This window comes from Haliotis rubra, unplaced genomic scaffold, assembly GCF_003918875.1.
Source record: "Haliotis rubra isolate DU_JTF1 unplaced genomic scaffold, ASM391887v1 Scf673, whole genome shotgun sequence".
NCBI classification, from domain to species: domain Eukaryota; kingdom Metazoa; phylum Mollusca; class Gastropoda; order Lepetellida; family Haliotidae; genus Haliotis; species Haliotis rubra.
This window is the reverse complement of record NW_025767383.1, coordinates 467,613-539,701: the sequence shown is the minus strand read 5'-3', so window position 1 is coordinate 539,701 and position 72,089 is coordinate 467,613. Positions and strand designations below refer to the sequence as shown.

The 72,089-nt window shown below is 43.2% G+C and overlaps 3 protein-coding genes across 3 annotated transcripts; all 3 read left to right on the top strand.

Annotated features, from left to right (window-relative positions):
* Positions 1 to 49,152: 49,152 nt before the first annotated feature.
* On the top strand, positions 49,153 to 49,509 carry LOC124257794 (myeloid differentiation primary response protein MyD88-B-like). The gene has a single exon (XM_046691937.1). It carries the CDS (start codon positions 49,153 to 49,155, stop codon positions 49,507 to 49,509), a length of 357 nt encoding a protein of 118 aa, XP_046547893.1.
* A 4,729-nt stretch (positions 49,510 to 54,238) lies between these two features.
* Positions 54,239 to 61,256, top strand: LOC124257793 (toll-like receptor 8). The gene is made up of 3 exons (XM_046691936.1): positions 54,239 to 54,254; positions 58,747 to 60,314; positions 60,861 to 61,256. The coding sequence occupies exons 2-3, from the start codon at positions 58,749 to 58,751 to the stop codon at positions 61,254 to 61,256; spliced, it is 1,962 nt and encodes a 653-aa protein (XP_046547892.1). The 5' UTR covers positions 54,239 to 54,254; positions 58,747 to 58,748.
* An 8,600-nt stretch (positions 61,257 to 69,856) lies between these two features.
* LOC124257792 (toll-like receptor 4) lies at positions 69,857 to 71,849 on the top strand (the record flags this gene model as incomplete). Its single annotated transcript, XM_046691935.1, has 3 exons — positions 69,857 to 69,956; positions 70,460 to 70,574; positions 70,958 to 71,849. Coding segments are annotated over 3 exons (1,107 nt in total), but the record flags the coding sequence as incomplete, so codon positions are not given.
* Positions 71,850 to 72,089: the final 240 nt, after the last annotated feature.

Genomic DNA, 72,089 nt, shown 5'->3' with positions numbered 1-72,089 from the left:
AGCATGGATTTTTAGGGACATGTGATTACAGACTTTGTTAATTCCTCGTTTTTTCAACTACTGTGTTTTTTCAAACATATGTAATCGAGAGATTTTGTCACTTGTAACATTTTGTACTCCAGGAATATGTCTAGCCATCAGAAAGAAACCATACGATGCAGACAACCAGAACAGTTTGTGGATACTAAGCATAGTGGTAGTATTATCCGTGTAGACGGCCATGAGCCGACCACTCCATGCAGATGCCCACTGCTCCACCGCCGCCCACTGCCGCTAGTTCTTTTACATTTATGTGTGCTTCGCTAACTTCGCTCATATATTCGCACTCCACATAGTATAGAACCAGACGCCCTGAAAAACGCCGCTGCCGCCTACTTCACACGCATCAGTGGTAAACTCATCACCCCTAACTGCAAAGGTAGTACCAATAAAACTACTACAGAAGTCCACCCACCACTGAATGTCTGCTCTGGCCTCTTTGTTTAAGGTCACGTAGTGTTGTTTATTTTCTAACGGTAGTACTTAAGTCAATCAGACGCCTGACGAACGTGCACCCGCCATGTACTGCACATGCAGCCCAGTTCAGCTTGCCTATCAGGCTCAGCAATTGACACTGTGTTGCCTTCCGGTTACTGACAATGTTATGTAAACACTGACGCAATTCCTAGAAAAACCATTACTTGCGTTGGAGGGACGTATTTTTCGCAGTTAATTGTGAAGCCTAGGACTGACTGACTGACTGAGTTTGGTTTTACGCCGCTTTTAGCAATATTCCAGCAACATCACGGCGGGGGACACCAGAAATGGGCTTCACATATTGTGCCTATGTGGGGATTCGAACCCGGGTCTTCGGCGTGACGAGCCAACGCTTTAACCATTAGGCTACCCCACCGCCCCTGAAGCCTAGGAGCTCAATGAGCTATATTAAACACTGTGCGGCTATCTCGCACTCCGCCTCAGTTGCCGCTATCACTAAGAAGTCATCCAGATACACAATCGCCACACTAGATCCCAGTTTCCTGCGATTTAACATACGAGTTATGCTCGAACTTAGCCTTTGGAAGATTTCCGGTCATTTTGACGCACCGAAAGCTAATCTTGTGTCTACCACATATGTTGCCACCTTGTCATTTTGGAACAGCCACATTAAACCAAGAGCGTCATAACAGTCTGGATGTACAGGAACGATACGATAAGCATGTTTGAGATCGATCTTAGCCATATCCCATCTCTGGGGAGGAGCGCAACAGCCTTATCTATAATATCATAGGTCACATGATTCGTACTCACGTAGTCGTTAACGCTCTCGCCCGCGGGCCTGCTGCAGTCGTGGATAACTCTGATGTCATTAGAGTCTGACTTGGGAACAGCTGCGAGGCCACTGACGATTGTAGGCTTATCTGCACACACTAGATAGTGACCAGAGTCGATCTCCTGCTGTACCTGCTGTTCTACCTTTAGCACATTGTCGACATGGATGGCAGATTTAGAGTTCTCACAAACGAGATCAACGAGGTCTACATCTTCGTCTACTATCCTAAAGCCATTGCGAATACCACTAAGGATGAATTCCCTGTCAGAGTCACCCTCTAACTCTGTGTCCCAGACATGGGCTTTGTTAGTTAGAGGGTTGGGCAGTAATTGCTACAGTCGGATGAACTTGTTTGGTTGAGTAACAGTAGGGGTGTGGTGGGTGAACTACGGGTGGGGACCCTGACACCGTATACACACATGAGCGAATTTACCCTTGATGAATCAACACCTGGATTGATTCTTATAATTGAGACAAATTTCTCTCCCTTCGGCCGAAACTGGTTTTCTATTAGGTTCACGCAATCGCCTATTCATGTCTTTTTTTTCTAGATAGTAAAACATTGTGTGATGGTCTATATCCGACCAGCTTTTTGAAGACTCTGCCTGACTTCTTCTGTGCATGTGATCAAATAGCATAACTGAGGGGGTTGTGTGTTGCTGGAGGTAGTCGCTGATGTAGGACGTGTAAGGTCAGGTAGTTGAGAATATCGGACTGGCTCATGTCTTTTTCTTTAATCAGCTGAATTAGTATTGTAGAGTTTGCAGATACCCATTGTGCTACCGAGACTTCTTCTGGTTTTAGCCTAGACTCAGCAGAACGAATTGATAGTTACCTTCCAGAGTCTGGTAAATCTAGAAAATCTTCATTATCCTCCACTACACACTTTAGTTTTGTTATAAAGTTGTTGATATACAGTGGTTTAACATTGTCACCTGTTTGTTGTTGTCGAGCCGGGTCTTTGTGTTCTGGGTTGGTTTGTAGGATGTCTGTCATAGTAGACGAACTGATAGCGAACGAAGACGACAACTTCTCTGCTGTGTGAAGAGACCATGTCCTCTGTCAGATTGTGACCATTGTGGTCAAGTGTTTAGCAATAACCACAACCTACAAAGACATTTACACGATAAACAATGTCCTAAAATGGAAAATGATGATGATGATGGATCGTTAAGCGATGTCACACAAAACAACAGGAAAAATAAGATGTCAAATCTCGAAGAGCAAGGTATAAGACAATTGTATTCACGTACACGTGAGCTGAATAAAGACTTTTTGGATGAGAAACGACAGCTATACATGAAAGGAGGTTTACACGAAGACGTGATACAAGCCAAACTGAAAAAAATTAATCTGGAGCACGTTTAAAGAGACGTATGCACGATTTATTACTTATCTGTATCATATGCAGTGGGGTCCAAAGGCACAAGGAATACTGAAAGGTGTAGGAGACACAAATAATCTGTATCATGACGTGTTTTCCAAACTGTACAAAAATAAATCTTGGGTAGAAGACTTAATTGATGATGATGATGAAGACATGACATCTGATGTAGTGAGTAAAGGTTCTGGACAGGACGATGAGGAAGGACAATGCGACATTGTAATTCGCACAACATGTAAATTAGACTTTTGGGAGTGCTCCTATCCTTAAGCCTACTCATTTGAAACGGGGCTAATAAACAACGAAATCTGTATATATTTCTTGTTTGTGTATCTATTTACTGACTCACATGAGACAACTGTTCATTGTACAAATCTTTGTTTTACAACTGATAAATAATCCTCCCAATGTCACTGAATTCATTTAACCTACAATACAATTCTTTACACCAGGAGGTCCTTACCTGTTCATACCCCACACAATACAGTCACAAGAAGCTTACACCAGTATTTCATTGTACTGTCTGTGGAATAAGAGCGGCTAACGGCATGTGAGTAACCTATGTGTCACATGATCTCAAATAAGTGTCATATATATAATTCATGGACATAAGATGTTTTTTTCATGTTTGCACTTTGAGAGGAAAGTTCAACTTTAAAATGTTGAGTAAAAGCATTGGAACGTTTTACAGGAGAACACATGTAGGTTTGTTTTCTTATTCAGTAATATATATGACAAATGCTAAATCATTTCATCACTGTACAACCACTTGACACCCTACTTGAGATATTAAGTGACCATCAGTCCTCAACTGCTTACTATTTCCTGTATTTAATTCCGGTCAGAGACTTCTCTCCCAACATAAAGGAAGCTGACCATTTATGACTATACATTCATTGTAGGCTGTGTGCCATCACATTGAAAATTATCAACAACCATTCCATGTACTCATGATTACAGCCTGACCTTTAAATTACAATAAAACAATTTCTGGTCAACTTGAACCGGCTAACTTCGCGAGCACAGGAAACCATACACAGGAAGCAAAACACATCAACCCTCCCAGGTCCGCACCTACTTGAACATATCTGTACACGCATAAGTATAAGTCATGGTGATACAAATGACAGCATTAAATACTTAAAATGGTGGTCAGTTTTAATGACTGGATGGAGGTGCTTTTAACAACCATAACACCTTACACTATTTCATTCAATCACAGCTGTCACATGTCTCTTCAGTTATGGCCTGCTCAGCGAGCAAGCGATTCTGCTCTTAGTAGTAGTAGTACATAGATTGCGCCCCATTCACGCACGCAATAATCATATACGGGCCCACATGGCGCATGATTTTTATATGCTAACAGCTACAATCGTTTATTGTTCATAGAAATGTAAAATAAATACTCGGAACTTTGGACTTGTTTCTTGTGTACCAAATCACCAATGACTGCATACTATAAACTGGCGAGTGATACCTTTGATGTAACAAAATGCGCTCTGATATTTCACAACTTTTGACCTAATAAATAGCAGCTAAATTCCCCTCATATGCATAGTGTGATATTAATTCTAGGTTGGAAAAAGATTTTGCTGTGTGAACACTCGAGTCGGCAAACTCATACCACTCATAAGATAATTGAATAATAATCACAGACCACTAAGGTCAACCTGAAGGTGACACACACACCTGGGCCGGAAAGGAACTCCCAAAGGAGGATGGGGCTTAAGGGTTCAACAGTCGATTAGGTCACACAAAGGTCACACATATGTGACGCCATATGTGATATATGTGGCCGACCAAAATCTGCTAACCCTCCCCCCCCCCACCCCACAACACACAGTCATGTTTTATAAATGTAATAGTGAAAGGAAATTGCTGTGCAAGGCGGAGGCATATTCTATAACGAGTGCCCTTCTAGTTTCCAAATTTAGAAAAAAAAAAGGAATTCATGCTTGTGTTTGTATGACAAATAATGTGTCGAAGCTATTTTGTTCTTGCAGGTTAATGGCGGACTGATTGACTATGCAAGTTACTTAACAATGTGAAAGTTAAAATAAATATACTAGTGCACATTATATATTGCACTTGCATACCCCACTTGTAATATGTAGTTATCTGTTTACTGTGAATTCTAATTTGTCACTCCTGTATTAATACATTCAGTTTGTAGTGACTGCAGATTTGGCTTTATGTCATTTGTCATTTAATTACCCAGACACGAGTGTCACTTGTGCACGACTTTATGATAGTGACATTAACCTTATCTGGGTACTATTAGTACTACATGTATATAAGTGTGTCATTATTATGAAATGGGAGAATAAATTAATTGAATAAATGATTTGCATTGATATAGGCCAATACTTACAATGTTTGTGTCGGATGAAGGAAAGACAATATTTGATAAACTTATATGATTATGTCATATTTTATGTCACCAAATTGAAATTAGAAGCATATTATGTGGTTACTTCTATGTCATACATCATAAGCTGCATTTTGATATGCTACATGACTATGTTGTGATAGGTTTATGAAAACATGTTTTTCTTGAAATGGTGTCGCAAGCAATTTTGGGAATTTTTTCAATCACACCACAATGACACTTATAGCAAATAGGAAAAAGGGAACCGTGTTTTCTCCTGAATCCATACACAATAGTGATTACAATTAGTATTGGTTCCAAAAATTAACATGTAATTCCCACGGATTTACACAAGCCCCTGCACTGTAGTTTCAGTTTCCGACACTAAAAACTGTAGACACATTTCTCTTATCAACTCCCTACTCTAACTCTGCAACTGGCAGGAAAACGACTCGGCTGACTCACCCAACAATCCAGAGTGAATGAGTGAGTGAGTGAGTGAGACTCACCCAACAATACAGAGTGAGTGAGTGGGTTAGTGAGTGAGGAATATATGCTTTTGCTGCAATATTGCTGTACTGTACTAGCAGAAAAGCGACACAGCTCAATCACCCACCGCAGCGGTGGAGTTGCTTAGTGGTTAAAGCGTCCGCCGAAGGCTAGGGTTCTATTCCGCACACAGGTACATTGTGTGAAGCCCATTTCTGGTGTACCCCGCCGTGATATTACTGAAATATTGCTAAAAGCGGCGTAAAGCCTTACTCACTCACACACCAATGTGAAGTGAATGAGTGAGATTAAATTTAAACATTGCATCGGCATTATTTCGGTTGAACGCTATGATGTCATCACTATTGCAACTATAAGAATGCAATAAATGATCGCTTCTGGGGAAACAATCCAGTGATTAACATCATGAGCAGCGATCTACGCGACTGGGGCAAGATGATATTCATCAACAAAGTAAGGTGGCCTGACCACCGAGACCCGTGACTAACCTCTTACGACAATCGCGCGTTGCTCAAGATCAATTCCAAACTGGATCGTCACCGGGTACAAGGAAAATAACGCTTCCCAGTCCGCGTTAATGTAGTTGTGTAAAGGTTACAATTATATGATGAGCTTTTAGCAATATTCCAGCAATATCACGGCGGAGAACACCAGACATGAGTTTCACAAATTGTACCTATGTGGGGAATCGAACCCATGTCTTCGGCGTGATGAGTGCACGCTCTAACCACTAGACTACCCCACCGCCCCTTATGATGGGGGCGTGGTGGGCGAGCTGGCTAAGGCGCCAGGCTAGTGATCCAGCAAGCATGAGGTGCCGTGAGTGAGCCCACCTGTGACCGGGTGTAAAAACATTGGAGTCAACTTTGTGTGTTCAGATTCTTTCCGTGTTGTCACAAACCCTAGTGTACAGTACACACCTCTGTGCACTTAAAATAACCCACAAATCCGTCGGTATATGACCAGATGGTGGCCACATGAATACGTGCAAACTCCTAGTTGAAGGTACAGCAATGTGCAGTAAACTTGGACAAAGTACTGTGACTATGTGTCCCAGTCCACCCAGCTTTGTGAATAGGTACCTCGTAAGGATAAGAAAGCCGAAATAACTCGGTGCGCCTTGTGGCAGCAAGAGTTGTATGTTCCCCAGGGAGCTGAGATTGATAATAAGATGTGCCGTTGAGATTGACATCCAATGATCGAGCGAACATACCAGCACCTATAAATATCAAATGAAAATAATAATAATAATAATAATGATCAGTGACGACCCCAGGTGTTCTCGAAATGGGGAACGCATATTTTGCTCAAACCCATGTACCCGCCAATGTTAATACTTAAAAAATTAAGTATGTGTTTATATTTTCAAGTGCAGTATATGTTTATTCTTTTATTACCATTGGCTATGTCTATGTTTTTAAGCATTATGTTCCTTATTATTACATGTATCAGGGTAGAGTTACAATGTAAATCATATATTAGTGCAATAAGTGTTTTCTTACCATTTATGTTAATAATCAGTATGTCTCTTATTACATGTAGTAGGGTAGTGTTGCAATGTATTATGTTTCTTGTTATTTCATGTATCAGGGTAGTTGCAATGCACATCATATACCAGTAGCTATATATGCTAAATAGTACCCTCTTCGGGTCGCAACTTCCCAACCTCGTTCAGTTCATTTATTACTTTATATGTTATCATCCCAAAATATAACCATGCAATCGTGTCTAATCTCATTTCGTTTACAATTCCTCCTTTGGTGTTACCCAGTCTGTCATGGCGAGTCGTGCCAGTCATCGACGATCGAGTAGATCGGAGTCAAGAGCCCGCCAGGGGGACGAGGACGATTTAAGCAGTGCTCGAAGAAGTCGCAGTACCAGGGCGAGAACTTGGTACGCCGGAAGTGTTCCAATCAACACTGACGACCCCAACCCGCAAAACTGGTCAATCTCTACTGTACGCAGACGTATCCGGCAGGATTTGGGAATATCTAAGTTACCCAGTCTGACCAAACTCCCTCAGCTCATCCGTTTTTACACGGACAATATTATTCCCGTTGCCGAGACAAGTAATCCAGACACTGACAGGGAAGAGACTATTCCAAACGTTCATGTCGATTCTAACAACATTTCTAACAACGTACCCAACAACAGAGTTCCATCTACTGGACTTCCCTCGACAGCCAGCAACGCCTCATCCGACCCCAACGCTCCCGAAATGGATTACAATTCTTTAGTACAGACAGTGCGAAATTTACAGGACACCATCAGTTTGAATACGAACTCTCTCCTTGCGTTGCACTGTCAGGCAAGCTCAAGCCACACTGTCCCACCAGCAATAAATTCAACAGTTTCGGGTACCATCCAACAGACTGCTTCCACCTCACCATCTGTGCCTACTGGTCGGAATAGACCAACAGCCGGAAATTTTACCCTATTCACAGCTCTACATCCATCGGAACATTTTTCCCAGTGCACAGGTAATTGTCATTCCTCCACTTATACCTCGCTAATGGACGTAGATGTTGTGTCTCCATCCCTTAGGAACCAGATTGTGGAAGGAAAGGATATCAATTTGGCATGTTTGTTAATGCCAGATGATGTGGTGATTCAACCGAGAGTCGTTGAGTTGGGTCAGCATGAACTACATTTAAAATCCCCAGTTGATGCCAGACTTCAGCATATTCTGACGATTCAGGAATTCATCGTGACATTCATCAGATACAGAAATATCATAATCCTAGAGTGGCCTAGACGTAAGGACAGCCTAGACAAGTATCAAAGATTATTTGTTGAAATGCATGCCAGATTTGGTGGGACCCTGTTTTACCAATATCACAAGACCTTTTCTGCCAAGGCAGCTGCAGCTTTAGCACTAACAAACACTGTACCTGCATGGGACAAGCATGACGAACAAATATATTTCACTATCGTCGCTGGGAATCGCGTTAACACCTGCGAACTGTGCTTCATGTCTGACCACAAAACCGATTTTTGACCTTTGGTGAGCAGCCGCAGGCCATCAACACAGAGGGTTATCAACACGGCAAACATTCCACGGACAAGCTCTCCATAATCCACATCTACGAAAGCAAGTCCCCCAAGTCTTCAGGAGACTTATCCATTTTCAACAATTTCAATGAGGACAAATGCACATACCCATCCTGCCGATTCCTGCATGTGTGTACTCTCTGCAAGAAGCCTCTCCCAAATCACAAGTGCGAGGAGGCGACCGATAAGATGCTCAAGCCAGTGGCCAGGAAGACCAAGAAACAGTGACATGGTCAGAAGAATTCACCTATAAATGTGTCGTTATTACATAGCATGCTTCAACACCTTCCGGATAGACAATTTGTTGATCAGCTAACATCAGGTCTCGAGTTCGGCTTTCACACAGGAATCCAGTTCTACCAGTCACAATCTAAGGAATGCAGGAATCTATGCTCAGCTGCGAAAGATCCTCAAACCACAATGGAGCTCGTCATGAGCCAGCTGCAGAAAGGTTACGTGATTGGCCCCTTTCAGACACCTCCATTTCCAGTCGTCAGAATCAACCCCACTGGGGTGGTACAAGGAAAGTATTCCTAAAAGCTCAGACTGATTGTGGACATATCGGCCCCGCACAATGACCAGGACAATCCCAGTTTGACTCATCGACAAGGCAGACTTCTCTCTTTCTTATGTTAGAATAGACGACGCCATCACATTCATCAAAGCCTTGGGTCCTGGGTTCATACGTGTACAAAACTGACGTTGCTGACTCTTTCAAGTTGATCCCTATCCATCCCGATCTGTGGCATCTCCATGGTCTCAATGGCAGAACAAATACTACTTCCATACCCGTTTAGTACTTGGCTTCCGATCAAGTCCCAAACTTTTTGATCTCCCACCACAGGTTAATTGCTGGTTAGCCTCCACTCATTATGGCATCCGAGACATTTTACACCTCTTAGACGATTTTATCTGTTTTGAAAACGATTCAAAGAACTATGTCTGTGTTGCTGCAACTATTCCTGGACCTCAACATTCCTTTGTCAGCTAAGAAGACCATAGGCCCTTCTCGAAGTGTGGAATACTTAGGCATTATATTGGACACCATCAAAATGGAATCACGTCTTCCTCAGGAGAAAATTGTCAGACTGCTTCACGTCATGGATTCCATGGAAGGGAAACGCAGCGTGCCAAAAGGCAACTCCTAGTAGTGTTAGGTCACATGAACTATGCAATGCAAGTAATCCGCCCAGGCAGATCGTTTATGAGCTATATGTTGAGAAAAGCACATTATGTTAACCAGCTACATCACCATGTGTCTCTAAACAATCAATGTGTACTGCATTTAAACATGTGGCGATTCTTTCTCCACATGAATCCTTCTTTAGATGACCATTTCGTTTATATTCCTTTAATCAAATTTGTTTCACTTTCCAGACCAATGTTTAACTCTTCCACTTCCGATGACTGACATCACTCTTGATACTTGGTATCATAGCCCTCCTGCATGTAAACCATATCAATGTATTGAACATGTAACCATTTCGAGACACTTTTTCAAGGATATAAATCAAGGATAATTTGTAAAGGATATAAATATGGAGGAAGATATCTTCTTGGCGTTTTATACGGGATCAAAGTGACGTAGAGAACAACCGACTCACTGACACTGTCCTATTCTGGGTATGATTGGTCCTCAGGTACCGAAGTTGGGTAGCCTAGTGGACCGACTTGGTTGACACATGTCAAGGTATCCCAATTGTGTAGATTGAGGCTCATGCTGTTGATCACTGGATTGTCTGGTCCAGACTCGACTATTTAAAGACCCCACCAAAAAGCTGGAATATTGCTGAGTGCGGCGTAAAAACAACATCAAACAATAAATCAATCTTACCGTTGCTGCTTTAACGGTTTGATAGTAAAATGAAATTCCGGCTGCTTTTTATGTGTTTCAGTTTAATGTTCAATCATTTAATAGATTCCAAGCAGGGGCAACACAACCAGCTGTGGCCAGGCACTTTGGCGTGTCACGATGCTCCATCATGGGTACGGTACAACACTACTCAAAGTGTGACTGACAGGCCAAGGCAGGTTCCAGACTTACCACCGTCGCTCAAGATCGATGCATCCGGGTGCGTCATCTCCGAACATCGAAAGACAGCTACCACCACAGCGACACATATCCCGAAGAATTTCCGACATGAGAGTTCCCAATCGACAAAGGAGGCAGGGATTGTCGCTTGAAGACAACTCCCCGACCCTACGTCACTTAAGGGAGTGTCTGCAGTGTTGCCAACAAAGGATGAGAGGAATGTTTGTTCTCAGACGAGCCCCGTTTTCTCCTGTCACGTGATGATAGACGCTCACATATATATAGACGTTGAGGGGAACGTGATGCTCTAGCCTGCATGCAACGATAGTTTGGTGGAAGTGTAATGTTGTGGGCAGGAATCAGTCATGGTGATTTCAGGGCTCTGGTGCTTGTGGCAGGTACGCAGACGGGTGTGAGATACCTGGACGTCAACCTGCAACACCACGTCATCCTGCACATGATCGTCGACGGTCGACTGTTCCAGTATGATAACGACACAGTATGTTCCACATGGGTTTGAGCAAAATAAGCGTTCCCCGTTTTGAGAACACCTGGTGTCGTCACTGATCATAAGGGGCGGTGGGGTAGCCTAGTGGTTAAAGCGTTCGTTTGTCACGCCAAAGACACTGGTTCGATTCCCCACATGGGTACAATGTGTGAAACCCATTTCTGGTGTCTCCAGCCGTGATATTGCTGGAATATTGCTAAAAGCGGCGTAAAACTAAACTTACTCACTCCCTCGCGCACTCACGGATCAGATAATTGTAACCTTTTACGCATACCCATTTTTTATGCAACTACATTAACGCGGACTGGGAAGCGTTGTTTTCCTTGTACCCAGTGACGATCCAGTTCGGAACTGATCTTGAGCAACGTATGATGGTCGTAAGAGGTTAGTAACAGGTCTCGGTGGTCAGGCCATCTTACTTTGTTGATGAATGTCATCTTGCCCCAGCCGCGTAGATCGCTGCTCATAATGCTCATCTCTGGATTATTTTGCACAGAAGCGATAATTTATTGCATGTTTTTAGCTGCAATACTGATGACATCATAGCGTTCAACCGAAATAATGCCGAGGCAACGTTAACTTTTAACTCATTCACTCACTCATTCACTTCACATTGGTGTGTGAGTGAGTAAGGTTTTATCAATATTCCAGAAATATCACGGCGGGGGACACCAGAAATGGGCTTCAAAAATTGTACCCATGTGGGGAATCGAACCCGGGTCTTCACCGTGACGAACGAACGCTTTAACCCCTAGGCTACCCAACCGCCCCGGTGGGTGAGTGAGCTGGGTCGTTTTCCTGCTAGTAGCAAAGTCGTTGAGTACAGCAATATTCCAGCAAAATCATATATTGGTGGGTGAGTGAGCTGGGTCGTTTCCTGCCAGTTGCAGAGTCAGAGTACGGAATTGATAAGAGAAATGTGTCTACAGTTTTAGTGTCGGCAAAATGCACTACAGCATATCAATAAGGCTTCACAATTTTATTAGAACCTACGTAAGTACATATAAAATGTTAGTACAGATCATGTATACAGTGCATATACAGAACCACTAGATCACAAGATCCTGGATCGTCAAAGCTAAAGCAATGGGTCCCTAAAAAGCAACAAACAAAAAGTTAATAAATACAACAAATCAAATTTACCGGAGAATATTTTACGAAAGAGAAAATACTGTACAAAAATTATTTCTTTGCGTTACGTTATTTATGTTATACATCTATAATACACTAACTCCATACAAAGGGTACTGACTCGGATGGAAGGATGCTGGTTGTTAAACATCGCACTCAGCAATATTCCAGCAATATGGTAGCGGGCTGTAGATTATAGTCTGGACCAGACAATCCGGTGATCAACAGCAAAAGCATCGATCTACACAATTGGAATACGATGACATGTGTCAACCAAGTCAGCGAGCCTGACCACCCGATTCCGTTAGGCGCCTCTTAAGACAAGCATGGGTTACTGAAGACCAATTCTAACCTGGACCTTCATGTGCACAGTATATACAAAACCAATCACACTTTAGTACAAGGTTGATAAGTTTGTAGACTTGTGTGCCTGACTCGATGCATATAAGGCACGAACTGCAAAACTGCAACCTGTAACCGACTTGTACTGTACGTTCCAACATCCTCTGGTTAATGTGTGATAGTAGTCTGTCATACAGACCCTGAAGCAAATATATCCAAGAAGAAATCCCACGCAAGTCTAGAAAATGTGGCAAGTCTAAATTATCACAGCTCCAGGGTCTTTCTAAATGACATTGTGTATTGATACTTGCATTTCGTAAACAGAAACGCCAATGTTACTGTCAATCCTTACACAAGATCCTGCTGTGAAGCTGATCCCATAATGAACTCTCATGGAACCTCTCTATAGGAAACCTGTTGTCTTTATCCAGAAGTTGATTAATAATAGAAGGAAGTGGGTGACGGAACACCGCATCCGAGTACAGTATGATGAATCTATCAGACGTCAGGTTCTCACCGACATAAACAGCAGACGAAAGCCTGAAGGAGCATAGCTCGTCCTCCAGGAAGGTCTGGGTCAGATAGATAATAGTCTTCCAGCTTTGACTTATGGCACCGAGAACCTCCTCACAGGTGTAGACTCCTGGATCGAAATCTCTTTCAGGGATACAGAGACGAAGCTCCCTTTCATCCTCTAGCTTCTGTCTCAAGGTGCTACACACCCACTGAGGATCTTCCTTAGATGAGTAGTACACAAATACATCATACTTAAAATGTCGCTGGAAGTCCAAGCCTAACCATCTGACACTCCATCGTTTTATTAAATTGATATTTCTTGCAATATGAAGACTTAGAGAAACTCCTAAGAGGAATAGGAAAACGAGGCAAATTGAAAACAAAAGTGAGAACAAAGAAATGCACTCTCTCCAAATTTTCATGAATGAATCTGCAATATCCTTTACATGGATTATAGTCCCATTATCATTTCGACACGTGTAATGTTTACTGTCAACGAACTTTACCTTTGAGTCCATTGACCACAGAATAAATTCAAGAGAATCACATCCACACGAGAGAACATTCCCACGAAGATTAACCGATAAGTTTTTCTTCTGAGTCATAGCGTCTAGTCTGGTTCTTGTTCCCACACTCAGTTCCTTTATTGAGTTATATGAGACATCTATTAGTTTGATATTTGTTATGTTCTCTACATTTCTGGGCAAATCGGAAAGACCATTACCTAAAAGGTGCAGATTTTCAAGGTGTTCAAAGTGTCCCAATACGGAGTCTATGTTTTCACTTATTTCCCTAAATCCGTGTGTGATATGGTTCAATGACAGATTTTGAATATTGGGGAAGGATTTCATAAATGTTGTTGGTAGTTCTGTAAATCCGTTGCCAGAAATTTCCAAGCTTTGAAGGTTCTCTAGCCCAAAGAACTTGACATTTTTTGCAAGTACAGAACAGTTGGAAAAATGCACTCTTGACCATTTTTCAGTACCCAAAAAAACTAGATTATGTTCGATATTAGCAAAAGGTTTTAATGATGGTGCAAAATACAGTGAGGTCAGGTTTCGAGGAAATACCAAAATATAAATGTCTCTTTCACTACTTTCATTTTGTAAAATAACTTCATTGTCTCGTTTTTCAGCACCCACAGAGAAGAGACATGTTTCGGGGTTATGTGGTGGCCATACCATCTGATCTTTGTCTTGAAAAATTGAACTTGCATCATAGAAATTGAACACTTCATGATAAGCCTGTTTGAGATCTTCCAAAAATTGTTCAAAGTGAAATGAGACCAAATTTGGGTAAAAGTAAAGCTTTTCAAGTATCCCATACTCTTCGAGGATCATGTTGTGACTGAGATCTAAAACGCGAAGGCATTGGGAAAATGGTGTTTGAATCAAAGTACCTCTCTCAATGATTCGTATTTTGTTACCAATAAGATACACTTCTGAAACACACATTGTGATAAGATAACGTGTCAAATTTTTTGATAATATGTTACAATATTCAGTAGGATCCTTATCTCCCCCCACGTTTTTTATGAATGAAACCCGTTGCATGGATGAGTTTTCATAGTTCTTTAAACTCATCAATCGCTTGGGTAGATCGGTGCCGACCGTGTCCCTAATGTCTAAGATATCTAAATTGGGAAATATATCAGTAATATTTGTATCTACCTGCCCTTTATCACATGCATTTATCTGAAATGCTGAAAGGTTAAACTTTTTGAAAACTTCAAATGCACTTGTATTAAAGCTTTTCTTTTCACAAAAGCTAATGGTTAAAGTTTGTAAATTTGTCATATTGAGAAATCCGACACCAAATGTTGGGTTTGGAGGAGCGTCAATTGAGAGCTCTTGCAGTTGATGGAGATCAAGAAATGTATCCTCTGGGTATTTCCAATCATCCAGATTGAATCTACCACCCATGTTACTCATTAAAAGGCGTTTTAGTGGAAGACCTCTGAAGAGTCCTGTTGGTAACGATAAAGATGTGAAGTTAATCCTGTTTCCTTCAAGGTCAAGTTTCGAAAGTTCTGGTAAATTCTTCAGAGAACCTTCATCAAGATGAGTAAGCAGATTCCGATGCAGACTGAGCGTGTGTACCTTCAGACGGTAAGGAAAGGACATCTTTCCGATGCTTGTTATTTTATTCATTCTCAAATCAATGACAGTCACATTTTTAACAAATCCTTGGGGGACTGCAGTGAGGTTTCCGCTAGAACAGTTGGCAACTAAATCACGTTCGTTCTCCTCGTACACGCACCTGTTAATATCATCCATCTGTGAATGCAGCCCTGGGACGATCAACCACAGAGTGACGATTGTGAGAAGTTCGTTCATTGTCATGCCTGAAATGTATAGATGCTGCTAAAATGATGTACTCTTAACTACACTCTTCGCGCTTTGCTGGAATATTGCTAAAGGCGGCGTAAAGATAGACTCACTCACTTATATTTGGAGCGCAGCAGAAGAATAAAGTAAAGAGGCTCTGTAGCTCACTTAAAGTTTTCTCTTATGTTAAAATGGCTATACTGGGGTAAAGAAATATATAATACAGTAGGATATACGTCAATGCAATATGATAATCAGTCTTGATTATGCTAGATTCCACAGAGCATTGAAGGCAGAACACTGTTGAAATACACACATGGACATTAACCAGGAACCATCACTTTTATATATTTATATGTACGAAAACACTACATTCTGTACATGCTTTGAAAACCAAAGTCCACGTATTAGAACAAAAACTTTAACATATTTGTCTCTGATGAAAACAAAAAACTAAACAGAAATTGAAATTTGGTAACAATTTACTTGCAATCTGAAAAAAAAATCACAAAAATCTGAATATCAACGATGCCGTAAAAGTATGGTCACCATGACTTCGTCACCAGTATTATTGTCACACAGTTCCCAAATACAGAGTTATCAGTTTTTAACAAACTTAACTAGTGCATATACTATGACTTGCTATGAGAGCATTGGCAAGAGGCATTGTTGAATTAATGAGACCGTCCTTGAACTTTAGGCAAGTTCAGTGAGCTAAACTGACTACGAATATTGACCAATGGTGGGCCCGCTTGCCGATACACTTCCAGCGTGATATCAAAGGTCACAATATCTCTTGGATAATGGAACCGCTACTTGCAGCTGTATTTTCCGCATATTACTTTTAATGCTGTCTGTTGAAACTTTATAACCTACACCACATTTTACGAGTAATATTTACTACCGTTATGAACACTTGCGTTATGCTTCTAGATGATGAGCCATCGTTGTGATATTATGGATTGGTTGGCTGGTTTGTTGTTTAACATCACTGAAAGCGTACATGTACATATTCCTTCATGCTGGAGATACTATTGCATCCTGAACGTGATCTTCAAAGCATCACATGGTTTGCTACAGAGGTTGGTTTTGTAGTCGTTTGGTTGGTTGTTGTTTTACGCCGCACCCACCAATATTCCAGCTATATGGCGGCAGTCTGTAAATAATCGAGTCTGAACCAGACAATCCAGTGATCAACATCAATTGGGATACGATGTTGCAAACAAGTCAGCGAGCATGACCACCCGATCCCGTTATTCGCCTATTACGACACAAATGGGGTATTGAAGATCAATATTCTAACCCGGGAAGATGTGTTATGGTATGACTACCTGTTATCGGGACACTCGTTGTGTTTAATTTAGCTATACCCGCATTGTGCACACATAACTATTGTCCTGAACAATGTATCTATGTGCCCCGGAAATTCACACTTAAATACAGGGAAACATTGTGTTCATAGTTTCGCATCAAATAAACAATGCTACACCGACATCGCCCGTTTCACTTTTGTAATATATTGTGTTTTGTTGGTTTGTTGTTTTACGCCGCACTCAGCAATATTCCAGCTATATGCAGCAGTCTGTAAATAACCGAGTCTGGACCAGCCAATCCAGTCACCAAAACCATAAGCATCGATCTGCGCAGCAAGCCTGACCACCCGATCCCGTTAGTCGCCTACTGAAGACCATATGCAACAGTCTGTAATATATGGACCGGACAATCCATATGCAGCAGTCTGTAATATATGGACCGGACAATCCAGTCATCAACCCCATAAGCATCGATCTGCGCATATTGGATAAGAAAACATGTATTAACCAAGTCAGCGAGCCTGACCACCCGATCCTGTTAGTCGCCTACTGAAGACAAACTATAACAGGGATGTTCACGGGTCTTTGATATACATGTATGTAGCATGCCACCTGTCGGAAAATTGGATCTTGGTATGTATTTACACATTCCCAACACTGTAATGGCTCGGCTATCACGTAAAAGTTTTCTCTTTACAGTTTACACGATGGGTCTGCCAAAATATAACCTTATGTTACTTTCTTCATGAACAACGTTTTACAGGACCTTAGCTCTGCTTGGTTTCGTCACATTTAAAAAAAAAAAAAGCCCACCTATTTCACCTCGTGCTTTCCTCCCAGATTAACTGACGATGAAATAATATTCAAGGTGCTGTTAACCACAGACTATAATACAAAATCCCGCACACTGAATAAAAATATGAATAGAAGCTTTGCCAGCATTGTCAATATGTCAAATGTAGTATGTCAAGTATGTCAAGTGCTCTAATCCCATCCTGCCCTGTTAAGTATCTGTCACAAATGGGATACAGGATCTCACAGCGTGATGTAGTGTGTAGATGTTTCCTTGTACGAAACTATAGTTTGCTGGTTTCTTTCCATTTCCTTGCCTTTCAATTCCATATCATACCAACAGGCATCAATAGCGAGTGAGTGATCGCCGCCATATAGCTGGAATATTGCTGAGTGCGGTGTAAAACTAAACTCACTCCCTCACTCAGTGGAGACCAGGGGGCAGGTACCGAGTTACACATTTATACATGTTTGTCGATTGCTTACACGTCGCCATTATATTCAGTCAAACACGAAGGGATCTACGTTAATACTTCGAGTTACCCGAGGTTCGACAGAACCGGATATTAATGACACAACCGCATTGTTGGACAGAGTTGGACACAATCATTTGCTATGTGGCGTAACACAACAAACTGCAGTTTAAAACTATGTGGCAGTCATATTCTAAGGTGTACATTCGCTCTGATTCTACGCTTAATAAATACTTGTGGGCCTCATGTGGACAATTAATACTTTTGGAAATAGAAGCGACAAAACCCTTTCCACATTCATAAGAAATCTGTGCCCAAAGCAGAGTCGATTGTACAATTGGGAATATATCATGAGCTAATATTTGTTTCAGCAGTAGTTGTTTTACTAGGATATGGCAACACTTAGATACGGTACTCTCGCATTTTAATTTAGCACACATGCAGTTTGACCTACTCAAACTATAGTGGCCAGTACAGCAACAATATTTACAAACTAACTACTATTTATCTATACATGTACACCCTCATATGTGTATACAATTTTGAAAATGAGGATGTAAATGCCAACACATGTCACACTTCTGTCTGTACATGCAACTTAAAATGGAATAAAAAAGATAAAAAAAAATATTTAAAAAATCTCTGCCCAAAGCAGAGTCGATTGTACAATTGGGACTATATCACGAGCAGATATTTGTTTCAGCAGTATTACCTAACTTTGACAGATTATGTCCTAAACTTCCCTTCATAAGCCGCTGAACATACACGGAAGTTAAATGTGGCTATCAGCAAACCAAATGCATCCGATCAGCGATGTGAATTTCTTCATTTATCAAATGTTAATCTAATGATAGCCAGCCTTAACTTAACCTTCAACATGACGTCACAAGAGACTGGTAGTTAGTAGTCATAGAAGGGTTTCTAATAGTACTCACTTGCTAATGGCGCTCTTTGTTCAACGTATTGAACACGAAGGACATGGGGTAAAATGAACTTCCTTGTTGTGAAGTCCCGTGACATGAATTGTGATTTAGTTCCTGGTTGTATTTAATTTCCTTAATATGACATAAACATGTTCACAGAATGAGTCCATCTAGGCTTTAAGGAAAGTTTTATTACACCTTAAAACAGGCCTCGTCGGAAACTCAGTGATCCAGACACGCGATACTGTCTGGATCAACGGGGCTATTTTCCTCTGTTAGGGCACTGACATGTTGCAGGTTTCTGTTTCGACGTAGTCTACCATTATCAGCATTGTTCACCTTCGACGAACGGTCAAACACTGTTGTGTCGAAGTTGAAGGGACCTACGTAAATGCTTCGAGTTATCAGAGGTTCGACAGAGCCGGAAAATGATGTCAAGATGAGGTGAGTGAGTGAGTTTAGTTCTACGCCGCACTCAGCAATATTCCAGCTATATGGCGGCAGTATGTAAATAATCGACCAGACAATCCAGTGATCAACAGCATGAACATCGATCTACACAATTGGGAACCGATGACATGTGTCAACCCAGTCAGCGAGCCTGACCACCCGATCCCTTTAGTCGCCTCTTACGACATGGATTACTGAAGATCAGTATTCTAACCCGGACCTTCACGGGTGGTGTTTTCCTGGTGCTGATATTGATCATGATGACTGTTTAGCGTCTACCTAATAGTGCGTTCACGTTTGTTTTGTATCGAAATGTAATGATAATGGCATCATTACACCAAGTTCCCATGACAACGTACTTCAAGTCCAGACAGGAAATTACAGTCAACATGTTTCTTTAGATAAGAAAATTAGTTTATTTCAAAGCAGCATGGTGTATACAAGTCACCTTTATTTAAGGATAGGCCACTTACATTAGCAAAAACCTTTTAAACGACATATTAAAAATCTTAAAACAATATGTAAGTAAATTACGATTCAAGAATATTATAGACACCTTTACTTTTGTGGTGTTATACATGGGTCTGCTTATCAAAAAACAATTACCTGATTTGATTATAACATAAGCCTAATATACCAGTACTTCAGTCGCCAAAGAAATATAGAATACAATTAATAAAAATAGGAAAACTTCAAAAAATGAATACGATATTTATTACCTAACAGATCACGCTACCGGTGCAAGTAACAATCACAATTTGGAACGTGTGGCAAGTGGTTGAGCGAGTGAATGAGTTTAGTTTTACGCCGCTTCCAGCAATATTCCAGCAATATCACGGCAGGGGACACCAGAAATAGGCTTCACACATAGTACACATGTGGGGAATCGAACCAGGGTCTTCAGCGTGACGAGCGAATGCTTTGACCACTAGGCTACCCCACCGCTCCTAGTGCAAATGTGAAAATAGACACAAGGCATTATACATGGAAATATTATGTGGGTATAGGTTAATCCTTTAAGCAGTTCTCTTAAGCTTGTGTCAGTGTTTTATCAAGCATCAAGGTAATTCAAGGTCATTCAAGAGATGTTTACAGTATTTCAGAGGTACGCAAAACAAGGTCAAGGTAGTTACTCATATAAAACTTTCAAAGGCATGCAAAATTGTCAGATTACTGGGAGCGTTAATAACTATTTTCATTCAGGCAGCTTGAGACACAGGACTAAGTGCTGTATTAGAAAACATTTAGGATCATAGATGAATACTTCTATTATAGTTGGTGAATGTTCTGAATACATGCTTCTGGGTAAGTATCATTAAGAGAATTGCCCCTTTACAATATGCATCATGTCCAAAACTGTTCGCGCCTTCCAAAAACCAAAAAATTGAATCTGCTTCTGAGGACAATATTCTATTGGCATTCTTTTGCACTTATATCTTTACAGCACGGGACATTCGGGGCAATTGATCTCAGATCCAACAGAACCATCAAATACAACTGATCCCATTGCTCATTGTCATCAAACGTATCCAAAGGGAAATTGTTATCCCTATCCAGGAGCTGAGTCAGGATTCGTGGCAACGGATGATCGAAGATGTCATCGGAGTACAGAATGGTCAGCCTGTTGGGCATGAGGTTCGTGCTAGCATAGACTGTCGAGGAGAGCGTGAAGGAACAGAGCTCATCTTCCAGGAAGGTCTCAGTCAGGTAGATGACAGTCTTCCAGCTGTTGTTGATGGCGTCAAGAATCTCTTCTGCAGTGCAATCACCAGGATGAAAGTCTCTGTCCGGAATACAAAGACGCAGACTTCTATCTGTGCTCAATTTTCTGTCTAAAGGTGTTGCACACCCATCGATGATCGTCCTTTGACGAATAGTAGACAAATACATCATAAGTAAAGTCGCGTCTTCCAGGGATTTTGAAAGACGTTCCAAACCATCTAAGCATCATGCATTTTAATCTGAAAAGGTTATTGATAATCAGACAACATAATGTAAAGACCAACAAAAACACCAGCAGAAGGCAAATTGCTACTGATAACTAGAAATGAGATATACATGCTCTCCAGTATTTTACATAAGAATTCAAAACAGTGTTTAATTCCACGATGGTTCCATTGTCTTCTATGCATTTGTATGTGTCGCTATTCCAAAACGTGGTATCAGTTTCCAACAACCAGGTAATGAAATCAAAGGAGCCACATGTGCAGGAAAGAGTATTTCCTTGAAGGTTAAGATTAATTCCCTTATTCTTAAGCTCATTCACAGTATCTAGACTTAGTCTGGTATCTACACTGAGCTGACTTATTGAGTTATAGGAAATATCAATCTGCGTTATATTGGGGATCTTTTCGATGTCTCTTGGCAGGTCCTCTAGATTATTGTGAGTCAAAGTGAGTAATTTAAGATTTTGCAAACGTCCAAACACAACTTCAATATTTTTACTTATGTTTGCCATGCCGAGTTTTATTTGATTAAGGCATAATATGCTGAGTGCAGGAAAAGACTTCATCAAATTCACGGGAAGTTCATAAAGCCATTCCCAGAAAAGTCCAAGTAGCGAAGATGTTCAAGGCCAAACACGGTAACGTCCATAACAGTTACCGAACAGTTAGCAACACCGAGGTTGTGTAGATGGTGACCTCCGTAAAACCATAAATTTCAGAAAGAAAGTTGGTCATGAACAGAGATTTCAGTTCTGGAGGCAGGACAGTCATACTTGTGAATATATGACCATTCTGAATCTGACTTTTGCGAGTCTGACTAATCATGAGATTGTTTGAGATCAACTCCTTCAGTTTTAAGCGTTTCTGAATAATTGAGCGAGGAACATATCCAAGATCTATTTGCATAGCAAGAGACGAGAACCATTGATGAGAGATTCCCTTATAGTCTACTGTGTAACCCTTAAATCGTGATAATTTGGACGTATGTCCAAAAGATATGGCAGATAATTGGGGAAAATTGGAGAGCGTTTGAAAAAACCCAAAGTCCCCAAGAATTTCGTTGTTGCGCAGAGCTAAGTACTGAAGACATGAGGACAATGGTAACTTATTCAGGGCGTTTTTCTCAATGATCTCGATTCTGTTAGTGTCAAGAATGAGTTCATGTACACACATTTGTACAAGGTAACGAGTCATAAACTCGGTAAACACAAGTGATCGATTGTTTCTGATATTTTCTACTGTGATGTCAATTCCGTTAATGTTGAATAATGTAATCCGCTTCATGACTGTTGTCTCGGAACTTAGGAAGTATTTGAAATTGGCCAAAACATTCTTTAGACCAGTGTTTGTGGAGTTTTTCACTTCTACGTTAATCGCTTCAGGAAACATCATAATCACGTCGCCATCTGTTGTACCGAGGCCACGTCCACTTACAGAAACTGTAGCAATGTTCATTTTAAGGAATATTTTCATCGTGTCCTTGGAGAGATGACCGTAAGGTTGACAGTATTGGATTGTTAATGTTCTCAATTGACTTAGTGATTGAAATTCAGGACCAAACACTGGCGTCATTGGTGTAATAGTTGCAAATGATTCCAGATGGATGAGGTCAGACAAGGTTTCATCTGAAAAAGTCCAGTTTTCTTCCCAAAATAACATAAAGGAGAGGTCAAGATGTTTTAATGGAAGATTCCTGAAGAGTCCTTGCGGCAATGATGAATATGTGAAATTGATCATATTACCTCCAAGATCTAGTTGTGACAGTGACGGGAGGTTCTGAAGGGAATCCTTTTCCATATGAGTTATGTTGTAAAATAATACGAGTTCCTGTAAAAGAGGGAGCAAAGGAAACAAAGTGTTCTTGATGCTGATTATTTGATTGCCTGACAGGTCTATGGAGGATACATTTCTTGGGAATCCAGAAGGTACGTCCACGAAATTGAGACATGCACAGTCCACCTTAAGGCCTTCCCGTATGTACTGGAACTCACACTTGTCAATCTGATTTCCATGTGAAGACGACGACAGTATAAAGTGCCCCTATAGCAAAAGCATTGCCGAATAACCGGTGATCATGCTTGTCTGAAAAAGATTTAGATATCATTTCATGTGCAGTCATATATATTGGAGAATTGTAATCTGAAGCTATTTCAAGTACTAATGTCAGCTAACTTGTCATTTTTACCATTTACGTGGATATTATAAAGCGCCTTGACTATGGACACAACGGAGAGAGAGAGAGAGAGAGAGAGAGAGAGAGAGAGAGAGAGAGAGAGAGAGAGAGAGAGAGAGAGAGAGAGAGAGAGAGAGAGAGAGAGAGAGAGAGAGAGAGAGAGAGAGAGAGAGATGTGTGTGTGTGTGTGTGTGTGTGCGTGCGTGCGTGCGTGCGTGCGTGCGTCTTGCCTGCGTGTTTGGTTCAAGTTACCAGACATTTACATGCTCATGGAAACACAATATCATCTCTTAAAACCCATATCTGCATTGGGAGAGTGAGTGAGTATCTATCTATCTATCCTAGATAGATAATACCACAGTTTATCTGTCTATCCTAGATAGATAGATGGATATGAGTGCGGTATCCCGTACTGTCTATCCTAGATAAATAGATATATGATAGATAGACAGACAGACAGATAGATAGACAGAGAAACAGACAGACAGACAGATAGATAGATATACAGACAGACAGATAGAGATAGATAAATATACAGACAGATAGATAGATAGACAGATAGACAGACAGACAGACAGACAGATAGATAGACAATGCAGTGATTAACAACACGAGCTGATTTGCGTTTTTACCCTACTTTGTTGAAGCGTCTTCAGGCACAAAAAGAATCGTCAATAAAATATGTGAACCCACTAACTGTCTGGGCGGAGGATCTGAATAATCGTGAGTAGTAGTGTGTAACGTCTCCCTGGCCCCTTTTTCAAGATGGCGGCACATCCGGTCCCCCTGGGCGCCGCCATCTTGGATCAGTCACTTCCGGTCAGGGGGAGATCACTCGGGTTCCGGTTCCGGTGGGTGCGCACGCATGACGATGACGTCACCTCCGGGCCAAGATGGCGGACGCGTTTCAAGATGGCGTCCCCTCCGGTGGGATCGCGTGAGATCTCGCGGGATCTCGTGGAGTCTCGCGGGATCTCGCGAGCGTAGACGCCTTTCAAGATGGCGGAACGGACGAGCGGCGGACGGGACGGGACGGAGAGGGAAGGGAAGGAGAGGAAAGGAGAGGAAAGGAGAGGGAAGGAGGGAGAGAGAGGGGGTGAGGCGGACACGATGGCGTGGCTAGACAAGTGTGTGTGTGTGTGTGTGGTTAAAAACATTGGATGGAGCATTCTTTCGAGCCAGGTGGGTGGCCCTGAAAAGGGCCGTTGGTATGGGTGGGTGAGAGATCACCGAGGTATCTATTGTGGTGATGGTGGTGCACTGGAGGCCGTGCTGCTGGAATCGTCCATGGGTTCGACAAACTCCAAGATGCGTTGAAGTAGAGAGTACATGGTGTCTATGCGATCTTGAACGAGGAGGACCTTGTCATGGAGTAGAGCCAGTAGATGTTGGCTTTCACGTTTACTCACTTTCTTTGGCGGTTCACTTGGCTGGTAGGTGGATGCCGGACGTTTCTGGCCCTTGTTAGAGCAGTTCATACTCTTATGGCCCTCTTCACCACAGTGACGGCAGGGATGTGGACAGGCGTAACTGAGATGACCTTCGTTTTTTCCACAGTTGTAGCAGGTGTTGTTATCGTGCTTGTTGTTGTCCTTGGTCTTCTTGGGACATACGTAATAGCGATGACCTTGAGCACCACACTCGGTACAGGTCACCTTGGGACAGTGTAGATAACTGTGGTCATCTGTTTTGCACAGGCGGCAACGGAAGGAGGCGGAGGCGGAGGCGGGAGACGACTGCATGCTTCCAGTTTCAGTGAGCAACTGATGAGGAGTGCTGGAAAATCTTGAATTTATATAGCTGGGGTTGATGACGTCACTTTGACGCATCTGGTTCGCACCGGTTGCATCCGGTTCGCACCACTCTCATCCTGACTCACCAGGCTAGTGTGACGTCATGGGGTATGACATCATTCCTATAAATAACACATGAGCTCATGGTGCGCACTGCTACGCTTAGGACAACCTATTGTGACGTCATAGGGTGACGTGACCTATATAAACCAGTCTCAGCGTGGGTCTTACCAGTTCTCACCATGTCGTCACCACGAATGAACGAAGATGAACTTGAAGAGGAGCCTGTGCCCTACGAGTTGGAGCGGACGACCCAAAGAACAACCAAGAAATTCCGGACTGGTACCCAGCGCTACAACCTGAAGTTCAATCCAGCTTGGCTGCAGCGTCAACAGCCTGAAGACCTTCCTGTCGTTCTCAGAGAACAGTTTGATGCCGTGTTAGCAGATTTGAGAGACGATGTGGGCGGACAGGATGGTGATCGCGTGGGATTGGCCCTGGAACACCCAGCCCTGGATTCAGACATCCGAGTCCCATTTCAGCGCATGGGTGACCTCCAGGGGGAACACATCATGGCCCAAGTGGAAAAAGTACAACAAAGCAACCACGATTTACATATCGATGACACCATGGACATATACTTACTGCATGTAGAGGATCCTGATCGTATCGGTGAGGGACACGGGCGGGCAACACACCTTGTTGGCTTAAACGCCTTCCTGGAAAAGAAACAATGCATCGTTCAAATCAAGAATGAGGATCAGCTCTGCTTTGCCCGTGCCCTGGTCGTGGCCAGCCACCATGCACACAAACCCGATCCTGTGACCAAGGAATGGACGAAGGAATGGAAATACATACGTAAGGAAGAAAGACCAGCGCAGTTGAAGGCCGCCAAGGGTTTATTTCGTCAACTCAAGATCCCCGAAGGGCCTTGTACAGGACATGCCACGTGGGAGTTGTTCAGTCAACGTTTGGCCCCTTACTATCAGCTCAAAGTCTACTCCCAAGATGTCATGAATCGACTCCTGTACAAGAGTGAAGTGGCTCAACCCACCAAGATCCTTCACCTGTATCATCACCATCAGCATTATGATGTCATTACCTCCATGCCAGCTTTTACAGGGTATCCCTACTATTGTGAAACGTGTGACCAAGGATACGCCCACGCTGAAGATCATCGCTGCACCCGAGACTTTCGATGTTACTGGTGCCAATGTCTTGGATACTGTGGCGACGTGGTCAGGGGAGGGCTCTCCTGTCTCCAATGTGGCGGGTGGTTCCGAAACTCGTACTGCTTTGAACGGCATCGGATGGCCTCCGCCAAGCATCCCAGCACTTGTTCCACCATCCACACGTGTCATCGTTGCTATGCCAAAGTCAACGTGAGAAAAATCCAGGGCATGGCCAACCACCAGTGTGGCACGAATAGGGACTGTAAGATCTGCAAAGAACCCTTGAAACCCAACCACCAGTGTTACATGTCCGTCATCGAACCACCGAAACAAAATGAAGACGGTGAAAAAATGGATGAAGACAAAGAACGGCAACAGCGTCAGTTCATCTTCTATGACTTTGAATGTACTCAAGATCAAGGGACTCATGTTCCCAACTTGTGTGTGGTGCATCTAGGATGTGGAAAATGTATTTCCGAGGCCTCGGATCAGCTGTGTGACAAGTGTCCCTGGCGTAAAGAAGGAGAAGGGCCTAGTCGCATCAAAGTGTTTCGAGGATCTACGACCTTGAAGGACATGGGCGACTGGCTGATGTCCCTGGCGGAAAAGAAAGAGAAGCAGAAGAAGAAACGTAAGGCATCCCAGCAGCAGTCGTCAGGCCGTGCCTCGAAACAACCCAAACTGGTATCACCAGAACCCGATGATGATGTAGAACAACAAGACAACAACGACAAAGAACAAGACGACGAAGACGACATTTCTCCTTCCATTGATGATGACGACGTGTTGGTCATTGCTCACAACTACCGTGGGTATGATGGACACTTGCTCCAACTGTACTTTCATCAGCATCTCGTGAAAGCACCCCAGGTCACACTTCGAGGGAATCACATCTTGCAGATGACCGTGGGACGTCTTGTTTTCAAGGATTCCCTCAACTTCCTCACGATGGCTCTGAAGCAGTTTCCAAAAACGTTTGCATTGACGGAACTCAAGAAAGGCTACTTCCCTCACTTCTTCAACACCGAAGCTCACCAAGGCTATGTGGGTCCATATCCTCCCGTGTCTACTTACGATCCTGATAGTATGTTTTCTGCCGAACGCAAAGCTTTCTTGGCCTGGTACAATGCACGGGTGACTGAAGGGACTGTGTTTGATCTGGATTAAGAATTGTTGACCTACTGTCAGAGTGATGTGGACATTTTGCGTCGAGGCTGTGCTGCATTCCGCAACATATTCATCCAACAGAACAACGTGGACCCTTTCTATGAAGCAGTGACTCTACCCATGGCTTGTATGCTCACCTTCCGAAAACAGTTTTTGGAACCCCGTACCATCGCCATCCTACCTACTCAAGGTTATCGTCCCCAGCGTCGCTACTCGCTTCAGTGTCTCCACTGGCTCAACTGGGTCATGCATCAACACCCTGGGGTTCACATCCAACATGCTCGGAATGGTGGAGAAGTAGGCTTTGACGGTGCTTACGGTAGTCGCTACATGGTCGATGGCTACGACGCCAAGACACGCACCGTGTACGAATACTTGGGCTGTTTCTGGCATGGATGTACTCGCTGTTACAAGACGGACCGATGTGAACGCCATGCTAGCTTGGGTACCACCCCTTGGGAACGATACCATCATACCATGTACCGCCTGGGTGTGTTACGCCAACATCCCGACATCGACCAAGTGGTGACCCTCTGGGAATGCGATTTTCTGAAACAACAGAAAGACAACGGTGATCTGAGAGCCTTCCTGACTACCCTGCAAGGACCCCATGCCTACATGCCTGACCCATTGGATCCTAGAGATGCTTTCTTTGGAGGTCGTACCAACGCCACCAAACTGTACTACGAAGCCAAAGAAGATGAAGAAATCAAATATGTGGACGTTTGCTCGCTGTACCCTTACATCTGCAAGTATGGCACTTTTCTCGTGGGACACCCCCGAGATCAAAGATCATCCTCCCGTGTCTGACTTGTTTGAGCTCCACGGCCTGATCCAGTGCCGAGTCTTGCCACCCACCGACCTCTATCATCCTGTTCTTCCTTACAAGTGTCAAGGCAAACTGCTCTTTCCACTGTGCCGTACGTGTGCTGAAGAGCAGTTGGATGCTCCCTGCCCCCACGGGGATGAAGACCGGGCATGGATCGGTACCTACGTCAGCAAAGAGCTTCAGTTTGCTGTTGAAAAGTGCGGCTATCAAGTGCTTCACATCTTTGAGGCTTGGCACTTTGACACGCTTGCCACCTACGACCCTGACACCCAAGAGGGAGGACTGTTTGCCAAGTATGTGAACAATTTCTTCAAGATCAAGCAAGAGGCCAGTGGCTACCCCGAAGGTTGTCCAGACCCAGACGCTTACATCCACGAGATACAGCAGAAAGAGGGAGTCACCTTGGATCCTGCTCGCATTCGCAAAAACCCAGGACTACGTGCTTTAGCCAAGGCCTGCCTGAACAATCACTGGGGCAAGTTTGGTCAACGCGTTGGGTTTGCCAAGACGGAATATATCAGTTCCCCTGAGAGGTACTTTGCCCTCCTCCGGGATGAGCGCCGTGTAGTGAAAGATATTAACATCATCAATGAAGACCTCATCTGTGTCACTCACGAACCTCAGGCAGACTTTCACGACCCTCATCCAGCCCACAATGTGGCCATTGCAGCCTGGGTGACAGCACAAGCCCGTCTCAAGTTGTATTCTTATTTGCAACCGTTGGATCGACGTGTCCTCTATTTTGATACGGACAGTATCACTTACATTCACCGTCCACGAAGTTACAACCCGCCACTGGGAGATACCTTGGGGGGAGCTGACTGATGAACTGGGAGGGGGCAACAGCATTCAAACCTTTGTCTCGGCAGGACCCAAGAATTATGGCTACAAGCTGCGCCATCCTCAATCTGACGGCAGTGTGGGCATCAGCAAGGTCCGAGGATTTACTTTAAATCACAGGGCGAGCCAACATGTCCACTTTGACAGCATGAAGAACCTCGTCTGTCAGAGGGATCAAGCCAACATCACGGTCCCGTACCCACACCGCATCATTCGCGGAGGACTTCGTCAGGGCAACGTGTTGCTGTCCAAGGACACCACCAAAACTTATCGCTTGGTCTACACCAAACGCCGAGTGCAGTACGACCCCCAAGGCGTCCCCAGGGAAACTCTCCCCCTATGGCTATAAAGAGTGAACCCATCCCTCCCATGGACTTTTGATGTAGACATGCTCTGATCGATTGATGTTTAACCCATAAAATGTGATTGCCTTGTTCATTTGTTGTTCTATCATTCAATAAATTGTAATTGTATTGTACTCTTGTGTTATGTCGTCTCTCTCTTCAGGGCCAGACCTGGTGGAGTCCATGGTCACCCTCAATCCTGTTGTACCCTGTTCTTAGACTCAGACCTGGTGGAGGCCATGGTCATGTTTACCATGGCATAGGTACTGTCACAAAAAGGGAAGAGAAGGGAGAGCAGAGTGGCGCAGTGGAAGCGTGCTGGGCTCATCACCCAGAGGCCCGTGGATCGAAACCATGCTCTGCTAACGACAATTTTTTCTTTCTAGTTTGACGTCACACACCCTATGACGTCATCACGACCCTGTGTGTATATATATATAAAGAGACGTTTCTGTCAGAGTCATTACAGATTCTGTTGTCTAAGAAAAGAGAAGGATGGAACCCGTTCACTGCGATAGGCTTAGGGAGAATCGTTGTGGTCTCGTGCTCGCTATCAAGCAGGTCGAAGCCGTGGTGGACAAACTGATGACGTTTAAAGTCCTGACCATCCTCATGAAGGCAGAGATTATCGAAAAACCTCGGACCTCCTTTGACCGTGTCAGAGAATTGTTAGACATGCTTCCCCGACGTGGACCCCAAGCTTACTCCCTCTTCTGCAAAGCTTTGGAGGAATGTGGAGAAACAGAAGCCATGACCTTGCTGGGTCTCAAGACTCCCACGGACAAGGCACAGTCACAAGTGACACTTCCCTGGCTATTCTTCTATGGAATCCAGTCACCGTTCAGCAACTTTCATCCAGCTGTGTTTACCTTGGATGGTGTTACATTTAATTGTGTTGAACAGTGTTACATGTACTCTAAAGCCATGTACTTTGGAGATTACGACAGTGCGACGCGTATTCTGCAAGAGGCTGTTCCAGCAAAGCAAAAACGTCTGGGGCGATGTGTGAAAGGTTTCACTCAAACAGTGTGGGACACGGTCAGTCTTGAGGTGATGACCAAGGCGATCACGGCTAAATTTTCCCAGAACAAGGACTTGAAACAGAGATTGATTCAATCCTACCCAAAGTCGTTAGCTGAAGCTAGCCCCTACGATCAAAGATGGGGAATAGGAATGGGTGTTTCTCATACGAATATTGACAAACCCTGGACATGGTCGGGGAAAAACAATTTGGGAAAAGCGCTCATGCATCTTCGTGACACGCTGTTGTTGTTGTGAGTGACGTCATCCATGGGCCAACTCCAATGACGTCATCCATGCACGAGCCACGTGACGTCATCCATGCACGCGCCACGTGACGTCATCCTGTGTATCTCTATAAAAAGACTCTGACCCCATCGTGATTCGTCATCATGCTGTTCACGCTGCTCTTTGTGCTTGCCACCTATCTAGAAGAGAGACACTTTATAGAACAGTTCAGAAAAGCCGTGCAAGAGGCCAGAAGCAGCACGATCGTGACGCCATTTGAAGTGACGTCATAGCTCGCGCTGCTGGTGTTGCCTATAAAAACGCAGGATCGATTGAGCGGGTCATCAGTTGCATCAGCTCAGTCGTTGAAGATGGCATCTCCAGGCAACCTCCCTTCTTCTTTCGTCAACTTGGCTTCGCAGGCAAAGGACCTCGCTTCTGACATGGCCCATCTCCACAACACCATGATGACTCAAAGCCAGTTATACAAGACCAACTACATGTATCTCCAGGACCGGCTGCGTGTGATGGAACAAAAGTTGCCGTCGATCATCCGCAAGCTGGCAGATATTCATCCGAAAAGAGAAACACTGTATGGCATGATGGGTCGCTTCTGTGAGTTGACTGAGGAAGACTATTACTGGATGGCGTATCACCAAGACCACTTGCGTATCCTCTCCGACAGCACCAACAGATCGTGTCCTCGCTTGATCCTCATCGGTATCAACGATGCTTATGCCAAGGAAAATGCAGGGGAGACCTTCCTCAACAAGCTGTTCCACATCGTGTTCAAGTTGAGGAATGGGCGTCCTATGACCTATGACCATGGTGCGCTGTACAGCAAGCTGCTGGCCAAACTCCAGGTGAAACTCTGGCCTCACCCACCCAGCTATAGTCTTCGATATGCCACCTGCACTCTACCTTTGTTCTCCAACGATCCAGAGGTCACCGACATGACGCCCAAGCCCGTGCCTCGAAAAGAAGAATACCTCCCAAGACCACGCTTGCAAGACTTCTCCAAAGAAGAAGAAGAAGGTCTCCACCCGCCCCTTCCCAAGGCACCCACCAAGATGACGTCACCTCCCCAGGGGACCCTGGCCACGACTTCTCCAAAGAAACAGAAGAAGAAGTCAAACAAGGAGGCCCCCACCAAGACAGTCACCAAGAAGACGTCACCTCCCAAGACACTCACCAAGAAGGCACCCCCAAAGCCTAAGAGTCTCAAAGCACCCCAGACTCCGAAGAAACAGTTGGAGATGACTGACTTGTGGGAGAGCGAGAAGGGTCAAGGGATCAGTCCTGCTAGCCCCCAAGAGATCCCCCCGGCAGAGTTACCTCCAGATCTGCAAGACTTGTATGATCTACTCCCGATGGCTATCACCATGGAAGCAGAGCAGACAACTCCAGAGAGGGCTCCAGAGACGACTTCAGTGACGGCTCCAGAGACGGATCTGGTGATGACTTCAGTGACGGCTCCAGAGGAGGAGCCTTTTGCCGACATCCCCATGTTTAACTATGAAAATCATTTTCATCCCGGACAAATGGACTTTTTACGGTGTTCGACCTGCAATCCCGAGGATCACCTGAACTGGTGGTGATCTGTGGATGACCTGTTGTTGTTGTTGATCTGTTAATGCATCATTATTGTTGATCTGTTTGCCATGTTGATGTTGTTCCTCAATAAAATGTGAATTCCATGTCAAAGGGTTGTGTCTTCTATATCTTCAGGGATCTTAGCTCTTAGAGGTCATTTCCGGTGCAACCCGCAGGGTGGTAAGACGTGTGTCAGTATGTCAGGGACACTATCAGGGACAGTGTTAGACTCAGACCTGGTGGAGGCCATGGTCACCCCACTCACGTTACGTCATCCCTTTACCATGTTAATTGCAGGCCCTACAGGGTCAGGTAAAACATCGTTTGTCAAAGCCTTCATGGAACATGTGTTTCAACCGGGGATCCTTGATCTTCCACCTCAGGGCATCGTGTGGGTGTACAGTGAATGGCAACCCATGCATGAGGACTTGGAAGTTCTGACTTCGAGGTTAGGGATACCCCTGACGTTTGTGCAAACCATGGGGGGAAGCCAACACACAGTTACCTGCAGGGTCTGGGGCTAAGACCGAGAAGGGTTTGCCTACGCCCCATTGGTTGATCATTGATGATTTGCTGGGCGACAATACCAAAGAGGAAGAAGCCGAAGTCCTGCGATGGTTTACCAAGAAAAGTCATCATCGCAACACGTCCGTGTTGTACTTGACGCAAAACCTCTTTGCTTCATCGCCTCATCATCGCACCATTAGTTTAAATGCCCACTACATGGTGCTGTTTAAAAAACCCGAGGGACGTCTCGCAAATGGATCACTTGGCCAGACAAATCTTTCCAGGACAGACGGCCTTCCTTCGGGAAGCCTATGAGGATGCCACTTTGGCTCCTTATTCCTATTTGTTTCTGGACTTGAAACCGACCACGGCCAAAGAGCACCGTGTACGGTCCCATCTCTTTCGTAATCCCACCATCCTTTACATTCCCAAGTCGTGATAAATAGAGATGATCGTCTACCCTACGGTCAGTTGACCCAGAGCTGCCATGGGAGACAGACGGAAACAGACCCAGCCCCGCAAACGTGCTGTTGCCACAGGGTTGTTTAAACCAATCCATAAAACACTCTTGACCACCTTGGGTCGTGATCCCACCGAACAACATCGGTCGGGTGTGCAACGACTGTACGAAAGTCTAAGTGCTCCTCCTCCCTCTGCTTCCTCCTCCTCCAAACAAAGACGTTCCTTAAAGCAGTTGTACCCCACAGCCCCCACCATGAACACGTTTGTCCCTGTCAGTACGTATCGTGCCTCTCCTGCTGCCTTCTCTCCCCCTTCTTCTTTTCTGGCCTCTCCCCCTTCATTCCCATCGTCTCCCCTCTCTCCCACCATGATTCAACCCTTTCAACCCTTGACCCAACGGCGTACCACCAGCACCAAAGGCACCAGCAAGAAACGCACGGGTGCTAAACGCCCCAGCCCGGGCACCCCACGCAAAGGAAGCCACAGAAGCATGTCCGCCCGCAGAAAAGTCAAACCCATCATCGTGAAGAAACGACTGCCTTCGGCAGAGAGCGTGGCTGTCAAAGGACGTCATCGGCTGTTGCAATGGTTTGTCATTGCCGTGAGAAATCTGCGAGCAGGACGTGTTCCTTTGAAGACGCAGCAAAAGACCTGGCTGTTGAGACACCAAGACATGCTGACTAAGATTGCGAATCCACGACTACCTTTGGATGAACGCCTGAGTTACCTGATGAAACGCAGTGGAAGTGGTACGTTGGCTGGTGTGTTGACCCGTATCTTGCTGAACTGGCAGTCCTACCTACAGGAAAAACAGCAGAAGCCCTCAGCACCTCGCCCCCGCCACCGTGCCCCTAAGCAACCCCAGGGGCGTCGCAAGTCACCCACCCGACAAGAGAACAAGAAGAAGAAGAAGAAGAAAAGGGTCACTTCACCCTCAGCCCCAGGTGCAGCCTTGACCCGGATGGTGTTACGAAGTCAAAAGAAGAAGAAGAAGACAACGACAGCAGCATTACCCCCACTCCCTCCAGCGACATTACCATAAATAGAGGCCTCCCACCCCCATCCTGGTCAGTTCAACGGTAGCAGCTGCAGGGACGACACCATCATCATGTCGGCACGTTTAAAACGTCACAAAGAAGCGCTCTGTCATGTGTGTAGTCCTTCTGCGACACCAGCCATGCGACAGGCTATTTTGAAACAGGCCCCATCGGAACTGATTCAAGCCATCTGTGAATGCGTGGTGAATTTGTATGGAGGCAACATTCCTATGACAGCACAGCAACGTCAACGTTTACAAAAGCATGGGTCACTGATGCATACGTTAATGAAAAAGAAGGTGTCTGTGTCCAAGAAACGTCAACTTTTACAGCAGAAAGGAAGGGGATTGGGTCTCTTGTCTGCCTTGGCATCGGTGGTGGGTCCCTTGGTGTCTGGCCTGTTGGGTAGATGATCCTCAAGGAAGATCCTCAAGGAAGATCCTCAAGGAAGATCCTCAAGGAAGATCATAAATAGAGGGCGCATCCTAGATTGGGGTTAGTTGCATCTGCACCGTCCTACCACCAAGATGAAGCATGCACGGAAGATGGTGATGGTCCCAGAAGAGGTATGGCAAAGTCTGCAAGAAGAAAAACGTCAACGGCATTTGCTCAAGTCCAACCTGTTGGAACAGAAACGTGTGCACACGCTTCACGATATGGATACCCTCGTCCGTGATGACACGGTTCCTTTTAGGGACCGAGAGCAGCAGTATAACACCTTGTTGCAACACACCTTGGCGTTTCAAGACCGAGCCGCGGTCAAACCTTTAGGGGCAACTGACACCCCTAGGACGGGCACCCCTAGGACGGGCACCCCTAGGACGGACACCCCCAGGATGGACACCCCCAGGGCTGGATCTCCTCACCGTAAGTACGGTTGACTTACTGAGTCGTGTATCTGCATGTCCCGCGTAGAGGTCGCCTTCCTAAGAAGGAGTCCGCGAAGCCGGTCGTAGAGCAGTGGCTCATGGTTTGTTTGTTCTTTTTGTTTCAGAACCCGATGATGTCGAAGCCATTCTGAATGAAGTCGTGCAAACGGTTCCCAAAACGCTACAGACCAAGGCCAGACAGTTGATGGCCCGTATTCGTGCTCATCCCGACTTGGGTTGGAATGAGGCGGGTCAATTCGTGGTGGAAGGGGAACCCATGCCTGGGACGCACATGGTGGATCTCATCAATGATCTTGTTCAACAACGTACCAAATTAGGCCCTCCACGGGGTTGGAATATTCTGGGTCAGTATCTCGCTTCCAGTAATGTACCCCATGAACTGATTGGTAACCCTCTACGTTGGTCCTGGATGATGAAAACCAAAGGGTCATCCACCCAGCCTCCTGACACCCCCGTGAAGCGTCCACACCCTCCACCCGCTGACTTGTTTTTGACACCCCCCGCATCCAACCTTCCTCTGGAACCTCAGAAGAAGAAAAAGGCTGTAGAGACCCCCTCCTCCCCTCTCAACCGGGTGCGTCAGTGGATTCACTTTTAATAAAAGGGAGCAGAGGGTGATGCCAACGACAGTGTCATCATGAGACGTCCAAAGAGAAACAACAACATCAGCAAAGCATCATCATCATCGTCTTTGTCACCTGCATGGACACGATGGCTCCACCACACCTATTACGATCCCAAACACCCAGCAGGCTATGGAGGGTGGCTTGCCTTGTGGCAAGCAGCAGGACATCAAGCCAAAGCAGGACATCAAGCCAAAGCAGGACATCAAGCCAAAGCAGGACCCAGGAATGGGGGACCCAAGAAGGGGGGAAGCAAAACGGGACCAAGGCCCACCCAACGCCAGGTGCGCCAATGGTTGAAAACCCAGGACACGTACACCTTGCACAAACCAGCCCGACGCTCGTTTCCCAGGGATCATTACCGTGTGGGTGGCGTGGATGAATTGTGGCAAGCCGATCTGAGCGATCTCCTTGCGTATCAGAAAGAGAACCAAGGCTACCGGTATTTGCTGTGTGTCATCGATGTTTTCTCCAAAATGGCTTGGGTGCAGCCCATGAAAGCCAAGACCGGTGCCACTTTGATAGAGGCCTTTCAACGGATTCTGAAACAAGCCAAAGGACGTGTCCCATCCCAGTTACAGACAGACAAAGGGACTGAATTTGTCAATGCCCCTTTTTCAAGCCTTCCTCAAGAAACGGTGTATTCATTTCTACACCAGTCAAAACCCAGAAACCAAAGCCTCTGTGGTGGAACGTTTTCAAAGGACGTTGAAAAACCGTATGTGGCGGTATTTCACCCAACAGGGAACACGCCACTACCTGAAGGCCTTACCCCAACTGATGCATTCCTACAATCATCGTGTCCATCGTACAATTGGACAACGCCCCCGTGGATGTACGTCCTAACGCTCCCTACGATGAAATTCGGGTGTTGGATCACATGGAACGCCAGAAGAAGCAGAAGCAGCGCCAACTCAAGACAAAGAAGAAGAAGAAGAAGAAGAAACACCCTCTCTTGTTACCCGGGACCCGTGTCCGTTTGAACAAGACCAAGGGCACGTTTGACAAAGGGTACCTTCCCAACTGGACCACCGAACTGTTCACCGTGGATCGGGTGGTGAAAGGGCGTGTTCCTCCTGTCTACCAAGTGAAAGATGATCATGGAGAAGTGCTGCAAGGCACCTTTTACCCGCAAGAACTGCAACCCATTCAGAAAACGGATGATGTGTACACAGTGGATCAGGTCCTGAAACGACGACGTCGTCAAAAAAAAAGGATGAAGTGCTGGTGAGATGGTCAGGATACCCTGCCAGCTTTGATTCATGGATCCCTGCGGCTCATCTGGTCTTTAAATAGCGTGGCCTCCAGTCTCCCACCGTCAGTGGAGCCTCCACCATCATGCAGAGTGAACCGATCTCAAGGTGCAAGGAGAGCGGCAAGCCATCCCCACGCTGGTGTTGCTTTGGCATGGACTTGCCACGAAGTGAAGTGGTGTTTTTCTCCCAAGTGTTTCTGATATATGGCGTGGTCATCATGAGCATGGTTCAGTTGGCATTGGACCACGGTGAGAAACAGTTGTGGACAGCTTTGTTGGCCAGTGGCTTGGGGTACTTGCTCCCACAACCCACGTTGGCGTCGTCGTCGTCGTCATCATCCACGTTGTCACCTTCCTCGACTGCATCTCCAACCCCCCTCTGTATCCAGCCTGGTTCCCTAAGAGAGAGAGAGAGAGAAAGATGTCGGTGTCTGTGTTTTCCAAGCGGGACTTTTACGTGACCTTACCCAGCGATGCGTCCATGGATGTTCATCCCGACAACAGAGTGAATCATTACGAAGTCAAACTACCCTTTCCCATTCAAGTGAATCGTCAGGAGTGGGAAGTCGGCGTCAGTGAACTTCATTTCCCCATGACATGGTACAATGTGTCATACCCCTTCAACTGGTTTGTCCTTCATGTGAACTTGGAACGCATGACCCGAACTTACAGTTCAGCAGAACACGATGCGACCGTGATAGAAGAGAACTCAGGCATCATCAGAGCCGTCAGCGAAAAGGTCATTATTCCAGAAGGAGTGTATTCCAGTCGCCAACTGGTCCAGAGACTGAACATCCTGCTTCAACACACCTGTGCACGGCTGTTGGCCAAGCATACGCAAGATGTTTACCAACAGGATGCTCGAGGTCGTTTCACCGTCACCGTGAAGTACCCCAAAGAAGACCTCCGATTTGAAATGCGTGGCAAAACGCATGTCAACTTTTATGCTCCCACCCCGAAAGACATGTGCAGAGCCATTACGGGTTCCTCCTGCAGAACCTCAAGCCAACCTGACCACGATGCCACCAGGTCTGCCTACACCACCCAATTGGTGTTGCCTGCTCCTTTAGTACGTATGCTGGGATTCATACAGCTCCCCATGGTGGATGAAGCAGAAGAAATAAGTCAAGTCTCTGCTCAGCCTGTGCAAGTGGCTGTGTTTGATCGTCCTCTCGTCGTGGGTGAACAGGAAGCACACCATCTGGCTGGTTTTGATACCGTGTACGTCTACTCGGATGCAGTGGAAGATCAAATCGTGGGGGATACCATGGCTCCCTTACTGATGTATGTCCCCGTGTCGCGCCAGATGATGGAAGACAGCGTCGTGATCAAAACCCCTCAACACCTACGCTACATGGGATTGCGTCAGGGAACCACGGATGCCATTCGAATCTATTTAACGGATGACGTAGGACGTCTTGTGCCATTCCAGACTGGGAAGACCATCGTGACACTTCATTATCGTCCCCGTCGCCTGGGTGCGTACTGAGACTCAGCATGGTAGGACACCAGTGTATCAGACTCCGCAGCGGCAGCGGCTTGGGTGGACAGCAGCGAGGAGGAGGCGGCTTAGCCGTGTACCGAGGACGCATTCATCAACGAGGGAGAGGTTTCGGTAACATCTTGGGAAACTTGGGACGTTCAGCACTCTCCATCCTCAAGACGGTGGGAAAATCAGCTCTCAAATCAGGCGTCAAGATGTTGCCGGGATTGGTGCAAGATATCAGTTCAGGACACCGAAGTGTGGGGGACAGTTTGAAACATCATGGGAAACAAGCCTTACTTGCCACCTTGCGACAGCACCCACCACCAGGATCACCCGCTCGCAAACGAAAACGGAAACAGCCTGTGGGATCCACCAAGAAACGTAAACCCTTGTTTTGAGAGAAAGAGATAAAGACCCATCCCGATGGGAAAGGAGTTCAGTTCAACACCAGACACCGTAGGGTCAAGACCTGTTGTGCAGACCTGTGGTCCAGATCAGCTGTCAAGATGATGCGCCGAGATGCCTGTGAATGCTCCAAGGCCCAACTGGATCTCTTTTCTGTGCCCCCCTGTGGTGACGTCCGTCCAAGAAGGTCAGTGGATTCGATACAGCCCTCTGGCACCTCCTTCGGTCGCGGGCCCCCTCCAATTTAACATTGCTAACCCTGTCAATGCCTACATCGATTTGAGCATCTGCCTCAAAATCAAGAATACAGATGGTACGAATGCAGTTCGTGATGGCGATGACGCACTCGCCGTGTCCACGGTGAACAACATGATGCATTCCCTCTTTCGTGAAGTGCGTGTACAAGTGGGACACAACCAACTGGAAATTACTCCTTCCATGGGTACCTATCCCTACCGAGCCTATTTGGAAACGCTGCTGAGTTATGGGAAGGCAGCCAAAGGGACCCATCTCCAGTGTCCAGGATGGTACACCGATGAAGCTGGAAAAATGGAGCACTTTAATGCTGGCGCCCCGAATGCCAACGCCGGACTTGTCGCACGACGAGGGGTCATTCTACCCACCCGAGACGTGGAACTGACAGGACGTCTCCACTGTGACCTGTTTCTCCAAGACCGGTACCTGGTGGATGGAGTCCCCATGAAACTAGAACTGATTCGCAGCCCGAGTGATTTCTACTTGATGAGTGCTGGAGACGTCGAGTGTCGATTTGAACTGACCAAAGCCGAGTTTTACGTGCGCCAAGTCAACATTGATCCTGCCATATGGGAACAACCCGTGAAACACATGTCACCAGGAGTCACGGCCAAATATCCTTTGACCCGAGTCCAAGTCACAGCCCACGACATTTCAGGAGGAGGACGCGATTTCCACAAAGATCAACTGATTGGAGGCCAACTGCCCAAACGAGTGGTGTTGGGATTGGTGGACAATGATGCTTTTGCCGGCAGCAAGGAAAAGAACCCCTGCCATTTCAAGCACAACAACGTGACCAGTCTCAAGCTGAAACTCAATGAGCAAGAAGTGCATGGCACCGAAATCAAAAGCGACTTTCAGGACAACAGTGCCTCGCTCAAACAGTTGTACATGAACCTGTTCCGCAACACGGGACACCTGTGGCAAGAACATCCCTGCAACCTCACCCTGGACGAATTCAGGAACGGATTCACTGTGTGGGTGGTGGATCTGACGGCGGATCTGGGCGCAGATGAAGGGTATAACTACCCACGACAGACGGGCAAGTTGGGACTTGAACTTCAGTTTGCAGAACTCCTACCACACCCCGTCACGCTCGTCTGCTACGAGGAATACGAAAGCGTTTTGGAAATTGATCGGTTCCGCAACGCTCTGATGGTCTAAGGATGGACGACGACGCCAGTGGCTTGACGACCAGACACTTGAACGCCTACGTACAACAGGATCCCCTGCTGCGACCCCTCTACCAAGGTACCTTTGCCCGAGATCACTTTGCCACCACCGTGCTGTGTGAACAGCAGGAGGGACATTATCCTAAAGCCTACATTGTCAACACGGACCCCAGCCATCTCCCAGGACAACACTGGGTGTGCGTGTATCGTCCAGTACCAGGTGCCATGGACTACTTTGACAGTTATGGACTTCATCCCTATCAACAGCATCCAGACTTTCGGAATGTCATGACCTTCACCGGATGGCTCCAACAACAGTGGAATGGCCAATCACTTCAACCCTGGTTCAGTGCCTCTTGTGGGATGTACTGTTTGTATGTACTGGCTCATCGTGCCCGAGGATGGTCTTTTGACGAAGTGATGGAACAGTTTGATCCCTACGATACCCTCGTCAATGAAGAACGTGTAAGACGTTGGTTTCAACCCACACGCCTGACAGACAACAACAACAACGCTGGCCATGATCCACACCCCTGCCAAAGGACACAACCTTATCGTTCTGATGTGATGATGTTACAGTTCTGATGTTACAGTTCTGATGTTACAGTTCATACCGTTTGTAAACAAAAGATCAGGGACGCCCCTAATCCTGTCTCTTTTGTCAAAGTGTTCTTGTTAGCGGGGGGAAATAAAACGTTTGAAAAAATGTCAACCTAGTGTTGTTGTTCTTGTTGTTGGCATTGGAATGAAGCTTTCTTTTGAGCGAGATGGATGGCCCTGAAAAGGGCCGTTTTTTCGGAGTGTACTTCACTCCAGGGACCAGAGCTGGCACCTACACTGACAGGGATGAATGGTCATCTTTGTCTTAATGGGGCACTTACTCCCATGAGTTAAACGCCTGATATAAGTGTCCTTCAAGACAGTGCCACAGTAGACACATTGGAAGGTACCACGATAGTCATCAGTCCCATTAGCGTAAACAGGTAAACAACCATAACATCGTTGGCACTGCCATGCCGGTAAGGGGGGGGTGGTGATGGTGTCTCCAACGACATGAGTTCCAGATCCCAGTTTTCTCCAGACATGATTGCTGGTTGTAACACTGCTTCCGTCACCCCGCTCATCCTATATAGTGAGAGCTCACGATCATGACGTCAGCGGTGCCACGTCATGACCCTCACGCGCGACCATGACGCCATCGATACCACGTCATTACCCTCACGCGCGACCATGACGTCATCGATACCCACGTCATCGATACCACGTCATCGACGACACGTCATCGCTGTCTGGTCGCCCATATATAAACTCCAACATGGATCAGTGAGAGCTATCTTCATGCAACATGGATACAAGAAAAGTGAAAGTCATGCGACCGGTGCCTTACAGGAAAAATTGTGGTAGACGGCAATGCTTGCGATGCAGCCCTACCTTACAAGGGAAGGCTGACATCAAAAGGGAAGAGGCAACAACAACACCTGCAGAACCGATACCCACAACGGTAACAGAAGCAGCGGCAGCCCCACCACCACCACCTACGACAGGAGACACGGTAGCGCCACCACCACCACCACCAACAACAACAACAACAACATTACCAAAATGGTCATCCCAATGGCGCCTGATTATTTGCCATACCTGTTTTAAAGCGTATCCTTCAAATCACTTTGATGTCGTGCCAGGAGCAGACTTCTACATATGCCTCTACTGTGGGGAAGGCATCATCAAGAGAGGTCAGCAACAACACGATGATGTGTGCCCCGGAAAATTTATTTTTCGGGGTCTCCAGCTCCTTTGTGAATGCTAACCTGGCTGACTGATTCACATACCAACGGCCCTTTTCAGGGCCACCCACCTCGCTCGAAAGAATGCTCCATCCAATGTGTTTTAACCACACACACACACACACACACACTTGTCTAGCCACGCCATCGTGTCCGCCTCACCCCCCTCTCTCTCCCTCCTTCCCTCTCCTTTCCTCTCCTTTCCTCTCCTTCCCTTCCCTCTCCGTCCCGTCCCGTCCGCCGCTCGTCCGTTCCGCCATCTTGAAAGGCGTCTACGCTCGCGAGATCCCGCGAGACTCCACGAGATCCCGCGAGATCTCACGCGATCCCACCGGAGGGGACGCCATCTTGAAACGCGTCCGCAATCTTGGCCCGGAGGTGACGTCATCGTCATGCGCGCGCAACCACCGGAACCGGACGTGACGTCATCGCGATGCGTGCGCACCCACCGGAAACGGAAGCACCGGAACCGGAACCCGAGTGATCTCCCCTGACCGGAAGTGACTGATCCAAGATGGCCGCGCCCTATGGGCGCCGCCATCTTGAAAAAGGGGCCAGGGAGACGTTACACACTACTATCGTGCAATATGAAAGTGCATTTCAGTAAGCGTGTGTACGCTTCTTGTTTCTGAACAGGAAGTGATAATGTAATTAGTCAAACAGGGTAAGATTAGTTTGTTGTTTACGCCGCACTCGTCAATATTTCAGCCCTATAACAACAGTCTGAAAGTATACTGAGGCTACTTTAGAAACGCATCACCGAGATAAAACGTTTACCTTCTGTGATAAATGAAGAAAATAGCTTGTCCTTGCTGACATTGAAATTGCCAGTCAAGATGGAAACACAAGAAAAAGCAATATGGCGGCGGGTCTTGAATAATCCAGTCTGGACCAGGCAAACCAGTGGACGACTGCAAGAGCAGTGATCTATGCTATTAGGATACGATGACATTCGACAGTTGAGCTTGGGTTATAGATATTTAAAGTTTCTGTCCTTACATTTTGGGTCTATGTAAGCTTAACTCTACTTAATATACATATCAGATGTGAACGTATTAACCCTGCAGGAAACGTTGTTCCAAACCTGGTAATGTATCCTGTGCTGACTTGGTTGACACATGTTGTATCCCAGTTGCGTTGATTGATGCTTGTTCTGTTAATCACTGGATTGTATGGTCCAGTTTATTTACAGACATACAGACAGACAGATATAGTTTATTAAAGTGTCACGTGAACGATTACATGAAATAAAATACACAATAGACACAGTAAAATATCGTTCACCCAGCCAATAAGGCTTATGAGACACTATACACAATTTAATAGCTATGTACATTTCGTTTTGGAGTAAAGTATAAGAAGTAGTTTAAATGAATAACATTATTTACAGGAATAGGAGTCGTCTTCTAAACATGTTATTCACAGTGGTTGATAAAATTAGCGGGTCATACGACATTAAAATACTTAATAAATGCACATTGTTATTATACTTAAAATCTACATTTATAAAATGATATTTAAGATCCTGATAAAAATAACAGTGTCAAAGAAAATGTATCTCGTCTTCCACACAATTACAGAACGGACAAATTCTCTCACACAGAGCGGTGGGGGTTTGCTGTAACGACCTGTTTCTATACGTAATTTTAGATTACCGCAGCGTAGTTTAGTCAGGTTACTTCTCTTAGCTCTGTTGATGATTCGTAGGTATAGCTCAGGATGTCGATCTTTCTTGAATAATCTGTACGTTCGAAGCTTATTTCCATGTACTTTGTTCTTGTCGTTCCACATTTCCGTAAACCATATTTCCTCATCTAGTTTCATTAAAAGACTTTTCATTGTTAAAATAGTCATCTTCACAGAGTCGACAGATGTTAAAATGGGGTCCAACTTCAGTTTTTTCCCGAGATGCTGTGCTGTGTAAGCAAAGGATCCTCTTTTCTTTATAGACCAGAGGAAAAGTCTATTTAGTAATCTGTTGGTTATCTGTTTGGCTGATTTGATATAAAACGGAACGCTTCAATCCTCTGCTTTGTAAGTTGCCCAGCCCATTTCACCGTGTATAGCTATATTGGATGTATTGCGCAGCACTCCAAGGAACAAACGACAGGCTCTATACTGTATACTGCTGATTTCACGGTGTCCATACATCCCCCAGATAGGCGCACAGTATAAGACGGTGTCCGTACATCCCCCAGATAGGCGCACAGTATAACACGGTGTCCGTACATCCCCCAGATAGGCGTACAGTATAACACGGTATCCATACATCCCCCAGATAGGCGCACAGTAGAACATGGCGTCCGTACATCCCCCAGATTTCCGCACAGTATAACACGGTGTCCGTACATCCCCCAGATAGGCGCACAGTATAACACGGTGTCCGTACATATCCCAGATAGGCGGGCAGTATAACACGGTGTCCTTACATATCCCAGATAGGCGGGCAGTATAACACGGTGTCCGTTCATGCATGATCGTAATCACGGATTCATGGTGCCTCAAGGTTACCGTCGCCGGGTACAGACCACAACTGTTTCCAGAACCTTTCATTGGCATCCATTGGGGGCCGTTTATCATGCTCACCATCACTCTTTGTTTTTAGTTGCCTCTAAAAGTGTTTTTCATTATTTCTAAAGAGTTTATTCTGTTTGATAAATTTGTTTTTCTTTTCCCATTTTTTCTTTCTTTCAGTCCAAACTTTTAAGTTTGCCTTGAGGGAATCGACAATTTGGAGAAGTAAGTTTTCTTTCGTTGTCTTGTATTGTAATTTTAATTTCCTCCAAATTGACCTTTGCCTTTTAGACATTGGGTTTCCTGACGATCTTATTTCAAGGCATAGCCATATCCGGGAAATGTATCTTCTAGTTTCGTTAAGTTTTACTAGAAACCGGTTTTTCTTTGGTCTTTTGTTGTTATCACAAGATGTTTGTTCTTTGGAAACTGAATGAAGTTCCTCCATACTTCCAGCAGCAGCATAGACAGAAATTAACTTCACGTAACGAGCAGTCCGCAGAAAGTTTTGTAGAAATAGCTCTAAGTATAAGTAAAGTATATGGATGGCAATTTCTTATTTATTGTATAACACAACGTTTCTGGGCCACTTCTTGTCCCTTCTTCAGGTAATTAAAGACAGGTGTAGAAAACATTTTATATACCCGGTTTACAGGAAGCCAGATATGTACATGTATAATGACGACAGATAAACAAGAAGTTATAAAAAACAATGACTGGGATAAGGTAAAACCAGTTGACACAAACAATGAGTATAAGGAGATGTGAACACAGCAGAGTGATATACAGCTAATTAAGTGACAATAGAGGTGGGTGTGGTGCGTCTTCTGTGATATTCAAGGCGCTTAGGAGGTATACACTTTGATGTCTATTAATCCCCGGGGTTAATCTTCTGATGTTGATGGCTTCTAGTATTTTCCGTTACATTAACGAGAGAATACATTCATCAACCAAGTCAGCGAGCCTGACCACCCGATCTTGCTAGTCCCTTGTTAGTGACCAGGTCTAACTGATCTTCAGGGGTCCCATTCATGTTGACATAAGTTGCATAATACTTTTCAGAATTATTCAGTTGGTACTTTCAGGCAATAAGTGTTTTCAATCTTTACTGAGAAACTAGCGCATGATATTGATCTTAATGGATGGACTCGACTGACATCTAAACACATGCCTTAAAGTTGTGGTTTAACTTCCCGGCTGTGACACAAACGTGAGTTGTGTAACTGATTTTTATCATATTTTGGTTCGCAGTTTCCTTACTGATTAATTGATGCAAAACATCCTGGTTGTAAAGTGTAACGTGTTACATACTCTCTCAAAAAAGAAACGCACATAAGAATTTTAACTACAGTTTACTCTTTGTTTTGATACATCGTTTGGAATTTAATAGCAAATGGAATTAAAAGAAATTTCACATTGGAAATGTCACAGTATCACTGTTTGATAAGAGCTCGAGAAAAGTCAGTAAGTGGGTCACAAAAGACGTTTGGTTGCGCTGAAGTCAGTACCTCGTGTGACCGCCATTGGCATTCAGAACTGCGCGACATCCTCTCGACATGAAACGAATTAGTCCCCGGATCTGATCTGATCTGATCTCTGCCTGTAGTGCATGTGCGAGTTGCTGAAGTGTCTGGGGCTGTAGGTTACGTTGTCTTACCCGTCTGTCCCGGGCACCCCAAAGATGTTCGATCGGGTTTAAGTCTGGATCTGGAGTGCCAAGGCAGCACATTGATGTTCTGATTCTGGAAGAAATCTCTCGTGACACGTGCTGTATGTGTTCTGGCGTTGTCCTGCTGAAACAGCTCCCCCTGACGGTTGAGGATAGGAAGGAGGTGTGGACACAGTAGCGTTACGCGTCACTTCTTCTAGTGTAGGTTACTCACACCCACATCATCACGCTTTTCCTGTCGAAACTGGATCGTCCCCTTCTCGGTCCATCTTCCACCGAGTTCTGCTGGTGATATCTCTCCCAGAGACCAGACAACTGTAAGTTAAGACTGTCATGCTTCAAGAACATCTAGCAATATGTCGATTGACTCTGCTCAGTCGTCGAACTTTACATTCCAAAACAACTCCCAAATAGAGTGAATAAACCAAAGACGGTGATCATTAACGACATCTATCTATCTATCTATCTATCTTATCTATCTTATCTATATTATCTATCTTATCTATCACCACAGGAATCATAAACAAAAGAAACGGTTTTGTGAAATCCTCCCTGTACCAATACACTGCTGCATCAAAATACCATTTTCGTTATGCGTTTCTTTTTTAAAGAGTATATATTGGGGAACTTATTTATTTCACGTTTCCATTATCAAATTAAATTCATGCGCCATGAGGACCCGTATATGATATGCGTGAATGGGGCGCAGTCTATGCACTATACTAAGAGCAGAATCGCTTGCTCGCTGAGTCGGGCCATAACTGAAGAGACATGTGACAGCTGTGATTGGATGAAATAGTGTAAGGTGTTACGTTTGTTAAAAGCACCTCCATCCAGTCATTAAAACTGACCACCATTTTAAGTTTTAAATGCTGTCATATTTATCACTTATGCTTATGCGTGTACAGATATGTTTAAGTAGGTGCGGACCTGAAAGGGGTTGATGTGTTTAGCTCCCTGTGTGTGGCTTCCTGTGCTCGCAAAGTTAGCCGGTTCAAGTTGACCAGAAATTGTTTTATTGTAATTTAAAGGTCAGACTGTAATCATGTGTACATGGAATGGCTGTCAATAATTTTCAATGTGATGTTGAATGTATAGTCACAAATGGTCAGCTTCCGGTATGTAGGGAGAGAAGTGTCTGACCGGAATTAAATACAGGAAATAGTAAGCAGTTGAGGACTGATGGTCACTTAATATCTCAAGTGGTGTCAAGTGGTTGTACAGTGATGAAATGATTTAGCATTTGTCATATATATTACTGAATAAGAAAACAAACCTACATGTGTTCTCCTGTAAAACTTTCCAGTGCTTTTACTGAACATTTTAAAGTTGAACTTTACTCTCAAACTGTAAACATAAAAACAACAATCTTATGTCCATGAATACTATATATGACACGTTTTTGACATCATGTGACACATAGGTTACTCACATGCCGTTAGCTGCTCTTATTCCACAGACGGCACAATGAAATACTGGTGTAAGCTTCTTGTGACTGTATTGTGTGGGGTATGAAGAGGTTGGGACCTCCTGGTGTTAAGAATTGTATTGTAGGTTCAATGTATTCAGTGACATAGGGAGGATTATTTATCAGTTGTAAAACAAAGATTTGTACAAGGAACAGTTGTCTAATGTCAATCCTCCAGCAATGCATTAAGTGAGTGAGTGAGTTTAGTTTTATCTTGCACTCAGTCATATCCCAGCTATATGGTCTGTAAATAATCAAGTCTGGACCAGACAATCCAGTGATCAACAACATGAGCATCGATCTACCCAATTGGGATATGATGATAAGACATCTTAGAAATGAACAGAGAACAGATTCCTGCCGTCAATGGTATTATCAATAGGTTATTAAAGGGAAGATTACCAGTGACTCAATATGAAAGGCGTAGTTTCCTGAGGAAAAATGATAGAAATAACTATCTAGCGGTGTTACGAAGATTAGTTCACCTCCTTTGGACGACAGACAGTATGTGGAAGAGTCTTTTTGCCAGTTACATGCCTATCGTAGCATTTGTTTTGAAACCACAGTTTGTCAATGCACTTAGAGATGAGGCCATTCAAAAAGCATTGGCTTAGTATATCTGGTACACCCGTCTTAGGTCTAGTTTGTCAATCCGAGGAAAGAACATGTATGAAATAATCTTAACTGTCAAGGAAATACTCTTTCCTGTACATGTGGGTCCTTTGATTTCATTACCTGGTTGTTGGAAACTGATACCACGTTTTGGAATAGCGACACATACAAATGCATAGAAGACAATGGAACCATCGTGGAATTGAACACTGTTTTGAATTCTTATGTAAAATACTGGAGAGCATGTATATCTCATTTCTGGTTCACAGTAGCAATTTGCCTTCTGCTGGTATTTTTATTGGTCTTGACATTATGTTGTCTGATTATCAATAACCCTTTCAGATAAAATGCATGATGCTTAGATGGTTTGGAAGGTCTTTCAAAATCCCTGAAAGTTGGACTTTCCTTATGATGTGTTTGTCTACTATTCATCAAAGGATGATCATCGATGGGTGTGCAACACCTTTAGACAGAAAATGGAGACAGATAGAAGTCTGCGTCTTTGTATTCCGGACAGAGACTTTCATCCTGGTGATTGCACTGCAGAAGAGATTCTTGACGCCATCAACAACAGCTGGAAGACTGTCATCTACCTGACTGAGACCTTCCTGGAAGATGAGCTCTGTTCCTTCACGCTCTCCCCGACAGTCTATGCTAGCACGAACCTCATGCCCAACAGGCTGATCATTGTGTACTCCGATGAAATCTTCGATCATCCGTTGCCACGAATCTTGACTCAGCTCCTGGATAGGGATAACAATTTTCCTTTGGAAACGTTTGATGACATTGAGCAATGGGATCAGTTGTGTTTGAAGGAACTGTGTTGGGTCTGAGATCAATTGCCCCGAATGTCCCGTGCTGTAAATGCCCCGTGCAAAAGAATGCCAAGAGAATATTGTCCTCAGAAGCAGATTCATTTATTTTTAAGGGACATGATGCATATTGTAAAGCGGCTACGTAAAACGGAAATTCTCTCAATGATACTTACCCAGAAGCATCTATTCAGAACATTTCACCAAACTAACATATAAGTATTCATCTTTGTTCCTAAATGTTTTCTAATACAGCACTTAGTCCTGTGTCTCAAGCTGCCTGAATGAAAATAGATATTAGCACTCCCAGTTTTCTGGCAAATTTGCATACCATTGAAAGTTTTATATGAGTAACTACCTTGCCCTTGTTTTGTGTACGTCTGAAATACTGTAAACATCTCTTGAATGACCTTGATGCTTGAAAGAACACTGACACAAGCTTAAGAGAACTGCTTAAAGGAATAACCCATACCCACATAATATTTCCATGTATAATGACTTTTGTCTTTTGAAGTGTAATATTATTTATTTTTTTCAATTTGCACTAGGGGCGGTGGGGTAGCCTAGTGGTCAAAGCGTTCGCTTGTGAGACAGACTGAGTAAAATAGTAAAATAGGTATGAGAATGTCCACCTGCTAATCTGCTCATGTAATGACCATAACAGACGCAGCGCCATCACACGTAAGACGCGTGTAGGGATAGCCTACTGGGTAAAGCGTTCGCTCGTCACGCCGAAGACCCGGGTTCGATTCCCCACATGGGTACTATGTTTGAAGCCCATTTGTGGCCTCTCCTGCCCTGGTATTGCTGGAATTGCTAAAAGCGGCGTAAAATCAAATCACTTACGCACATGTGCACTAGGTCGTATCATAGTATAAGTGGTACATTAGATTATTGTATAATTTTATTGAAGAGTTTTATATTGTTGTTCTAACACTCGATAAGAAGTAGCACATTTAGACTGCCATTTTCCAAAAATGGATTAGTTATTTCGTAAAATACCTTCATCTGTGTTATTGTGCACATGCTTTAGGAGTTCAACGTTCAGTAACAGCTTTCACGCCATCCTTCCTATTACAATCACCGTACCCATGCAAGCTGCGCAAAGAGTGTTACAAATAATGGAACGCCGCCCGGAGAGTTCAGCTGCTCTCTGTTATTGCAGAATTTCGGCTCTTCTGTTTTATAATATTCAAATTCACACTTACAGCAATATATCCATTGAAAGTATAGTATCTATGTTTCATTTTTCTTGTTAGTTTCATCCCCGTTCGGACATAAGTATGGGTCATAGGTATGGATGGACATGCCATGAGGTCTCATATTCCATTTCATGTCCTCCTCAAGTTTGGTTTTTCATATTGACATTTATTGACTGCTAAAGTTTTAATCTCTGACCCGTGAAGATCCGGGTTAGAATTGGTCTTCAGCAACCCATTCTTGTCGTAAGAGGCGACAAACGGGATCGGATGGTCAGTCTCACTGACTTGGTTGACATGTCACCGTATCCCAATTGAGCAGATCGAAGCTCATGCTGTTGATCACTGGATTGTCTGGTCCAGACTCGATTATTAACAGACTGCCGCCATATAGCTGGAATATTGATGAGTGTGGCGTAAAACTAAACTCACTCACTCACTAATCTCTGAACTGCTGCAACATCAGGCAGCCATATGCTACTCCATGAAGTGACTGTTATAATATATTGGTTAATCAACCACATGTACAAAAAATATATACTTGAACGTATGTTTCACGTTGGTTTTTTATAATCTCGGATTTGACATATGATTATATTTGTTGTATAGAGGCTTTCTGAATATATATGTAGCCCCCTTGTTTGTTACTAAGCGCCGCTTTCAGCAATTTTCCATCTGCATGACTGACTGACTGACTGAGTTTGGTTTTACGTCGCTTTTAGCAATATTCCAGCAACATCACGGAGGGGGGACACCAGAAATGGGCTTCACACATTGTACCCATGTGGGGATTCGAACCCGGGTCTTCGGCCAACCCTTTAGCCACTAGGCTACCCCACCGCCCCCCATCTGCATGAAAGCGGTCTGTAAATAAACGAGTCAAGAATAGTTTGTTTCCTATTATATGTGGTTTACTTCCTAATAGATTATACTTATTTCCTGTTATGTGATATTGGTATTTGTTTACTATTATGTGTTTGTTTCCTAATATATGATCTTTGTTTCCTTATATATGATATTGATATTTATGTCCTAATATTTGTTTGTTTCCTATTATATTGTATTCGCTTCCTAATATATAAAATTGATGTTTGTTTCCTAATATATGTTACATACGATACAGAAACACCAGAGAGTAAAATCATCTATATAATAATACTACCATTGTGAATATAATGTCCGCTGAAGACCATATTTCACTCAAAGGACTAGCTTCAGACATAGGCTAACAACACAATGTTCGAGTTAACAACCTAGTTTAGTCTTACAGCTATCATTATTTCCAGAGACACGGTGACAAGCTCTTATATAAGCAGTTTGGGAACTTTAGTCAACAGTTTAGTTAAAAAACCCGTGAACATCCGAAAAGGGGACAAGCTTGATTGGATATTCAGGCTCGTTAACTTGGTAGATGCATCTCACCGGATTCCAGTAACGCGATGCTCACATTGTCAATCACTGGATTGTCTGGTCGACTTTTTGCATACAGACCACCGTCATAGCCAGAATATTATACACACACATCAAACATGAAAAACATTATTTTACAAAGAGACTTGAAAATTGTTCCTGCCGTGTGGGTTCCTTTGCCCATAAGGGGCGGTGGGGTAGCCTAGTGGTTAAAGTGTTCGCGTTAAACCCAAGTCACTCACTCACTCACTCATTTGCCCATACGTTTCGAATCGTGATTGGTTACTTGCACCGGTGGCATCATCTGTTATGTTATGAACATCGTATTCATTTTAAAAAAAAATCCTGTTTTTATTCTTTGCATTGTTTATGTCTTTGGCGACACTCGAGTGCTTCTATATTAGACTGATGTTATAATCAAATCAGGTTATTGTTTGGCTACTGGTAAGCAAACCCATATGTAAATATCACAATTTTAACGATGTTTATACATATTCTTGAATAGTATTTTCCTTACATATTGTTTTAAGATCTTTAACATGTTGTTTAAAATCTTTTTCCTAATGTAACTGGCCTAATATGAAATAAAGGTGACTTGTATACACTATTTTGCTTTGAAATAAACTAATTTTCTTATTTAAAGAAACATGTTGACTGTAATTACCTGTCTGGACTTGAAGTACGTTGTCATGGGAACTTGGTGTAATGATGCCATTACCATTACATTTCGATACAAAACAAACGTGAACGCACTATTAGTTAGACGCTAAACCGTCATCATGATCATTATCAGTACCAGGAAAACTTTACCCGTGAAGATCTGGGTTAGAATTGATCTTCAGTAACCCATGCTTGTCGTAAGAGGCGACTTACGGGATCGGGTGGTCAGGCTCGCTGACTGGGTTGACACATGTCATCGGTTCCCAATTGTGCAGATCGATGCTCATGCTTTTGATCACCGGATTATCTAGTCCAGACTCGATTATTTACAGACTGCCGCCATATAGCTGGAATATTGCTGAGTGCGGTGTAAAACTAAATTCACTCACTCACCAGGAAAACACGATAAAACTTCTTTTGAAATTGTTGTGTATATCTGTCAAAATGCTGATGTGGAGAAACGGTTTAACGTCTCTGGAAATCCTGGAACCATTCCACAGTTGTTCAGCTCTTGCCCGGTGTGAAGAACATGGCATGTTGCAGTATGTAACCATGACATGTTTAGCTCAGGAGGTTTTATCCAGTATTCTTGATATTACATTGTGATATACAGTGAAACATTGTTGTCTCGGTCTTGGATATATCGAATGTACAGTTGTCACGAAGTAAAACCAGGCCCTACGTATTCCTCATTTTGACAACCGCCTCCGTGGTGTCGTGGTTAGAGCGTCCGCCCGGAGAGCGGAAGGTCGTGGGTTCGATCCCCGACCACGTCATACCAAATTACGTAAATATATGGTACTTGTTGGTCCCTGCCTGGCGCTCGGCATTAATGGATACAACAAGGACTGGTCGGCTCGTAGTCAGTATAATGGGTCTGTGTGGGGTATCCATGCTTCACTGCGGCATGGTATCTCAGTGGACTAGCACTATAAAACCAGCTTAAGTCTGGGCTAGTACAAGCAGCCCCACATACACATACACACGCATGCACGTCGTCATATGAGCGAAATTTCTCAAGCACGACGTTAAACCCAATTTCACTTCACCTCACCTCACCTCATCTTGACATCATTTTCCGGTTCTGTCGAACCTCGGATGACTCGAAGCATTACGTAGGTAACTTTCAACTTCGACACAACAGTGTTTGACCTTATTTCGAAGGTGAACAATGTTGATAATTGTAGACTACGCCCAAACAGAAACCTGCAACATGTCACTGCCCAAACAGAGGAAAATAGCCCGTTGATCCAGACAGTATCGCGTGTCTGGATCAGTTAGTTTCTGACGAGGCCTGTTTTACGTTGTAATAAAATAATTTCCTTAAAGCCTAGATGGACTCATTCTGTGAACATGTTTATGTCATGTTTATTACAACCAATTAAATACAACCAGGAACTAAATCACAATTCATGTCAAGGGACTTTATAACAAGGAAGTTCATTTTAACCCATGTCCTTCGTGTTCAATACTTTGAACAAAGAGCGCCATTAGCAAGTGAGTACTATTAGAAACCCTTCTGTGACTACTAACTACCAGTCTCTTGTGACGTCATGTTGAAGGTTAAGTTAAGGCTGGCTATCATTAGATGAACATTTGATAAATGAAGAAATTCACATCGCTGATCGGATGCATTTTGTGTGCTGAGCCACCTTTAACTTCCGTGTATGTTCAGCGGCTTATGAAGGAAATTTTAGGACATAATCTGTCAAAGTTAGGTAATACTGCTGAAACAAATATCTGCTCATGATATAGTCCCAGTTGTACAATCGACTCTGCTTTTGGCAGAGATTTCTTATGAATGTGGAAAGGGTTCTGTCGCTTCCATTTCCAAAAGTGTTAATTTTCCACATGAGGTCCACCAGGATTTATTGAGCTTAGCATCAGAGCGAATGTACACCTTAGTATATGACTGCCACATAGTTTTAAACTGCAGTTTGTTGTTTTACGCCACATAGCAAGTGATTGTGTCCTACTCTGTCCAACAATGCGGTTGTGTCATTATTATCCGGTTCTGTCGAACCTCGGGTAACTCGAAGTATTAACGTAGATCCCTTCAACTTCAACACAGAGGTGTTTGACTGAATATAATGGCGACGTGTAAGCAATCGACAAACATGTACAAATGTATAACTCGGTACCTGCCCCCTGGTCTGCACTGAGTGAGGGGAGAGTTTAGTTTTACGCCGCACTCAGCAATATACCAGCTATATGGCGGCGGTCACTCACTCGCTCACTCACTCACTCACTACTGATTTGGATTGAAAAGCAGGTAATGGAAAGAAACCAGCAAAAAATAGATTCGTACAATGAAACATCTACACACTACATCACGCTGTGAGATCCTCTATTCGATTTGAAAGAGATATTTAACAAGGTGGGGTGGGATTAGAGCACTTGACATACTTCTCATTGTCACTACTTCAAATGCCTTTCACAAGCTACATTAGATATATTAACAACGCTGGCAAAGCTTCTATTAATACGGACAGATCATCTGTAACAGTGTGCAGGATTTTGTATTATAGTCTATGGTTAATAGCAACCTTGAATATTCTTCCGGGAGGAAAACACGAGGTGAAATAGGTGTTTTGTTGGGTTATTAAAAAATTGTAATGAAACCCAGCACGGGCGTGGTCCTGTCAAACGTTTTTATGAAGAGTGAGCGAGTGTAGTTTTACGCCGTTTTAGCAATATTCCATCAATCACGGCGGGGGACACCAGAAATGGGCTTTTTCGTGAAGAAACTAACGCAAAGATATGTAGTGGTTGTTTCTTAGGGATTTATTATATACCTCTGATATCAAAGCTATTACAGTGTTAAGAATATTTGAAAATATACTAAGATCCAATTTTCCGACAGGTGGCATGTTACATATATCAAAGACCCGTGAACGTACCTGTTATAATTGGTCTTCAGTAGGCGACTAACGGGATCGGGTGGTCAGGCTTGTTGACTTGGTGGACACATGTCATCGTATCCCAGTTACGTAGATCAATGCTCATGCTGTTGATCACTGGATTTTTTGGTCCAGACTCGGTTATTTACAGACTGCTGCATATAGCTGGAATATTGCTGAGTGCGGCGTAAAACAACAAACAAACAAAACAAAATATATTACAAAAGTGAAACGGGCGATGTCGGTGTAGCATTGTTTATTTGACTTAGATACGAAACTATTAACACAATGTTTCCCTGTATTGAAGTGTGAATTTCCGGGGTAGAAAAAGATACATTGCTCAGGACAGTAGTTATGTGTGCACAATGAGGGTGTAGCTAAATTAAACACAACGAGTGTCCCGATAACAGGAAGTCATACCACAACACATCTTCCCATAATATCACGACCCGTGAAGAGCCTGGTTAGAATATTGATCTTCAATAACCCATGCTTGTCGTAATAGGCGAATAACGGGATCGGGGGCTTATGCTCGCTGACTTGTTTGCAACATCGTATCCCAGTTGTGTATATCGATGCTCATAATGTTGATCACTGGATTGTCTGGTTCAGACTCGATTATTTACAGACCGCCGCCATATAGCTGGAATATTGCTGAGTGCGGCGTAAAACAACAACCAACAAACAACCACCCAACCAGCCTCTGTAGCAAACCATGTGATGCTGAAGATAGTATCGCATCCTGGACGTGATCTTCAAAGAATATGTACATGTACGCTTTCAGTGGTGTTAAACAACAAACCAGCCAACCAATCCATAATATCACAACGATGGCTCATCATCTAGACTGACTGACTGAGTTTAGTTTTACGCCGCTTTTAGCAATATTCCAGCAATATCACGGCGGGGGACACCAGAAATGGGCTTCACTCACTGTACCCATGTGGGGATTCGAACTCGGGTCTTTGGCGTGACGAGCCAACGCTTTAACCACTGGACTACCCCACCGCCCCCTCATCATCTAGAAGCATAACGCAAGTGTTCATAACGGTAGTAAGATATTATTGGTAAAATATGGTGTAGGTTATAAAGTTTCAACAGACAGCATTAAAAATAATATGCGGAAAATACAGCTGCAAGTAGCGGTTCCATAATCCAAGAGATATTGTGCTCACTGACCTTGCCTAAAGTTCAAGGACGGTCTCATTGTGTCAACAAAAGCCTCCTGACAATGCTGTCATAGCAAGGCATAGTATGTACACTAGTTAAGTTTGTTTAAAATTGATAACCTTTCAAGGTTCAGGGTTGATGTTGTAGCCTGGTGGTTAAAGCGTCACTCGCTCATTTTAAGGTTCAGGGGTGATGGGGTAGCCTGGTGATTAAAGCGTCACTCACTCATTTTAAGGTTCAGGGGTGATGGGGTAGCCCTGTGGTTAAAGCGTCACTCACTCATTTTAAGGTTCAGGGGTGATGGGGTAGCCTAGTGGTTAAAGCGTCACTCACTCATTTTAAGGTTCAGGGTGATGGGGTAGCCTGGTGATTAAAGCGTCACTCACTCATTTTAAGGTTCAGGGGTGATGGGGTAGCCCTGTGGTTAAAGCGTCACTCACTCATTTTAAGGTTCAGGGGTGATGAAGTAGCTTAGTGGTTAAAGCGTCACTCACTCATTTTAAGGTTCAGGGGTGATGCAGTAGCTGCAAGAACTAATAGCCAGAGAACCCAAAGTTTCCAGATCAGTTAATTCCTGTTTTGTATCATTTGTTTTTACACATAAGAAAGAGGTTTCTGAAATCCTATGATTCGAGTTCCCTTCAAATTAATCCTTTGTTTATTGTACTTCCTGTTTGGATTACTTCCAGGTTCAGAAAGCTCGCTTTCCATGCAACAACACCTGAAACATTCACACTAAGCTTTGACTTTATTAGTGTCAACGATAATGTTATTTTATTATTTGTACTTCCAGTTTGCTTATTCTCTTGTTTCAATTGATCGTGTATATTGACTTGAAATGGGTCAATGTTTCTGGTGGTGGAGGGAATTCCCCGAGTTTCGTCATGACCTCATTAACATGTATCTATGCCGAGTTAACTGCAAAAGAAATGTTCGGGTCGGTCCTTTGGTGGGGGATCACTGAAGGTGTGGGGCTACGTCATGCGTGACGTATCGGTCGGATCGCATTACTGTACCTGAGACACTCAACGGTCAATGTTATGAACGGTACTGAATACTTCATTTTAATAACCACCCACTTGCCGGTTTATAGATGACAATGCTAGACCGTTCCCCAGCCGCCATCGCGCCATCGCACAATGCCATCTAAACATTACCATGGCCCACAAGGAGTCCCGATATGAAACCCATCCAGCATATACGGGACTGTGTTGGACGCCAAGTTCGAGGCAGATATCCCCATTCAGTGCTGCTTCATACAATCGCAACAATCTGTGTTTGGGAACTGTGTGACAATAATATTGGTGACGTAGTCATGGTGACCATACTTTTACGGCATTGTTGATATTCAAATCTTGTGATTGTATTTTCAGATTGCAAGTAAATTGTTACCAAACAATTTCAGTTTAGTTTTTGTTTTCATCAGAAACAAATATGTTAAAGTTTTTTATTTAAAATGTGGGATTTGGTTTTCAAAGCATGTACCGCAAGTAGTGTTTTCGTACATATAAATATATAAAGTGATGGTCCCTGATTAATGTCTATGTGTGTATTTCAACAGTGTTCTGCCTTCAATGCTCTGTGGAATCTGGCATAATCAAGATTGATTATCATATTGCATGGACGTTGTATATCCTACTGTATTATATATTTCTTTACCCCAGTAATAGCCGTTTTGATATAAGAGAAAACTTTAAGTGAGCTACAGAGCCTCTTTACATTTTTCTTCTCCTGCGCTCCAAACATAAGTAAGTGAGTTTATTTTTACGCCGCCTTTAGCGATATTCCAGCAGTATCACGGCGGGGGACACCAGTAATGGGCTTCACACATTGTATCCATGTGGGGAATAGAACCCGGGTTTTCGGCGTGAAGAGTTTAGTTGAGAGTACATCAGTTTAGCAGCATCTATTCATTTCAGGCATGATGCAGAACGAACTTCTCACAATCGTCACTCTATGGTTGATCGTCCCAGGGCTGCTTTCACAGATGGATGATATTAACAGGTGCGTGTACGAAGTGAACGAACGTGATTTAGTTGCCAACTGTTCTAGCAGAAACCTCACTGCAGTCCCCCAAGGATTTGTTAAAAATGTGACTGTCATTGATTTGACAATGAATAAAATAACAAGCATCGGAAAGATGTCCTTTCCTTACCCTCTGAAGGTACACACGCTCAGTCTGCATCAGAATCTGCTTACTCATCTTGATGAAGGTTCTCTGAAGAATTTACCAGAACTTTCGAAACTTGACCTTGGAGGAAACAGTATTAACTTCACATCTTTATCGTTACCGACAGGTCTCTTCAGAGGTCTTCCACTAAAACGCCTTTTAATGAGTAACATGAGTGGTATACTCAATGCGGAATACCCAGAGGATGCATTTCTTGATCTCCATCAACTGCAAGAGCTCTCCATTGACGCGCCTCCAAACCCAACATTTGGTGTTGGATTTCTCAATATGACAAATTTACAAACTTTAACCATTAGCTTTTGTGAAAAGGAAAGCTTAAATACAAGTGCATTTGAAGTTTTCCAAAAGTTTAACCTTTCAGCATTTCAGATAAATGCATGTGATATAGGGCAGGTTGATACAAATATTACTGATATATTTCCCAATTTAGATATCTTAGACATTAGGGACACGGTCGGCACCGATCTACCCAAGCGATTGATGAGTTTAAAGAATTATGAAAACTCATCCATGCAACGAGTTTCATTCATTAAAAACGTGGCGGGAGATAAGGATCCTACTGAATATTGTAACATGTTATCAAAAGATTTGACACGTTATCTTATCACAATGTGTGTTTCAGAAGTGTATCTTATTGGTAACAAAATACAAATCATTGAGAGAGGTACTTTGATTCAGCCACCATTTTCCGAATGCCTTCGCGTTTTAGATCTCAGTCACAACATGATCCTCGATGAGTATGGGATACTTGAAACGCTTTACTTTTATCCAAATTTGGTCTCATTTCACTTTGAACAATTTTTGGAAGATCTCAAACAGGTTTATCATCAAGTGTTTCATTTCTATGATGCAAGTTCAATTTTTCAAGACACAAATGAAACTGTATGGCCACCACACAACCCCGAAACATGTCTCTTCACTGTGGGTGCTGAAAAACGAGACAATGAAGTTATTCTACAAAATGAACGTAGTAAAAGAGAGATTTTGATTTTGGTATTTCCTCGAAATCTGACCTCGCTTTATTTTGCACCATCATTAAAACCTTTTGCTAATATCGAACATAATCTGGTTTTTTGGGGAACTGAAAAATGGTCAAAAGTGCGTTTTTCCAACTGTTCGGTACTTGCAAAAAATGTCAAGTTCTTTGGACTAGAGAACCTTAAAAGTTTGGAAATTTCTGGCAACGGATTTACAGAACTACCAACAACATTTATGAAATCCTTCCCCAATATTCAAAATCTGTCATTGAACCATATCACACACGGATTTGGGGAAATAAGTGAAAACATAGACTCTGTATTGGGACACTTTGAACACCTTGAAAATCTACACCTTTTAGGTAATGGTCTTTCCGATTTGCCCAGAAATGTAGAGAACTTAACAAATATCAAACTAATAGATGTCTCATATAACTCAATAAAGGAACTGAGTGTGGGAACAAGAACCAGACTAGATGCTATGACTCAGAAGAAAAACTTATCGGTTAATCTTCGTGGTAATGTTCTCTCGTGTGGATGTGATTCTCTTGAATTTATTCTGTGGTCAATGGACTCAAGGGTACATTTCGCTGACGATAAACATTACACGTGTCGAAATGATAATGGGACTATAATCCATGTAACAGATATTGCACATTCATTCATGAAAATGTGGAGAGAGTGCATTTCTTTGTTCTCACTTTTGTTTTCAATTTGCCTCGTTTTCCTATTCCTCTTAGGAGTTTCTCTAAGTCTTCATATTGCAAGAAATATCAATTTGATAAAGCGATGGAGTGTCAGATGGTTAGGCTTGGACTTCCAGCGACATTTTAAGTATGATGTATTTGTGTACTACTCATCCAAGGAAGACCCTCAGTGGGTGTGTAGCACCTTGAGACAGAAGCTGGAAGATGAAAGGGAGCTTCGTCTCTGTATCCCTGAAAGAGATTTCGATCCAGGAGTCTACACCTGTGAGGAGGTTCTCGGTGCCATAAATCAAAGTTGGAAGACTATTATCTATCTGACCCAGACCTTCCTGGAGGACGAGCTATGCTCCTTCAGGCTTTCATCTGCTATTTATGTCGGTGAGAACCTGACGTCTGATAGATTCATCATACTGTACTCGGATGCTGTGTTCCGTCACCCACTCCCTTCTATCATTAACCAACTTCTGGATAAAGACAACAGGTTTCCTATAGAGAGGTTCCATGAGAGTTCATTATGGGATCAGCTTCACAGCAGGATCTTGTGTAAGGATTGACAGTAACATTGGCGTTTCTGTTTCCGAAAAGCAAGTATCAATACACAATGTCATTTAGAAAGACCCGAAGAATGAACCTTCAGTAACCCATGCTTGTCGCAAGAGGCGCCTAACGGGATCGGGTGGTCAGACTCGCTGACTTGGTTGACACATGTCATCGTATTCTAGTTGTGTAGATCGATGCTTTTGCTGTTGATCACCGGATTGTCTGGTTCAGACTATTATTAACAGCCCGCTACCATATAGCTGGAATATTGCTGAGTGCGATGTTTAACAACCAGCATCCATCCATCCGAGACGGTACCCTTTGTATGGCGTGAGTGTATTATAGATGTATAACATAAATAACGTAACGCAAAGAAATAATTTTTTGTACAGTATTTTCTCTTTCGTAAAATATCCTCCGGTAAATTTGATTTGTTGTATTTATTAACTTTTTGTTTGTTGCTTTTTAGGGATCCATTGCTTTAGCTTTGACGATCCTGGATCCTGTGATCTAGTGCGTCTGCATATGCATTGTACTGACTGACTGACTGAGTTTTGTTTTACGCCGCTTTTAGCAATATTCCAGCAACATCATGGCGGGGGACACCGGAAATGGGCTTCACACATTGTACCCATGTGGGGATTCAAACCCGTGTTTTAACCACTAGGCTACCCCACCGCCCCTATGCACTGTATAAATGATCTGTACTAACATGTTATATGTAACTTATGTAGGTTCTAATAAAATTGTGAAGCCTTATTGATATGTTGTAGTGCATTTTGCCGACACTAAAAATTGTAGACACATTTCTCTTATCAATTCCGCAATCTGACTCTGCAACTGGCAGGGAAACGACCCACCTCACTCACCCACCAATATATGATTTAGCTGGAATATTGCTGTACTCAACGACTCTGCTACTAGCAGCAAAACGACCCAGTTCACTCACCCACCGGGACGGTGGGGTAGCCTAGTGGTTAAAGCGTTCGTTCGTGACGGTGAAGGCCCAGGTTCGATTCCCCAAATGGGTAATGTGTGAAGCCCATTTCTGATGTCCCCCGCCGTGATATTTCTGGAAATTGATAAAACCTTACTCACTCACACACCAATGTGAAGTGAATGAGTGAGTGAATGAGTTAAAAGGTAATGTTGCATCGGCATTATTTCGCTATGATGTCATCAGTATTGCAGCTAAACACATGCAATAAATGATCGCTTCTGGGCAAAATAATCCAGAGATGAACATTATAGGGTGGTGGGGTATTATAGGGGTGGTGGGGTAGCCTAGTGGTTAAAGCGTTCGCTCGTCACGCTGAAGATCCGGGCTCGATTTCTCATATGGGTACATTGTGTGAAGCCCATTTCAGGTGTCCCCCGCCGTGATATTTCTGGACTATTTGCTAAAAGCGGCGTTAAACCCAAGTCACACACTCACTCACTCATTTGCCCATACGTTTCGAATCGTGATTGGTTACTTCCAACGGTGGCATCATCTTCTTTGAGTGGCATTTTAGAAGTTGGGAAGTACAATATAGAACAAACTTTATGGATAACAACTTCTTTTTATTCGTGAGTGCGACGTTTCGATACAGATTCTTGTACCGTTGTCAAGCATAATGGAACCGTGAAGAAGGGGGAAGTATATATATACTGGATGTAACAATGTAACAAAGAAAACAACATAATTAACATAATTGGCTAGGCAGAAAGCTGATGAAGCCAGAGAGTAGACAAAGGACAGGCGTGGAAGCCAATGATGTACAAATAATAATGAGATGTTTATACCATAACAGGTGTTTATACCATAACAGGTGTTTATACCATAACAGGTGTTTATACCATAACAGGTGGCATCATCTGTTATGTTATGAGCATCGTACTCATTATTTTAAAAATTCCTGTTTTTATTCTTTGCATTGTTTATGTATTTGGCGACTCGAGTGCTTCTATATTAGGCTGATGTTATAATCAAATCAGGTTATTGTTTGGTAATTGGTAAGCAAACTCATATGTAAATACCATAACGATGTTTATACATATTATTGAATAGTATTTTCCTTACATATTGTTTTAAGATTTTTAAAATATTATTTAAAAGCTTTATGCTAATGTAACTGGCCTAATATAAAATATAGGTGACTTGTATACACCATGTTGCTTTGAAATAAACTAAGTTTCTTATTTAAAGAAACATTTTTACTGTAATTACCTGTCTGGACTTGAAGTACGTTACCATGGGAACTTGCCATTATCATTACATTTCGATACAAAACAAACGTGAACGCACTATTAGGTAGACGCTAAACAGTCATCATGATCAATATCAGTACCTGGGAAACTGAAGATCCGGGTTAGAATATTGATCTTCAGTAACCCATGCTTGTCGTAAGAGGCGACTAACGGGATCGGGTGGTCAGGCTCACTGGCTTGGTTGACACATGTCATCGTATTCCAACTGCGTAGATCGACGCTCATGCAGTTGATCACTGGATTGTCTGGTCCAGACTCGATTATTTCCAGACCGCCGCCATATAGCTGGAATATTGCTGAGTGCGGCGTAAAACTAAATTCACTCACTCACCAGGAAAACACGTTAACACTTCTTTTAAAATTGTTGTGTATATCTGTCAAAATGCTGATGTGGTGAAACGGTTTAACGTCTCTGGAAATCCTGGAAACCATGCCACAGTTGTTCAGCTCTTGCCCGGTGTGAAGAACATGGCATGTTGCAGCATGTAACCATGTTTAGCTCAGGAGGTTTTATCCAGTATTCTTGATATTACATTTTGGTATACAGTGAAACATTGTTGTGTCGGCCTTGAATATGTCTAGCCTACAGCTGTCCCGAAGTAAAACCAGGCCCTACGTATTCCTCATTTTGACAACCATGCAGATCCGTGTTAGAATTGGTCTTCAGCAACCCATGCTTGTCTTAAGAGGCGACTAACGGGATGGGGTGGTCAGGCTCGCTGACTTGGTTGACACATGTCATCGTATCCCAGTTGGGTAGATCGATGCTCATGCTGTTGATCACTGGATTTTCTGGTCAAGACTCGATTATTTACAGACCGCCGCCATATAGCTGGAATATTGCTTAACTCACTCGCCACATCTTAACATTATTTTCCGGCTCTGTCGAACCTCTGATAACTCGAAGCATTTACGTAGGTCCCTTCAACGTCGACACAACAGTGTTTGACCGTTTGTCGAAGGTGAACAATGCTGATAATGGTAGACTACGTTCTAGCAGAAACCTGCAACAGGTCATTGCCCTAACAGAGGAGAACAGTCCCGTTGATCCAGACACTACCGCGTGTCCGGATCACTGAGTTTCCGACGAGGCCTGTTTTAAGGTGTAATAAAACTTCCTTAAAGCCTAGATGGACTCATTCTGTAAACATGTTTATGTCATGTTTATTACAACCAATTAAATACAACCAGGAATTAAATCACAATTCATGTCACGGGACTTCACAACAAGAAAGTTCATTTTACCCCATGTCCTTCGTGTGGAAGAAAAAGCGCCATTAGCAAGTGAGTACTATTAGAAACCCTTCTATGACTACTAGCTATCAGAGTCTTGTGACGTCATGTTGAAGATTAAGTTAAGGCTGGCTATCATTAGATGAACATTTGATAAATGAAGAAATTCACATCGCTGATCGGATGCATTTGGTGTGCTGATAGCCACATTTAACTTCCGTGTATGTTCAGCGGCTTATGAAGGGACTTTTAGGACATAATCTGTCAAAGTTAGGTAATACTGCTGAAACAAATATCTGCTCATGATATAGTCCCTATTGTACAATCGACTCTCCTTTGGGCAGAGATTTTTTAAATATTTTTTTTATCTGTTTTTATTCCATTTTAAGTTGCATGTACAGACAGAAGTGTGACATGTGTTGACATTTACATCATAAAGTTAGTACAAAATTGTATACACATATGAGGGTGTACATATATAGATAAATAGGAGCTAGGTGAAAATATTATTACTGCAGTGGACACAATAGTTTGAGTAGGTCAAACTGCATGTGTGCTAAATTAAAATGTCAGAGTAACGTATCTAAGTGTTGCCATTTTCTAGTAAAACAACTAAATTTATTATTTTTCATTGCAATAAACCTTTCGATATAGCATATGTCTTTAAGTAACTTGAGAAATTCTGCAAAGGATATATTGCTGTTTCAGGCTTGAAGTATAGATTAATCTTTTTGCAAGTAGTAAAATGTGATTTACTACTTGGTTATTTGAGGGCGGTCCCAACATAATGATGAATTTCAAGCCATAAGTACCGAACAAATTGACATTCAAAGAAGACATGTGATATATCTTCTGAGGCGGTTTTACAAAATGAAAATGTATCATCATCAACTAACTTCATTTTCAATAATTCTTTTTTTGTATAAATTATTCTGTTTATAAATCTGTATTGAAAGTCTAAGAGCTTACAGTCATTTGTACATTTCCTATAATAGCTAAATACATCTTTCCAGTCAATCTGATGTTGAAAGTCAGTGTTCCAATATTCTAAGGACTTGGGTCTTAATTAGTTCGTCATAGAATATCCTTGAGCCTTTAGCATTACAGATAATATATTTGCATATATTATTGATATGTGGTTGATCGAATGTAAATGTTGTGTTTCTTATCTGATGTCTCCAGTTATTTGGAATGTTGTTTAACAAGTGTTGATAGTCTAAGAAAGTTCCCTGTATTTTATATCTCTGTTTTAAATTTTCAAAACTTAGAAAGCCATTTTCATCACATATATCTTTTATACTATGTATACCGCGACTAGAGCAGTTTTTGATAATATGTGATGATTTAAAGAAATGGTTCAACCAAAGTGGTTGAGTCAAGATTTGGTCTGCATCATTTTCCTCAAAAGTAATTTTCCTATAGAATATCCTCCAAACAGAACGTCTCTCCAATAAGGATTATCATGGTCAGATAAACAGTCAACAGCATTGGAGCCTAGTGAGAATAAATGAATTACAGGAAAGATGTTTATCGATTCTATATTTTTGTTTATATAGATTTTCAGTGAGGATAATTTCAAAGCATTAATGAAACATTCTATATCGATCATTCTGAGACCTCCATCTTGATAACCTCTGTTTATAGTTGATCTCTTTATTTTGTCGTTTTTATTTTTCCATAAAAATCTATATATTGTTTTATTGAGTTCTTAAATGAATGATTTAGGTGGGTTGGGCAGTGCAGAGAAAATGTGTTTTAATAACAGTGATTTTTCCAATAAGAGTCAAATTTCTTCTGCGCCAGTTGGCAAGTAATCTTGGGCAGAGATAGTTTTGAATGTGGTAAAGGTTTTGTCGCTTTTATTTACAAAAGTATTAATTTTCCACAAGTACTTTTTAAACTTAGCATCAGAGCGAATGTACACCTTAGAATGACTGCAGCATAGTATACTCATGCCAATAATGGTTGTCACCCCCTTCAATGTTTTTAATTGGAGAGGGGGTGTGGGGTGGCTGTGTGAGGTGTGTGGGGGGTTGGGGTTGAGGTGTGGGGGTTGGGAGGGAGGGGGTGACAATCATTAATGGCATGAGTATATTAAACTGCAGTTTGTTGTATTACGCCACACATAATGGCGACCCGTAAGCAATCGACAAACATGTATAAATGTGTAACTGGGGACCCTCGGGTCTCCACTGAGTGAGTGGGTGAGTTTAGTTTTACGCCGCACTCAGCAATATACCAGCTATATGGCGGCGGTCACTCACTCACTACTGATGTGTGTTGGTATGATATGGAGTTGAAAGGCAGGAAATGGAAAGAAACCAGGAAAATATAGATTCGTCTAAGGAAACATCTACACACTACATCACGCTGTGAGATCCTTTGTCCCGTTTATGAGAGATATTTAACAGGGCAGGGTGGGATTAGAGCACTTGACATACTTCTCATTGTCACTACTTCAAATGCCTTTCACAATCTGCTTTTGACATATTGACAACGCTGGCAAAGCTTCTATTCATATATTTATTCAGTGTGCGGGATTTTGTATTATAGTCTGTGGTTAACAGCACCTTGAATATTATTTCTTCGTCAGTTATTCCAGCAGGAAAGCACGAGGTGAAATAGGTGGGTTGTTTTTAAAAACCAAAAACCAAAGTGTAATTAAACCCAGCACGGGCATGGTCCTGTCAAACGTTTTCCATGAAGAGTGAGTGAGTGTAGTTTTACGCCGTTTTTAGCAATATTCCATCAATATTACGGCGGGGGACACCAGAAATGGGATTTTTCGTGAAGAAACTACCGCAATGATATATAGTGGTACTTGTTAAGTATTCATTAAGAAGCCATTACAGTGTTAAGAATATGTGAAAATATATTAAGATCCAATTTTCCGACAGGTGGCATGTTACATATATCAAAGACCCGTGAACATCCCTGTTATAATTGGTCCTCAGTAACCCATGCTTGTCATAAGAGACACCTAACGGGATCGGGTGGTCAGGGTTGCTGACTTGGTGGACACACGTCATCGTATCCCAATTGCGTAGATCAATGCTCATGCTGTTGATCACTGGATGGTTTGGTCCACACTCGATTATTTACAGACTGCTGCATATAGCTGGAATATTGCTGAGTGCGGCGTAAAACAACAAACAAAGAAAACAAAATATGTTACAAAAGTGAAACGGGCGATGTCGGTGTAGCATTGTTCATTTGAATTTGGTGGGAAACTATGAACACAATGTTTCCCTGTATTTAAGTGTGAATTTTCGCGGCAGAAATAAATACATTGTTCGGGACAGTACGCTAACTCAGATCTGTGCGCCCAATTAAGGTGTAGGTAAATTGAACACTGTCCAACAACGACTGTCCCGATAACAGGAAGTCACACATAGACATCTCTTCCCTTAATATCACGACCCGTGAAGATCCGGGTTAGAATTGGTCTTCAGTAATCCATGCGTGTCGTAAGAGGCAACTAACGAGATAGGGTGGTCAGGCTTGATTGACACATGTCATCGTTTTCCAGTTGCGTAGATCGATGCTCATGCTGTTGATCACGGGATTGCCTGGTCCAGAATTGATTATTTACAGATACAGCTGGAACATTGCTGAAAAACTAACCAGCCAACCATATCACAACAATGGCTCATCTAGAAGCGTAAAGCAAGTGTTCATAACGGTACGCAAAATATTATTGGTAAAATATGGAGTAGGTTATAAAGTGTTAACAGACAGCATTATAAGATATTGTTAAAAATAGTATGCGGAAAATACAGGTGCAAGTAGCGGTTCCCTGATCCAAGAGATACTGTGAACGTTGATATCATGCTGGACGTGTATCGATAACCAAGGAAGCGCGTATTTGTATCATTTGTGTTAACAATTAAGAAAGAGGTTTCTTAAATTCCATGATTCGAGTTCCCTTCAAATTAATCCTTTGTTATTAGTACTTCCTGTTTGGATTACTTCCGGGTTCAGAAAGCCCGCTTTCCATGCAACAACACCTGAAATATTAACCCCAAGCTTTGACACTATTAGAAGTGTCAACGATAATGTGATTATTCGTACTTCCTGTGAGATTATTCTCTTGTATTGGTCGTGTATATTGACTTGAAATGGGTCAACAATTAAGGTCCATCGGGAATTCCCCGAGTATCGCCATGACCTCATTAGCATGTATCTATGCCGAGCCAACTGCAAAAGAAATGTTCGGGTCGATAGATAAACATTAAAACTCAAAATTCTTACCAGTAGGGAACCCACTTCAAAAGACGCTTACGAGACATAAGGCTCGGAGAAAACCGAACTTCAGGGCATGGCAGATGTTTCATTGGTTTGGTGAAAGTCTACTACGCGAAACTGACGGCCGTTGTCGCGTATGGAGACGTCGCAACGAGGAACATCACGACTGGAAGATCATGCAGCTAAACTCTTCGGTGGTTGATCCAGTGTGCGAAATAGTTTCCAATTTTTGCTAGCCAGTCTTAAAGTTACAAGCCAACAAAATAATTCACTAGTACGAAATTTGAATGTAGACACGGTTTGCATCATTTTTATCAGGCCATAATCTTGCATGATTTACAAGTGTGTTATAACTTAACACGTCGGAGAGACTGATATAAATGACTCAATAAAAAATTCACTATCCATGTGAGGAATCGAAACCGGATTTTCAGTGTGACGAGCGAACGTTTTAACCACTAGGCTACCCCACCACCCCGAACATAAGTAACATACAAAACTACATTGAGACCGTAAATGTGAAGAAAGATATGAAGCTCTGTGTCACTAGAGTTACACTGTAGTTGAGAGTACATCATTTTAACAGCATCTATTCATTTCAGGCATGACAATGGACGAACTTCTCATAATCGTCACTCTATGGTTGATCGTCCCAGGGCTGCATTCACAGATGGATGATATTAACAGGTGCGTGTACGAGGAGAACGAACGTGATTTAGTTGCCAACTGTTCTAGCGGAAACCTAACTGCAGTCCCCCAAGGATTTGTTAAAAATGTGACTGTCATTGATTTGACAATGAATAAAATAACAAGCATCGGAAAGATGTCCTTTCCTTACCCTCTGAACGTACACACGCTCAGTTTGCATCAGAATCTGCTTACTCATCTTGATGAAGGTTCTCTGAAGAATTTACCACAACTTTCGAAACTTGACCTTGGAAGAAACAGGATTAACTTCACATTGTTACCAACAGGTCTCTTCAGAGGTCTTCCACTAAAATGCCTTTTAATGAGTAACATGAGTGGTATACTCAATGCGGAATACCCAGAGGATACATTTCTTGATCTCCATCAACTGCAAGAGGTCTCCATTGACGCTCCTCCAAACCCAACATTTGGTGTCGGATTTCTCAATATGACAAATTTACAAACTTTAACCATTAGCTTTTGTGAAAAGGAAAGCTTAAATACAAGTGCATTTGAAGTTTTCAAAAGTTTAACCTTTCAGCATTTCAGATAAATGCATGTGATAAAGGGCAGGTAGATGAAAATATTACTGATATATTTCCCAATTTAGATATCTTAGACATTAGGAACACGGTCGGCACCGATCTACCCAAGCGATTGATGAGTTTAAAGAACTATGAAAACTCATCCATGCAACGGGTTTCATTCATAAAAAACGTGGGGGGAGATAAGGATCCTACTGAACAGTGTAACATGTTATCAAAAAATGTCACACGTTATCTTATCACAATGTGTGTTTCAGAAGTGTATCTTATTGGTAACAAAATACGAATCATTGACAGAGGTACTTTGATTCAGCCACCATTTTCCCAATGCCTTCGCGTTTTAGACCTCAGTCATAACATGATCCTCGAAGAGTATGGGATACTTGAAAAGCTTTACTTTTATCCAAATTTGGTCTCATTTCACTTTGAACAATTTTTGGAAGATCTCAAACAGGCTTATCATGAAGTGTTCCATTTCTATGATGCAAGTTCAATATTTCAAGACAAAAATGAGACTGTATGGCCACCACACAACCCCGAAACATGTCTCTTCACTGTGGGTGCTGAAAAACGAGACAATGAAGTTATTCCACCAAAGGAAAGTAGTCAAAGAGAGATTTTGATTTTGGTATTTCCTCGAAACCTGACCTCGCTTTATTTTGCACCATCATTAAAACCTTTTGCTAATATCGAACATAATATGTTTTTTTTTGGTACTGAAAAATGGTCAAAATTGCGTTTTTCCAACTGTTCAGTACTTGCAAAAATGTCAATTTCTTTGGACTAGAGAACCTTCAAAGTTTGGAAATTTCTGGCAACGGATTTACAGAACTACCAACAACATTCATGAAATCCTTCCCCAATATTCAAAATCTGTCATTGAACCATATCACACAGGGATTTAGGGAAATAAGTGAAAACATAGACTCCGTGTTGGGACACTTGGAACACCTTGAAAATCTGCACCTTTTAGGTAATGGTCTTTCCGATTTGCCCAGAAATGTAGAGAACTTAACAAATATCAAACTAATAGATGTCTCGTATAACTCAATGAAGGAACTGAGTGTGGGAGCAAGAACCAGACTAGACGCTATGGCTCAGAAGAAAAACTTGTCGGTTAATCTTCGTGGTAATGTTCTCTCGTGTGGATGTGATTCTCTTGAATTTATTCTGTGGTCAATGGACTCAAAGGTACATTTCGCTGACGATAAACATTACATGTGTCGAAATGATAATAGGACTATAATCCATGTAACAGATATTGCAGATTCATTCATGAAAATTTGGAGAGAGTGCATTTCTTTGTTCTCACTTTTGTTTTCAATTTGCCTCGTTTTCCTATTCCTCTTAGGAGTTTCTCTAAGTCTTCATATTGCAAGAAATATCAATTTGATAAAACGATGGAGTGTCAGATGGTTAGGCTTGGACTTCCAGCGACATTTTAAGTATGATGTATTTGTGTACTACTCATCCAAGGAAGACCCTCAGTGGGTGTACATGTGTAGCACCTTGAGACAGAAGCTGGAAGATGAAAGGGAGCTTCGTCTCTGCATTCCAGAAAGAGATTTCGAGCCAGGAGTCTACACCTGTGAGGAGGTTCTCGGTGCCATAAGTCAAAGTTGGAAGACTATTATCTATCTGACCTAGACCTTCCTGGAGGACGAGCTATGCTCCTTCAGGCTTTCGTCTGCTATTTATGTCGGTGAGAACCTGACGTCTGATAGATTCATCATACTGTACTCGGATGCTGTGTTCCGTCACCCACTTCCTTCTATCATTAACCAACTGCTGGACAAAGACAATAGGTTTCCTATAGAGAGGTTCCATGAGAGCTCATTATGGGATCAGCTTCACAGCAAGATCTTGTGTAAGGATTGACAGTAACAT

Excerpts from the sequence above, each read along its gene's own strand:
- LOC124257793 (XM_046691936.1), top strand. The coding sequence starts at position 58,749 with ATGATGCAGAACGAACTTCTCACAATCGTCACTCTATGGTTGATCGTC. Across the intron at positions 60,315-60,860 it reads TAAGTGAAAACATAGACTCT|GAAGACCCTCAGTGGGTGTG; the intron begins GTATTGGGACAC and ends TACTCATCCAAG.
- LOC124257794 (XM_046691937.1), top strand. The coding sequence starts at position 49,153 with ATGGAGACAGATAGAAGTCTGCGTCTTTGTATTCCGGACAGAGACTTT.